At 41.5% G+C, this 62,930-nt stretch overlaps 3 protein-coding genes across 6 annotated transcripts; 2 read left to right on the top strand and 1 right to left on the bottom strand.

Moving 5' to 3' along the window:
* The first annotated feature begins 3,007 nt into the window (after positions 1-3,007).
* On the top strand, positions 3,008-48,784 carry scara5 (scavenger receptor class A, member 5 (putative)). Its single transcript, XM_061243229.1, has 9 exons — positions 3,008-3,269; positions 7,475-7,602; positions 13,477-13,608; positions 28,998-29,672; positions 32,289-32,369; positions 33,105-33,212; positions 36,475-36,540; positions 42,508-42,696; positions 46,596-48,784. Exons 2-9 carry the CDS (start codon positions 7,482-7,484, stop codon positions 46,727-46,729), a joined length of 1,506 nt encoding a protein of 501 aa, XP_061099213.1. The 5' UTR covers positions 3,008-3,269; positions 7,475-7,481; the 3' UTR covers positions 46,730-48,784.
* Positions 48,785-52,276: 3,492 nt separating this feature from the next.
* Positions 52,277-57,181, top strand: pbk (PDZ binding kinase). The gene is made up of 8 exons (XM_061242286.1): positions 52,277-52,424; positions 52,937-53,018; positions 53,319-53,403; positions 53,634-53,773; positions 54,077-54,246; positions 54,907-55,036; positions 56,096-56,272; positions 56,830-57,181. Exons 2-8 carry the CDS (start codon positions 52,961-52,963, stop codon positions 57,063-57,065), a joined length of 996 nt encoding a protein of 331 aa, XP_061098270.1. The 5' UTR covers positions 52,277-52,424; positions 52,937-52,960; the 3' UTR covers positions 57,066-57,181.
* Positions 57,182-57,641: 460 nt separating this feature from the next.
* Positions 57,642-62,682, bottom strand: esco2 (establishment of sister chromatid cohesion N-acetyltransferase 2). 4 transcript variants are annotated; one of them, XM_061242282.1, is made up of 11 exons: positions 62,561-62,682; positions 61,334-61,409; positions 60,231-61,242; positions 60,036-60,114; positions 59,901-59,937; positions 59,660-59,786; positions 59,186-59,317; positions 58,935-59,024; positions 58,711-58,854; positions 58,348-58,532; positions 57,642-58,016 (listed from the first exon to the last, which is right to left on the bottom strand). In XM_061242282.1, exons 2-11 carry the CDS (start codon positions 61,387-61,389, stop codon positions 57,884-57,886), a joined length of 1,995 nt encoding a protein of 664 aa, XP_061098266.1. In that variant the 5' UTR covers positions 61,390-61,409; positions 62,561-62,682; the 3' UTR covers positions 57,642-57,883. The 4 variants fall into 4 exon arrangements, with proteins under 4 accessions (XP_061098266.1, XP_061098267.1, XP_061098268.1 ...); XM_061242283.1 differs by lacking the exon at positions 62,561-62,682 and adding an exon at positions 62,354-62,549; XM_061242284.1 differs by lacking the exon at positions 62,561-62,682 and adding an exon at positions 62,401-62,549.
* Positions 62,683-62,930: the final 248 nt, after the last annotated feature.

Raw genomic sequence — 62,930 nt, 5'->3', positions numbered from 1 at the left:
TCAAAGAACAGAAATTATAAAACCAAGGGTTTAGAATTTATGTTTTGTCAGGAGAAACCACTGCATCTTGAGAATACCTCCTGGGGGTATATATGTCCATGAAGCATCACTGTAAACCAATGAAAACATGCACAACTAATTAAAGGCAGCACAAGCAAATGGATGTTTAAAAGAACAGGCTCAATAGTAATAAACTCTCCTGACAACAAAAACAGCCCTGAACTTATGAACCGGTAATAATAATAAACTAGTGCAATAATAAAACAACACAGCCAAATCAGGCCTAATGATGACAGAGGTAGATACATTCAGTCAAAAAACAACATACAGCACCACATAGTACAGGGATCCAAGATCACTAGTACTGCCCCTGTAAAGGAACGTAACAACACATTTAAAATAGATAATCAATGACTGAAACTACAACATCTGCAAAATCTTAAAGGGAACAACTCAGAAAATAGGGTCAGCCTGTATCCTTGTGGCTAAGGTACATCACTGGGACCTGGAAGTTTGGTGGTTCAAGTCCTGGTGTAGCCACGATAGGATCCACACAGCTGTTCGGCCCTTAACCCCACATGGCCCCAGTGGTGTCCCCTGCTTAGTCTAATCAACTGTAAGTCGCTAGGGATGAAAAGCGTCATTAAAGTTGTTATTATTAAAAATAAACATTACATTTCTGACACACCCACACAGGCAAAGGATGAAGCAAATCAATTGACAGTATTGTTATCAGGATTTACTTATAAATAACTACTTTTTTGTTATTTATAAGTAAAAAAAAATTATGCATTTATTCGGTTTAGTGTTCTATTGGCTTGGCCTCTCACCATATGTCCTTCTATCTTGTTTTTAATTACACTAGTAGTGAGACATAAGACAGAGCTGATCATTTAAGACCTTTGGCTAAATTCCAAAGTTTGCTATTTCATGCTTGAGAAAGACACTATACTTAACCTCAATTACCAGAGTTAATCCAGCTATACAAGCCGATAATGTGCATCATTTAAATTACTCTTGATCAGCTTGTCATGCAAATACATTATTATAATAGGCAAATAAGGTTATTTATAATAATAAACCCATAGCTAGGGGTACCGTATACGTGTGAGCGATGCAGCAACACGATTAACAAGGGTCACAATGCAGAAAATGAAGTTTCATTCTGAAACGCTGAAAGCTACGAAGCTGTGGTGACCCGTGAATGATTAGCGGGATATGATGCCCTTTTAGCTTTCTGTGCATTTCTGCAAAAATGAGTGCTCCCTTGAGTGGGCATGTTGCAGTGTCATTGGTTAGCATTTTCTGCTTCACAGTCCTATAAAAGTTCAGTCAGATTTTTTTTTTACACTTATCACTTAATGAATATGTATTTACAACATATACAGTAACTCACAAGCCAGCTTGTAGCATTGTAGGTACATGACCGACACCCGGGAAGGTTGATGTTTCAAGCCCCGGTGTAGCCACGATAAGATCTGCACAGCTGTTGGGCTCTTGAACAAGGCCCGTAACCTCACATTTTCCCAGGGGGATTGTCCCCTGCTTAGTCTAATCAACTGTAAGTCGCTTTGGTTAAAAGCATCAGCTAAATAACTGTAATGTAAATTCAAGTGCAAAGCTTTATTTAAAGATGTTCAGAAGGTTTCAGCCAGGACACATCTTCTAACCCTGGAGATGGGTTTCAATACATACCAGTGGAGATCAGTGAGGCTGTGGCTCTCATGAAGGTCTCCTCATCTCACTTTAACAAGGCTGACAATCGGCTCTCCTGATCTGATTGTGCTTGTAAGTAATCCATCTCTAACTGAGCAGTGTAGCATTGAGCTACAGCCGCTCGATAGCCAAATAATCCAGATTTAAAGGGAAACCACTCAGGTGCCCTTCAGGGCCATGTTCAGCACCCAGTTACTGTAAGTTCAGGCTCCTCAACTCCTTCTGCTTGCTCTGAATTAATTTCAACACTGTCAGTTACCTATATTTCTAAAGAATTCTGTAATTCACTCCTTGTGAATCTCCACTTGATTATGGGATCTTTATTTGTTCATTTTAGGTTTTTAGACAATGATTTACAACGATGAAACCTCATAGAAATTACACCCCTTAATCCATCATAACGCACTTCCTGTTTTTAACGCTAAAATGATAATACAAGGCAGAGAGTCAAGTCCGAGAAATGTGCTTCCCGTCAAAATGCAAACCGAGTCTTGTGTGCCTTCTAGTACGTTTCCAAATTTTTGCAATCCAGAACATGTCTACACAGGACCAATGTTTAAAAAAAATACAAGATGAACTGAGCTCTCCCAGCCCTCCCTGTCTCTGCCCCCTATTAGTCATCTCCCTCCTGAACTGTGCCTGCGCCTTGCGTATTCACAGCTGTTTGCCTCTCCCCTCAAACATCGTAAAACCGGGGATTCACCGTTTCTCATCTGTAACCCCCAGCTGGAGAAATAAACTGCCTACTGTCATCAACCACTACACTTTCACAGCCTTCTGAAAAATATCCTCTTTGTCAACTAATTCCCCCAATTTATGATCTGTGATGAAATGGTATATTAATCTCTATCTGAATGGCTGGACAAAGAGTGTATGCCTTTGCATGAATAACAGTCATGAACGACAAAAAAACAGCCCTATACAAGTAACTGGTTTTGAATTTATCTCTTCCGCATCAATCTGGAAACGCGCAAAACAAGAATATTGCATTCATACTACATATTAAAAAATATTACTTGTCTGTAAAATATATTCTATTCAGCGCGTGCGTTTACACAATGCGTCCATCTGGGTTGTTTTGGTACAGCACTAACTTGGCACAACAGAGTATGGCTAGGAAAGTAAAACTTTGTCTCCAGTAGAGGGCGCTTTTGTTAAAAGAAATATAAAAGTTTTTAATGCAGTTTTATTGGACATTGCCACGGGCGTTCTAGCGGGGAAACTAGATACTGTACAATGAAGTAAATACGAATCTAATTAGAATAGACCAGGGTACACGCCGCACGGTGCACACCATACATTCTCTCGGCTTGGTTAAAATTATACTGACAAATCTAGGCAGCCCTGGAGCGTATGCACAGCTCTTGTGGCGAAGTTCAACTTTTGTTACAAATGATAATTAGTTATGTTTTGTTTCCAAAACAAAAAAAGCCTTCCAGGTTCCGTGGTGAATTAATATCCATCATATATGCCCAACATATTCGTCTTTACAAAGCCTAGGATTAATCATGAAGTACTAATATTCAATCGTGGAACTTTTCACAACTGACGAGGTAAGTGGCAGTATTTGTATGTTTTATGTATTGTTTATCGTCATGTAACGCTGCTGCTGCAATACATTGCACTTGTTTCAAGCACTTCACTGCTGAGCAATCTTTGCTCAGAGCTTGCCTCCAGTTTTCTGTTTGTATACAGTGTCAGCATGAAATTGCGCTGCATGTAAAATACCGAAAATTGGAATTCAAATGTCTTATTTTCTACATTCTTATTTGGCAATAATTCGATTATTGAAATGCCAGATTTCATTAGATTGGAAACCTCAGTTGGCTGTTTTATGTTTTATATTTTACAGGTCGGTGTAATAATAGCTATTTGGTACTTTGAAGAGACAATATGTCATAATATACTCATATTAAACTGGACTTTACAACAGTCTTCGTGCGGTCAATTTTAAAGTTTATCAGTGTAGTGCATCACCGATATGATTCCGTGTGCCTAATGACTTAATAGGAGTAATATTATTGCATGCACAACTGGTTTCCTCTCAAAACAACGCAGTCACTGATGCCCGATTGCAATCCGGCCATATCTCGACTAGACACGGAGAGAGACCACACGCACTCGACATTGACCTTGCATCCAGCGCATTACACGGAGCAGATCAAACAGCGCGCTCTAGATGTTTTGCTCTGCTCAAAAGCCGCCTCGGTTTCAGTTAGATTTCGCAAGCCTGCAGAGAGGTTGCCTGCGGAGACTTCCAACGTGACAGCTGCCTTTTTAATCGCTGGAGTCGGGCAGTTTCCAGTGAGCTCACTCTGAGTGCAGCTTTTGGAAGCATATTTAACTTGAGTGTAAGAACATACCCTGCTGTAAAATCCAGCTATGCCCACTTGACCATTGAGCTGGTCTAGCTGGTTATAAGCTGACCTAGCTGGGCATGAGCTGGTCAACCAGCATGGCCAAGCTCATCATGAAGGTGGGCTAGCTGGGTATGAGCTGTTCACTGTCAGAGCTGATAACTGTTCAACCAGCTGTTTCAAAACATACCATAAGCTGGTCAACCAGGTCAAGCTGGGAGATGGTCTGCACTACCAGCTAAGCTATATAGGGGTGGGAGCTGTTCGGAACAGCTACCTGCTGTTTACAAACCTAGCTTGGACTTTTTTTCCAGCAGGGTATGCTTGTCCTCCATCTGCATCAATCTAGCCACACTGACTATTTTACCCACTGTATATATTGCACACCAAGAACATTGTAAAAGTTGTAAAATAACTTTTGCAGTGAATTTATGTTCATATGATATCGAAGAAGTAAAAAGAATGGTAATGACAGGTTATACAAAAATACTGTTTAAAATATGAAAAAATGCCGAATGTAAAAGGTTGTATCTGCTTGGAGCCCATTCACTTTGGAATCTGGAAGCTCAGTAGCTCAAAACCACTCAGAACACGGATAGAACCTTCTAATTCTAAGCTCACAAAGAGTTTGAAGTTTGAAAGGAATGTTGAAAAATAGAAATTTAGAAAAATATGCAGGTCCCAGGCACGAAAGAGTGAGAGAGAGAGAGAGAGAGAGAGAGAGAGAGCGCACAAACAGAATGGGTCGTGGTGGAAGATGCCTGCCTTTTCCCAGAGTCCTGTGAGCAGTGACAATGATGAGCAGCCATCTCAGGTCTCCTAGCAGCCTGCTGTGCTAATGGCTCTGTCTGCTAGACCAGAAAAGCCCAGCAGACCCTGTCGGGAGTAATGAAAAAGCCCAGATTGAATGCTGTTTAATGACTTTGCTCAACAATTCTCTGTCCGTCTGACTTGATGTCCTTTTGTAAAATGTCTGATCATTGAAGAGCAATCCCACAATCCCACGCACAATGCTACACAAATGCTATCTCTATTTTACTCTGTGAAAAGACCGTGCTAATTAGTGCTGGAAGATACATCAAATTTCAGTATGTTGTCAAGAGAACCCCCAACCACCAGCATGCACACTCACACTTTTTTGAGCCTATTCAGACAAAGAATAATTGTCCACTTGACACACACACACGCACACACACACAGTGTATGCGTGCTGTATATAATACATTTGTGTTTTCACAAATGCTCTCACCTAATTTTGACCGCTTTAGAACATTGTTATTTGTAGGGATCAAGCCATACATGTTATATCCAAGTTTGAGTAACCTGTCTGGCAATTTATGATCCTGCGAATATGCAGAATGGTTCTTTCTTCCCAATAGCCCCCACATATCCATATAAAACAATGGGGACATGTGCCGGTACAGTAAGCACAGATTGAGCACAGATAGGTCTTATGTTTGACTAAAGACCAGAGCTGAAAGATGTGGAGCTTTTGCAAACTCTTCATTTCAGTTTTGCTCTAGAATGCGAGCGGAGAGGCCTTCTTCTTTGAGGGCAGCCATTGGAGGCCTCACTGTTTACATTAGCTGTGACAGATCCCAAGGAAACCATCTTGAGGGTTTCATGAGTTTATCCTAAATGTCTTTGTCTTTAACCCCCCCCCCCACCCCTGTACTGCCTCTAATCTGGCTAGGTGGGGTATCATCACTAACTGTACTTCAGGGAGTTATAGACAGGCGTGTTCAATTTTCGCAGCACTCATTTGCATTGACGCCGCACTGGTCTGAGTCGTCTCCTGACGCCTCTGGACGGCAGCGGAGCTGGAATGCGAGAGCGTCTCTCGCAGACGACGGCCGTACAGCTGTGAATGTTTTCTGTGGGGCTACTCGCTGCGGATTCCACACCTGATTTATGGCACTAGAGGGCAGCACAAAAGGATTTGGCTGGAATCTGCATTCTTCCCATGGCTTCTCCTCGTAATTCAGCCCATGGAGTGCACGTGTTCGCTTTGTTTTCCTATTTTTGTTTTCGTTTCAGACTTGATGTTAGCGTGTATTATGGCGGTCCTAAGTTCATTGTTAATTTTGCTGCAAGTGCATATAAATATTAACCAAATCAATATAGAATCATATTTTTATTTAGCATTTTGAGACCCTGTGCCCTCAAACAAGGACATACAATTTGGGCTTCCTTGAGTTCTATGCAGTATTTCTCTCAGCATAAGGGACACTCAATTAAAATTGAAAATAAAAATATATTTTGAAAATATTTTCACTGCTACATGTTTTTGTCATCCAGAAACCAAGTTTCTTTTTCTCCTGGGTCTCAGGAGGTTTGTGGGCTTGCCAAAATGTCTAGTATCAAAATATAGCTGGTTTTACATTCAGTGAGCAGGGCCAACACAGGTGTCTTGTCAACCCCACAACACAGGGATTCCTATCCTAGGTAAAAGTAACTAAATTAAATGTAAAGGTTAAGGCTGTAAAAGCTTGTACCAGATTTCGTGAGTCACCACTCTGCTTTCGCTGCAGTAAACACTTTATTTGGTTTTCCATCATTTTCTCTTATTCTTCTCATTCTACTCTCATTAGAGCTCATCTGCGAAAAAACTGGCAAACAGAGATTCGGCCTGTGTTACATACTGCTAAGCCCTGGCCGCGGTCCATAAAAAACAGAGTTTTCAGCTGGGCCTGTCCTGGGCTTTTGGGTTAAAAACAAAATCCCACTGGGAGCATGCAGAAAAACAGAGTCCGATGTGTGTAAAATATCTTCATATTTCTACGTAAACATCTGCTTTTCATGGAGTTGGTCCAGCACGCATTCCAAAGTCAAAGAAATACCTGTCTCGGGGGAGAGCTGGACTCATCACTATAAACACAAGTGAAAAATGAAGATTAATAGGTCAAAATAAGTCTTTCTGCATTAGATGTGTCCTGCCAACAAAAATGGGTTATGTTTTTATTGTGTTTTCTGTTCCCTTAAATAAGTGGTGATACATGTCAGCGGAGTTCTCGGGAGATACAAAGGAGGGAAAAATCCAAAACGACATTGAAAATATAGATGGAAAGTGGCATTTTTATGGATTAATTTTTTTGCTGTATTCAACACAAAAGATTTGCACTGGGCTGCCAAACAGTTTGAGTGTTATGAAAATGACTCTAGTTACATTGGATAGACTGGTGATTGTGGTTAAGAGCAGCTCCATGGAAACGGGTAATTGCTCATACATCACCCTCTCCTTGGGGGATTGGGATTAGATCTGTCATTTCAATACTTTTCATGCACCTGGCTGGTGTTTGTGCTGGTGGTTTTCGGGTCATGCTCTGAGGTGAAATGCATCAGATTTAATGTACCAGGATCCTGAGAAATGGTCTTTTTTGTGTTCCTCTTTGGCTTGGCAGTCTTCCGATGGAGAATAAGGCCATGTACCTGAGCTCATATGAGGAGCATGAGAATGGATCCTTCTACGAGGAGGGCTACGAAGGCATGAACAGCAGGAACCTGTCCAAGCTTAATCTGTGCGAAGAAGGTACGGTTCTGATTTAATACCTTCGTTTTTTTCCCCTTAGGTAACACCTGTACCCACATTCCAGAATGACTCAAGTTTACGTGTATCTTTATTTTTTACACTGGATATTCACAACAATCCAGTTTGAACACTCAAGGTTAACATCACAGTGATCAAACCAACCTTCCAAACTGCTACTGTCCGATTAACTGCACCAAACTTCCCAATTCCACATGTAGTTTATTTGGCATCGTTTGCATACTAATACATTTGGAATATACTGTTGTACCTCACCCCTCATTCACAATGAAATGTTTTATGGCCCTATAGCCGGGTTCCTCCCAAGATTTCCTCCCATCTGAGAGTTTTTTTTCCTCCACTGTTTGAGGGATTTCTCCCCTAAGAGAGGAGTGGTTTACCTCATTTGCTTTTGGGGGCTTAGGGCTGATATGTTTAATTCACTCTGTAAAGCCTCTTTGTGACAGTCTTCTGTGAAAAGCACTATACAAAAGAAATCGAATTGAATTGAATTGAATTGAATTGAATTGAATTGAATTGAATTGAATTGAATTGAATTGACAGGATTTTGACAGTGTGAGCATGCTGTTTCAGAGCTGAGGGTCTAATAGGTATGCCCTGTGAATGCCTGTTATTATATTCTTCACACTCTACACTCAACGATCAGGCCAGCCATCATTTCACTCAGATGGAGAGGGTGTGAAGTTATGAGCTGTGCCTAAAGGGTTCTGCTGAGATAAGAGAGCATGACCCAGCTCTGCCCCCTTAACTGTGCCTATATCCTGGAATTCAGGCATTTCTGTGAACCATCGCTTAACCATAAAACACACATCTGGCGCTATGACAGACATTCCAAAAACTGAGGATGCAGTTCTGTATTTCTGAGCTTAACGAATGCAGCGTTAAACCAAAGTGTCACCCCAAACAAAAAAGGGCTAAATATGTTGCTGGACTGACTTGCAATTTAGTTTTAGTCTAAGCACATGCTTTCTTTGGAGGGTTGGGGGCTAAGGTTGGGGCAGGTACAATGGTGCAGTATGTCATTACATTATTGCCATTATCCAGAGCGACGTACAGTTGATTAGACTAAGCAGGAGACAATCCTCCCCTGGAGCAATGCAGGGTTAAGGGCCTTGCTCAAGGGCTTGCGGATAGTGGATTAGAACCATCGACCTTGCGTGTCCCAGTCATTTACCTTAACCACTACGCTACAGGCCGCCCGCTGTTATAAATGAGGTCCTTTGCTCCAGCTGTAGCCATATCGCCCAAGTGTACGAGCCGGTTCCTGATAGGAATATTGCAGACAGCATGTAAGCATTCTTGCACCCTAGTCATGTACCTGCGTCCTCTGAACCGGACTACTGGTTCAGTTCATCATCTGCACTGAGTGCAGGGGTAGTGATTTATGGCTGAAAGACTTCTGTGTACCCAGCCACACAAAGACAGTGCAGCTCCTGCAGTTTGTCCATAAGTTATAGCACTGCAGTCGTGATGATGCTAATGAGAGCCGGATTTCATATTTTGTGGTCTGGGTATTACATGAAGCCTGAAGGCTGTTTATCATTTCATATTGCTTTTCCTTGAGTACTAGGAATTACACACTCGAAGGATTATGCAGTTATGATATGAGACTGCCTCCTTGTACTTTTTTTTAAATATAGAGATTTATGTGCAACATTTTGGAACATAAACCAAAATAGGTGAAATATGACCCATGGTTGTACGTTGTTGAGGTCATATTATGGGATGTGAAAGGGTCTGAGATTTGTAGAAACTTGCCTTAAACAGCAAGTATATTATAACACAAACATGCAGTATATTCCATACCTCTAACCCTTCACCTATTTTCTGCTAGAAGAATACTTCTGCTTGGAAGGGAAGTAAAAGAAACAGAAGACTATGATTTTGCAAGATGTGCTTCTTCCATAAAGCAGATCTTTCCTAGATACACATCCAGGAATATACTGTAGATTAGGAGGGAACACAGCATTACTTTGTCCAAAACCATAGAAATATCAATAGTATGTGAACACTGGACACTATGCTGTCAAAAAAGTTGAACAATTTAAATATAAGTGTTAGATGCTTAGCAGAAAGTAGCTAAAATGATATAAAACAGTTATATTTGCATTCAAAATCACATTGAAAATTTTCCTTATACAAAGTCACAGCAACTAGCTGCCGTCATTAATGTGCGCATTTATGAAAGGACGTAGTACTGTATGTCCGAAAATCCATCTTATTTCTTACTCATATCGATCTTTTGTATGCTGAATGATAGTATACATACACGTAGTGTGTAGTACGTAGTATGTAGTATGCAATTTCAGATGCAGCCACTGTCTTTAATACAAGAGACAGTGCTCGCTTCTCACACCTCTGCGCTCTTGTTTCTCTTCTCAGTTCTTTGCACTCTACTGAAATGTGCTCTGCAATTTGCACTGCAGTGAAGTTCCTTAAATTAATGCTACGCAAAAAAAATGTGGATATTGAACAATGCCAATGTTACTTTTTTAGGGCACCTGGAGGTTTCCTTCGAAAAAAGCCAGATGTATACCTTGCAGTTGCAATTTTAACTTATACAACTGAGTGGAGCATGAAATTAATTTCTGGCTTTTAGGGTCAGAAATTAGCATTTGAAAATAAACCCCATGCAAAATCTTTGGTAAGTAAAAAAGCACAAACCGAGAGAATGGCCTCCCAGCTAAGTCTTGTTATATTCATGCTTTAATGTTGGTGGCATTTCTAAAAGAAGAAGCTGTTCCACACGATTTAGTCTGTAGCCCTGGAGCTCAAAGTTGGATGATGTCAAGCGGGTGTGTGGTGCTTATTGACTCATGTGAATTTCAGTGATGTGTAGCAAGGTAAATATTGTACCTTACATCCTGTATTACATTGGCTGGCTGAATGTGGGATGCAGATGGCACCATGTTTGTGTAAACAATTCAATGGATCTGCTGAATGACAATGTGCATATTCACCCACCATCCCTTCAGTGAGGTAGAGAGAAGGGGAGGCCTCGTAGCAGGTCATCGTGATCGAGATCTCACCTCGGGCCAGTGCTTCTCACACTCATTGCACATATTGTGCCAGAACCACTTGAGTGTACAACAAGCTTTTTCTCATTGGCACATTCAATAAGAGTTAGGTTGCAGTTTCAGCTATGGAGCTGATCCAGGCCTCATGTGTGTAGACCTCTGTATCCTTTGTAAACCCACGCAAACTATAGATAAACCATAGTTGTAAATACATTTAAAGCAAAGACTTGCAGTATTGACATAATATGTTATGTTAAAATCTCTGTTTCACCTCTATATAGCAGGGAAAATATTCCATGGGAAAGGATTTGTTAAATTGTTCGGCAAACAAGCAATAATATGCCGTATCTGATTAAGAATAGATCTAGTAAGTGTTCTGTTTATTTATTTTGTACATTAACTGCATTTCCAAAAGTAATTGGCCAGGTGGCTGCTACTAGTGGCCTGATGTGCCGCCTGCAAAGCTGTTTGCGAAAACTCCTTTTCCCCTCTGAGTTTAAAGCAGCTGTGTTCTCCTTTGCCTTTGTGAAGAATAAAGGGTGAGTACCCGCCCCTTGGTAGGGTTTCATTTTGTGAGAGCCTTGACTCCTCGCGGCTCTCGAAAGGTTAATACAATATTCAGCCCTGCAGCTTGTGTGCAGTTAAAAAGGAAAAAAGAAATCCTGTCTCCGATTAAATGACATCATCGGTCCTGGGACAATTGGAGCCATGCTGCGGAGAAGGCAGAAGTATGTTTATGGAACGGCGTGTCTTATAGCCTTATAGATCCACTCTCAATGGGGACTGAGCTGAAGGCTTCACCAACCCTACTGTTACTATGGAAAGAGAGGGAGCCATGATTAATCACGTCTTATGACCAATGTTAGCGGACGCCTATGGCTCCACAAAAAATGCTATCTCAAGTCAAGCCTGTTTCTGATGAGGAAGATTGTACAGTAGCTGTTCACTGGTTTGCATCTTGGTCAGGGAATGGCAATACTGCGCAATTTCTCCTGGGAGTGTGGCTTTAGAAGAGCAAATGCTGATTCTCTGCTGACAGAAATGTTTATTGCTTTAAATGTTTATTTTTAACCCTTTAAGATGAAAGATCACAAATATGATTAGAATGTTCTTAACAGAACATTCTAATACTGATGTAACAATCATTACTGGTAAATGAACATGAAAAAACATTTTTAAAAAAGCTGCTCTTCAGATGGTTTATTAAATAAAACAAAAAAATCTAATGAAATTATATACTCTCCTGAGATGTGTCTGCAGGGTTATGATTCATGGGAAAGATTATCTTGCCAAAAAGGCTGCTGTGGGTTTTATAAATTTCATTTCACTTATTGTTCTGCCTTTTTCTTTCTCACAATAGGATAATGGTGCTTCACTACACAAAATTATTATATAGATACCATATAGATACCATTATCTGCCAATCATTAATATGATTGAACCAATCAAAAGGTTGGTATAAGTATATACTGTATATTGGATAAGTTTCATGCAAGTTTTGTTCAGTCCCGATTCCTTTGACTGACCTTCATAGACATAACAAGCATGAGAGAAAGTTTAGACTAGGAAATGTAACTGTGTGAAAACAAATGTTGGTATACAATTTAGACTACCCAACTGAAGAGGTGTATTTAGTGAATCGGCACATTGCTGTAGTCATGACTGTGTTTTGTGGGAACAGTCAATTTTGACCGGTCCTGAAAATATTATGAATCCCAAGAACAACCCCTAGTGATCCTGGCCTCGGACCACCTATTGGAATCACTGCACTAGCAGTGTGGAAGTGATATTGACAGGGAAGGAAACCCGTAACTAAGGCTGAAACCCAAATAACAGTGTGATGTGAGTTTATGGCTGCCCAGACATTTTGTTTAATACATTGAGCGTATATCTAATAAGATACAGAGGAAGGACCTGCAATGGAAAATAATAAATAACTTTCTTAGCTGGCCCCTGTTCCCTTTCCACACACACCAGGGAGCCCTTGAATTTGGCTTGAATTCTGACAAGAACACTTATATATTTTACAAGTTAATTGTGCCCTCCAAACCAAAGAAAAGGTCTCTGGATGAAATATCTGCGTGTCTCTTTTGGCTCGTTCCAATCACTTATTTTATCCTACCATGTCTCCTCAGTCCTCACCTGACCCAGAACTCAATCGAGTTCCGCCATCTTTAAGAACATTCCAACACGTTAAATGTTCCTTGAAGGAGCTAGTGTAGCAGGGTTAGCTCAGCTAGTTCGCTAGTAAGCACGGTGAGGTGCGGTGAAAGCAAAGGCTCGTAGCGTGTTACCACGAGAACGGTCCCTGATGACGTAACCATGACCATCCAATTCAGAAGTACGTCATTGCCCTTGGCTGGGAGTGATTTCGCCTTTAGCTGACTGGTGACGCGTTTGTTCAACAAACATTGTTTTGTGTTTGAGTGAGAGATCCCACCTCGGACTCAGGCACCCTCTCTCTGTTGTTACACTAGGATGCTCCCAAAGAATTCTTGAGCAAGGAAACACGAGTGCATTCTTTGCGGAAGTATTTTTTTTTACAATGCCTGATGTATTAATGATCGTCCTGTGGATCCACCTCTCCCCATCTGCCACGTCTTTGACTGACACGGCTTCAGACTGACGTTTGAAAGAGCAAGAACATTCCGTTTCTCTAATTCCGGTCTTCTCAATACCTCCGTCCTCACATTTATTCCTTGCTTTCTTTCCTTGCGTTCTCCGACGGGTAGAGCTAGGAGCTAGGAAAGGACGCTAAGGAGTTAAAAATAAGCGATTGGAAAAAGCCTGAGGTCTCTTCTTCCTCCTGTTCATGCTGTTTCTGCGGTTTTATTTGCAGCCAGCTCTTCCAAGAGGAGACGAAAGCCTGAAAGCTGCTGCGCCCACCTGGACTCGCTGTCAGCCGTCAAGTACGCCATCGTCTCCCTCTACATCCTGGTGCTGCTCAGTATATTCGGCCTCTGCATAGCAGGTAAGATCCCGCTGTCCTCGTGACAGGAGAGACAGTGTATCATACAGTGTGTAAACACAGGCCTGAAACGAAGCGCAGAATTGAAATGGAAGCAGATGACTGCCAGTGTCTGGCTTCTTTGAAAGTGTGGCGGCCATCTGAGCACTCCAGTCTGTGTCTGTGTAACGCTAATCTTGGCTCAGACGCAAGAAATCCCAGCAAGTGGATTCTTAACTTGCTAATAATTACTTAAGAATTTTGTGCATTATCTCTCTGCTGTGTTTGAGTGAAATGATTCAAAGATTGACTGCTATCATATCAAAAGCAATTAATACTCTTAGGTAACATAGAATGATTGTATTCGCAATTGTACAGGGCTTTCTTCATTTCAATTTACTGCCTGTTTGGGTTTGTGGTGAAAGTCACAAAATGGGTAATCTGAGTACACTCCTGCTGTTGAAAAGCTCAAAAGGACGTTCTGTTCTGACCCATCTGTCCAGAAGACGCCATTGTCGACACATTCTTGGAATATTGCGCAATATGACCTGAAATCTGTTTTGTGAAGGGAAAGCCAATCAGCCAGGTGACCTTGGAAAACTGTGCTTGCCTCATACCTGAATTGGAAGCAGATGCGTTTAATCCCTCGCGTCGATCACCGTGAAAGTTCCCCCCGCTGAGGGCCTAGCAAGGTAGCCGGGTTATAGGGAACACATCAACGCGGTGCACCCAGCCGTTTTGACCTCAGTCATTCTCACGTCATTCTGGGTGCATACATGTCGTTCTTGCATAAATCGTTTTTTTCCTCACGTGAACCGACCAGCATCCTGCTCTGCAGATGGGAGAAAGTGGAGCTCCTCTCAGCAGGTTCTCCTCCTGTGGTAGTCTCTTCTCGCTGATGAACAGTCTGTCCTCGGGTCATACAAGGCATCCCGCCTGTCTGCTGGCCAGGACCAGCCCTGTTATTAATCAGCTCTGACAAGCCCGTGCCCTGAGCGTTTTGCAAACCAGGCTGATTTGAGAGAGGTCTTACTGGTCCCGTGACCCCTCTATGGTACAGTACGTGATGAAATTTGTGGTGGGCCTCTGAGCTGTAGGGTGGGCCAGCTGGAACGGGCCCCAGAGATTGGCCCCAAAGTCGGCCCACAACTCTGCGGTTCTGTGCTGGAGGGGAGGGTTTGGATCAGGAGGGGGTGCAAGCCCTTCCTGGTTAAAACTGATTCATGAGGATTTGCGTGAAAACAGGTCAATTCAATGTGATAGACAGTTCACAGTCTCGCCTCTTGATAATGTAATTTTAAAGTTTATTGATATAGCTTTGCTATGAAATGTCAAGAGTTGTGGATTTGAACTAGATCTGCATTTTGGTTGGCAAGAATGATAAATAACAGCCCAGTGGCCAATAAATCCCAAGTTCGGATTGTTCCGTGTTCGCGGTTGCTTTATAGCTTTTGCACAACCTTGCAGTATTCCCCCTGTAAAAGGCATCAGCACAGGACTTATCAGGTCATGGCATAAGTAACAGCTGGATCCATTTTCTTCTTTATTTAATTTTACAGAGACCTTCTTGTCCTTTATTTATGACTTCGCAGAATCAAGATTACACAACTGTTTACCATAAACACATGTCCAAGTAGCAGTAAATAGTACTCTCAGTCAATATGACACTGAATTGAGGTATCTTGATCATTTTACAGTTTACAGCTAATCTTTCAACCCTTGTGTGGTCTTACGGGTCAGAAATGACCCACTACTTTGTTTAACAGCAAAGAAAACCCCCTAAATTATATTTTTCCAACTTGAAATTTGATGACAAAGTTTGTAATGAGTGATAGGTTGTTTCTTCATGCAAAATCAATTAATTAAATTAAGCTGCTTTATTCTAGTGGTTTAGTGAAGGCAGGTCATTTTCTACCCTTAGGGGAATATACAGAATTTTAAGACTATACAAGGGTTAAGTAAGAAATATACACCTTTAGATATTCTGTACAGAATCAAATGTTAAAGAAAACTGTTCACAGGATACATTTCACAAAAATCTGCCGGTTTTCCAATATGAACAAGAACACTTTCAGTCCGTTTCAAAATCCACATTTGTTTTTGATTTGCATTCATACTTCAGTATTTGTTGGGACCCTCGTGTGACCTTGCTAAGCCTTTGAATCAGGCTCACTGCCGACCCATCAGTCTTCCACAGCTCCGGCCTGCACTGACCTCAGCTCTGCCTTCACCCACCTCATCTCCCACAGACACAACCCCTACTGACCTGCGCTCCTCCTTTAAGCCCATTAAGATAAGAACAAGGGAACCTTTTCATGGATGTGTGAATATTACCAGTTTAAAAGAGGTAATGACCGTAGCTTTGTTTTTTTTAATGTAATTTCCCTGTCAGCTTGCACTTAAGATCGACCTCAAGATATCATCAGATTTCTAAAGATGTGACAAACATACGTAGGTGCCTGTTATTTAAGATGTGAATTTCCCTTGATGCTCCATGAATTTCTTCACACAACCCATAGCAGATGAGTGTACTACATCTCCCTGTTCTTTACAGAGTAGGAATCATTTCCTAGAGTCTGTATATTTGACTCACAAATAAATACCACTGCTAGGCAACTTGTTTTTTATTCTTCGGAAACACAGTCTAGAGTTGCACAACTGAAGCATAAGTCTAACTCTCATTGTAAAAGTTGGCCACAGGAATGCTTCACCCACATATTGAATTACGTTTCAAAGCAATAGCAAATTGCACCGGGATTTAATTTTGAGGAAATCGATTGCCTCAGTACCGCTGGGAACCAGTAGAACTGTATTAACTATGTTACGGTCCAGGGGGGTCCAATCTTATACGAAAATTGCAGGAGTTTATTTAGCCTAGCACTAAGACACCTGCTTATACTTATAAAGGTCGTGCTGGACTAAAACAAAAACCTGCACCCACATTGGCCCTTTTTGGATAAGGTTGGACACCCCTGTTATAGCCCATTGAGGCATACGGAGCCTTTACCGAGTGTCTGTTTGACCCCATCTTGTGCAAGTAAAGCTTCAGTGACACACCATTTCTTGTTTCCCAAAAGTTTATATCCTCCAGATTAATTTGACCTCAGTCCTGGGTGAGCTCGGCGTCACTGGATCATTCTCCCCCGAGAGCCTCTTCATTTTTGCAGCCTGTGCTCTCCTCTCTGTCTCTCTAATATATACAGAGGTCTGAAAAGAAAGATAGGCCACCTTCAACGTTTGCTAGTTAAAAGCCTCTGACATTCATTGAACATTCCAAGATGGGCTGAGTGAATTGTGGAGGGAAGAAAATGACTTTTAGGAGAGTCCGCAACATTAAAACATTGACAAATAAGGGAATAATTTTTGATGAAAACTCTGAGGAAGACGTTGTTTGATGTTGAAACGTCAGTCTCACCTGCCCATTAAACAGAGTGCTCTGAGCTTCTCTGAGCCACGTCTGCTCCACCGTCTCTTATTTCGGGCTAGCCCCTGTGAAGTTGTCCAGGTAAGGAGTCCCATAAAATCTATCTGTCCAGGTTGTAGAGCGCCTAATATAGCTCATTGGCTTGTATAGCTCATTGGGTATTTTTCTTTTGATATAAGGGAATATGTGTGGCTATCCCTTACAAACTTGCACTTCTCAAACATATGCACTGATGTTTTTCTATATATTCATTTTTGATATCTCTGGTCATGGCACTATCTTCCAAAGGCTAAGTGGACCATTGTGCACAATCAGTGAGAAAAGGAATTATTGGCGAAAGTACAGATTAGCATTCCCACATTAATTGGTATAAAAAGATGTCGAGCAGGTGCTTGGACCAAGCATGAAATCAAATTTCAAAGCATTTCTGGTGGATTTATTGGCCATAACCAGGGAAAAAATATTTGTTTTTCCCAATGGCTTCATCTCATCGCCAGTCTGTGTCTTCAGCATACATGTTAACTTGCATTCAGCTGTATACTGTAGACTACTGTATGTTGTGCATTGACAAAGACATTTGGAATGGAGACCCATGACCCATTTTAAAGGACGATATGGAATGGTCCAGCATGATCACTGACCTTTGCTAGGCATACCTGCTGCACAAATGGTTATTAAAACAATCCGCATATAGCTATGAAAGTTTTTGTGTAAGTTGTACCAGCTGTATTCCCTTTCATGGAAGGCAATTGCTTGCGAGGTATCACGTATCCGTTATTAATAACATAGATATTGCCCTCTGAAGTTCTTTTGGTCCCAGTGTTTACTTTGGTGCGAATATCAAAATAGTCATATTGTTTCAAATGTTGCCAGGCAGGAAGAGATGTAACGTGATAGTCGATGAAAGGAAATAAATGTAAAATTTACATCAGATTGTTTGACATTCCTTTTCAATCCCGTTGTGCCTCATTGTTTTTTAAGGAATAAGTTAAACTGAGATGAAACGTGCTCCATGTTGAGCTGAAATTGCTATAAATCCTGGTATTTAGAATCTAGAATCCGATTTATGCACACATCATCCTTATTTCAACTCTGCTTTGGCTTTGTAAATCTCTCCTGATACAGTATTTGAACAGTTTGTGGCCCTGTAAACTCCTGGCTTATTCTAAAGGGGGTTTAATATGGCTAAATCTTCCCCAGAGACACATAATTCCCTATTCATAATGGTATTATATTCATTGTATGAGTATGCCTGTTACTACAATGTCTGATTAATAATAGTGAATAATACTAAATCCTGCATAAAAGTGTGTGTTGTATCTAACAGGGCTAAATGCAGCAGATATTCAGTAAAAATGACAGTCAAGCACATTTTAATGCTGAGAACCTGCTCCAGGGCAGCAAAAGACAAGTCAGCAAAATTCAGGGAGTTATCATTGAAGACAGGATTCATTACTCCAGACCCTAGTGTGACCCTTGTGTGACTGAATTGGGTGGAGTGTTTTCTCCGAGGGGACACTGCTGAATGTGATGAAACTGAAAAGCTCAGCTGATTGGTCGAGCTCATTTCTTCTTCTTTTTTCTATCCTTATGATGATTTCACTGGATGAGACGTAATGTACTGGCTGAGCTGATCACCAAAGACTTCCCACAATTCCACTGGCTCAACACCAGGTCATAATATCTTATGCCCTGAGGCCATATTGCAAATAGTGACTCAATGCCCTACTGGTCTGGAGCAGAGAAGGAAAAGACACATTAATGAAAGGGAGATAAAAGTCAAGTTCAAATTGTCTTTCCTGGCAGGAGGGCAAGGTCAAATCATGTCAGGTTGCTGCAGCTCTGAGTAACATTATGCCTAGGTTTGTAAGGCTTATATCTGCCTGTTGACACCAGGAAAGACTTCTTTGCCTTTACTGTAAATTCCTAATCGTGAATCGCAAGTACGGCTTCACCATTGCGGTCATTATGCCATTTGACTTTGAAGAACATCTACATCTACTACTCAAAGTGCCACAGCCATTTTTACATATTAATTGTATATGTATTCTATAGTATTTTATAAACCGCATGAATTAAGGAACGATTAAGTATTCAAGAGTGTTGACTTGAAGTGCGGATCGAGCCATTTGCTGCTCGATCGAGCCAGTGTTGGTTTGATCTCGTTTTAGCATTCTATTCCTAATTTATACATTTTACCCAGTCACCTGTATTCTCTATTAGGGGAGCTCCAGAGTGGACAACTAGCAGACAAACATTATCGCCTGGTCTGGATTCCATTAACAAGCCATGAACATAATGGGTTTGAAGATTAGTTCCATTCTATGAAAATTTGGTGTGCCCCCATATGGCCTTGTTTTTTAAGCTCATTTTTCATGTGCGCTTTTTGGTATCTTGGCATTTTCTCACCCCACCTCTCCCCAGAGTCAAGTAAAATTTTAAAAATTTTCTTCTGTTGTTTGTCACTTGAGAAAACAGCAACATTGGAGTAACTTTACTTATGCAAGAATGCAAACATCTGCTCCGTAGGTCTGTTTTCGTCTGTGTGTGATACGTAGTTGTAGGCAACCCCAGCCAATGTTGTTTGTGGTCATGTTTTGCATCATACAGTGTGTGTTTCCTTACCAATGAGAGTCCTAATGGGTTCCATGCATGCCGGGTTTTGGGATCGGCACTGCGGTCGCTTGGAGGAATTTGCAGACCGCGGGCGATGAGGTAAAGCAGGGCTCCGGCCCAGACGTGTCTCGTTGCCCGTAACGGAGCCAAGGGCCAGGAAAACCATGCACTGCCACTTTAGATGAACATCCTGGATCCAGAACCAAATTTGTGTTGTTTCATCAACTCCCACTCCAACTGACTGGCAGTGCATGCCTGCACGATATTTCAAATAAGAATAATAATAAAACATGACTCAGGCCGCCTTGGCTGTCCCTACCGTTCTCGAGGAAACACACTGAAAAAAAAGCTTGGCTTCATGTTGTCACATTGTATTTTTCTCATATTTGTCTTAACTTACTTAAGAATGCACTTACCTACTTAGTCTAACATAACGCAGGATAGAAATTCACAAATACAGACCATATGGCTCATGCTTGATTTCAGATATATTGCAATTTGCAATCACTTAACTACATGCATGCGCAATTATTGGTAGCATTTAGCAAATTTGTGAATGAGAGGGAAACACGGCTGAGGTATTGATACACAAACATGTTGAGAAACAGATGTGTTTACTGATACCTAAAAAAGTATTTATCATATTGTTTGTTTAGTGCGACAGTTTACACACGGCCTTCCTAATCCGGTCTTGAGAAAAGGTTTTCTGTAAACGTGTGTCACTCGGCAACCGCGTAGGAACCCCCCTCGCGCAACATTCCAAGCCGGTCCTAGTTGCTTTCCTTTCTTCTCTCTTAAAACCTTGTCTAATTAATTTTGTGTTCCATCGGGCAACTCTTTGTGTCCTACTCATTACAGTGTGAGCAGAATCCCCGTGCTTTCTGTAGAAAAATCCAGCTTCTGTAGGGTCATTGAGAAGTCATGGACAGCAAAAGCGTACACACTCAAATAGTGAGTTAAATAGCACATTAATTAACATTTGAACTCTAATTGGTGTGGAGTACCGGTAGGGGTCCACGTGATTCATCGCTGCTCTAAAGGGACGCCTTTGTACACAAGCTTTTGTTCAATACAGTGCGCCCTGTCGGCTGTTTATAGGAGATGTTTGGAGAATTTAGCTTGTACAAATGTTGGAGCTAAATTGATTTCCTGAGTTGTGTAAGGAGCCTCATTCCCACAATCCCCCCCCCTCTACAACAGGGATTGTGAAGTCAGTCTTCATAGCCATTTCTGCGTATCTCCGATCTCTTGAGGCCTCAGTGGGTCCCCCTTCCAGTGCCAAGACAAAGAGAAGTCAAGTGTTTCAGAGGCCAGGCGCCATTCCACTCACCACCCCAACCCAGCTTCTTCTCACACTGTGAGCATTGTTCCAAGCATAAAAGAGAGATTGGAGGTAGTGCATGCAAACTGCAAGAGGCACAAAAAAGTTATTAAAAAAGTTTTTCAAATGCCCGTTGGTAAAAACACACAGAAAAATGAAAAATGTTTGAATGCAGCAAGCAGCCTGCTGACAGGTTTCCTTCTGTACAATGGTGTTTCAGACGGTGCGGCAGTTGGCTTTCGAAGGGGCATTTTTAAAACCAAAATAAAGTGGTCATTGTGATTCCGGAGCTCTGTTCATGCAAAAAGAGAAGACCCTGAGCCCACAAAGCAGAACAGCAGGGCATATATTGCTCTCTAAATGTTGCTCAGTTAATTAAGCAGCCAGTGCTCAGAGACCACACGTCGGGCTGTGTTTGTGGCTTTGCCTCCACGGGGTTTCTGAGCGTAAAATTATGACTGTGAAAACACACAAGGTACCAGCATTGTCATTAGGGGTTCTGCCATGATTTTCAAACGTCTCCCGGAGAAATGATTGCGCTGGAGAAAGCAAACTATACAAACTGTGGAGAAGAATCACAAAATGGATACCTGCTGAGGGCTGTTTGGATCAATGGCCAGCTTGATTGATGAGAATGTTTGAACTTTTGAGATAAAACAAGACAAGTTGCACAAACCAAGCGGGGGTTTTGTTTTTCTTATTCTGTTAATTGTCCCGACAATTTCCTGCTTTGTACTTGCTGTTTTGTAGTATCCTGTTATATTCGAGTGGAGACATAATTCATCCATTTGTTGGTAATCATAATTGTTTCCTGACTGTCACCGTCTTAAATAAGAGAAAGCTAATGTCTCCCCGGAGGAAACTGAAAAGACAGAAACGCAACGATTAAACTGAAAAGCTGTCACAGCGAACACACCATAAAGATTAGACAGGCAGTCTAAAGAGGGTAGGATTAGAACAGAAATGGCGGTAGAATAAAATGGGATAATATGACCCATTAAGCAAATTAAAAGTCCCTCGGGAGATAGGATGTGTCTCATAACAGTCCTGATTGCTGCGGGGAGAAGAGGGCAGGTGTACACAGCCTCCATCTCGGGTGTTTTAATACCGGCCATTCCCGTCGGCGAGGATGAAACCAGCGGCCACGGTTCAGAGAGGATCTCTCCAGCAAGTCAATTCCCACCTCAGCGTGAGGCGCGCTTTGAACTCGGCTTCAGAGAAGTGAAACTAAATCAGACGGAGCCGGACGGACTTCACTGGCATTTCGGCAGCTGGAGAATTCCTCACGTCCCGAGCTACGGCCTCTCCTTTGTCCTCCCGCCCGCCTACCTCTGGACGCTGATGGACTCAACAGCGAGGCCCTCTGCTGTCGGTCATCCACATGTGAGTGTCCGGTGCAGACAAGCCGTCGAGACGGCAGACCTTTCAATTATTCATGCGCACAGCTCGATAATTCCGCGATGGTATTTGCCTGAATTGTGTATAAAGGTTACCCCTGAAACAGGAAATTAAGGCGAGCCGTCGGTCCTGTCAACAAGTAAGGAGCGTGCATTGTGCTTTCTACAGAATATATCGTTTTTTTATGGGAACGCTAATGAAAGTTGATCCCACCTTCTGTATTTCTCCATTCCTCTCCGATGGGAAAGATCCAAGTTCTTCAGCCCCAATAGTGTGGCAGGCATGAATCATTCCCACCAAAACAGCCGGAGCGCAGATCCTCCAGGAGACCGGACACCGTGCCGGAGATTGCGCCCGTAGATGGCCATCCCGAGGCAGAAGACTTAATCTAACCTAGACCTAATCGAGCCAGAACCAGGAAGAGTCACAAACCTGCAAGTCTCTTTGAAGTATTTTCCATTTTACTGTTGCTGTTCCTACCTCAATGTCTCTTCCATAATTAATCATATCAAAATAACCTGTGGTCAGCATTATCTGTGTACATTCAAATAACACACATACCTAATGTCTAAGCCATTGAAAGGGATTTAAGCTGAATTTGTGCCATGTTTCAGAAATCACAGCCGAACGAAACAGCGTAACACACTTCCCAGAGCACGCGTGGTAATGGTTTGTGTTTTTTAATTTGATGAGATGCTGTGACAGGAATGTATGTTTATTATCAGATGCAAAAGGCTGAACTCCAGAGAGGGTCACAACCCCCATATGGAAGTGGGAGATTATCACTGGAATGCACATGTGCGGCCCAATGCATTTCATGCTCTCAAATGTTCATTTTAACAAAATGTATTGCCTTGCTCTCTCACGCCAGCAAATGTTTGGCCTCTCCCCACTGTTGTTATTATTAATTTGTCCTTAATTAAGTTGCTCATCATTATTGTTTGCTATAGTGGGACTAGTGAGTATCAAAATAGTACAGCAGTCTTCACCATAAACAGGGCTCCCTGTTTCTGTAAGCCCTATTCAATGACAAGATCATTATATATACTTAATGAGAGTCTCTCACTTTAATCTTTGAAATTAATTCCAGATAATTATCTCATTGAAGGTATATGGTATTGCTCTTTGTAATATTTTTCATGGAAGTTCAAGGCCAAATGAGCCCAGAGTAGCATGTAAGGATTCACAGCCAATCAGAATTGCATGTTGATGTCTCCCACTGCTAGAATACATTTATTGGCACCCAAATGGTCTGTTAAATGTGAGCATGAACCAAGAGTATTTCATGGATTTTATTTGACAAAGTATTTTTAACAATTCATTGTTCATCTGATTATTTGGAATGCATCATTTTTACTTAGCAGTTTTCAGACAGACCCTTGTGTTCTTTGGCTGCTGTATAAAATTCTCTATAAAATTCAGTCCAGTTTTTGGTTGAGTCTAGTTTTGGCATGGAGCTGAATCAAAGGGAGGCACACATCTGTAGACTGATGTCTCGGCTCGTCTCTCTGCGACACAGTGCCTTCTTTGTTGGCTGATGCATTGGCAGATGCGTTCCCCAAAACCCTTTTCCAGCATTCCTGTTGTGGGCGAGCGGGATCATGGCGTGGGATGCCAGAGGCTCTGTGTTGTGGAACCAGAAGAAGAGCGGCCCCCTTTGCTCAAGACCACCATAGATCCCACACCACTGCATGGCAGTTGGCTGGCAGGTTGTGACGCCAGCGACTGCTCTTGCAACTGAAAAAACATTCGCTGTGATATAATCGGCCAGTAATGGGGTCAGGATGAATCACTGGCTTTTTACATACAGGCCAAGATTGTCACACAAGAAAAAGAATGGTACATTGGAAAGAAAGGATGCTGGGAGAAAAGACACAAGTCTTTAACGAGATCTTCAGGTGCAGTCGCATCAGGGAATCTGGTTTCCATCAAGCCCACTGACAATTGTTCTTTTTTTCCATATTATTTCTGCCTACAGTTTGTTGACGTGAACGGTGAATTGAAATATTTCTTTCTTGCAGACACAGAATACACAGACCCTCTGACGGATCACCCAGTTAGGCTGGTCCTAGCTGCCAAATTTGAGAGGAGGGACCAATGAATGTCTTGTGTGAAATATCCTTCTAAACAATTCTGAGCCCCGTGCCAAAAAAAGGTTTTCTTGCCACCGTTTGAGGGTTTTTCTTGAAAGTTTTTACCTCATGTGCTTGGTATCTGGGGGATCATCACCATCATCATCATCAGCATCATTATCATACTGTAGGCCTTATTTTCTTAGAAGTCATTTCTGTAGAGACTTTCAGTTTTTACAATTTTGCATCTGACCCAGTCTAAAACCCTTTTTTGTGGTTTTTAAAAGTGCTGTGCCCTCCTGCAACATGGAATAACAATCAGCCATTATTTTGCATTCCTTCAGGAGACACGGGAGATTATCCAGAGTGACTTAAAATGCAAGAGGCATTCATTAGGCATGGGATTGCCATGCTCTAACCATTACAGCACATTATTCAATTATTACCCACATTATTCATGGCCTGTCAGCTGTCCTGGTGTGTTTCCCATTGGAATTAGTCCTGGTTCCAGTGAAATCCTGCTGTTTGTTGTTTTAATTTGATTGCATTCATGGTGTGAGAGCATGCATGTGGCAGTGAACTTATTTACACTGTAGCATTCCAGCAGTGTCTTCAGGGCAAATTCACCACATTGTGAACGACCTTTGCTATAATAATGGGCACCAGACACTCGATAAGCAGCGCTTGCGCCTGTGTGTGTGTGTGTGTGATACATCCCATGTAAATCATGTATTACAAGGGAATACATTATCAGGGCCCTGTTCTTAGGACAAATGCTGATTAAAAAAGTGAAAGATGCAGCTGGGGGAATGCGCGGAGAATGAGATCAGCAGATTAATGTAATCGTGTTGCTCGATTGTAAACACAATAGCGCAGCCTGATATTCACAGACATCGCCTGCCGGTCAACCAGCAAGCAGTCAGCGTTGCTCCATTCTTAAGAAATGGTCACCAAGAACTCAATGGATATATGACTTCATATCCTATTTCATAATGTTAATAATAAAAAGGACATTTGGCATAAGAGACATTAACCAGATCAAGTGGTTTAAACACCCAGTTTGTTTTTGGCTGGAAACCCCAAGTTCTCTCAGGGTATTAAATACGTACAACAGCATGTCTGGATGTTTCTTTTGCTGCAATGCCAGTAACAGTGACATTAGTCCTCTGCTGAGGAACACGTGGGACAGCTGAATGTATAGTATAGAACTGCACAAACCCTTATAATGACCCTCTCTCTAGTCTTTCATTTGCTCTTCAGAGTTAATGACTACATTTCATATGTGCAGCGAAGGGCTCAAGGTCACACAGTGTGTATGGTAAGGCTGAGTGAGAGAGATGTGAAATAACTCCGGCCAGGCTGTCATAATATTGTGGCACCCCCTCCAGCTCTGCTCCAGAGAGAGGGTGTGTGTGTGTGTGTGTGTGTGAGAGACAGAGAAAGAGTGAGTCTGTATGTGGGAGAGAGGTATGATATCTACTGCATGTGATATGGAAATACTGTGTAATATTCATTCAATTGCTATATTACTAATATAGCAATTAGATTGAGATATACCTAGAAAGCGAAAGAAAGAAAAAGTGAGCTTAAGAGAGAGACAGAGAGACATAGTTTCACTGCACCACATGGGGCACACACGGCCTGTTTGGGCTCACCTCCGCTCGGCACGGTACTCTACTGCCCGTACCACATCTTTACTCATGTTTATTGTTCATACATGCCCCTCATTATCAGAGAAACGGTCCGAAGCGGTCCCACTTGCACAGGCAATTAACATTTTCAACCCCCCTCCTTCCCAAAAAGCCTACAGAGGCCTCTCAATTATCTACAGAGCGGTTGGCAGCCTGTGCGATGTTAATGGTTATTTATTTATTGTTAGATCCAGGTCATTCTATGTGTGCCACATTGATTCCTGCATATGTTGAGAATTGAGGGTGCTTGTGTACAAGCAGAGGAGGTCATCTCCACAGAGGTTTATGGAGCCAGGTTAAGTGGTGCATTATTCAGACTCAAAACATTGGCCATAGCTAAGCCATAGATTGAGGTCCTTCTGCAAAAAACAGCTTCAGCTAAGTTTCAAATAACTGGTAGTTGGTTGACCGGTTCAGACTAGCTCCCAGCTTGACATGGTTTGACCAGCTCACGCTATATTTTGAAAGAGACAAGATACCAGCTCATACCCAGCTAGACCAGCTTCATGACCAGCTTGACCAACTAAATTTTTGAAGCTGGTCAAGCTTGCATAGCTTGATATTACAGCCGGGGGTAGCTACATTCCTTGTGTCTAATTTCCTTGCCGACCAAGCGTACAAACATACATGTAACAAAATCGGAGAAGATGGTTTTTTTTGTGAATGGCGAGTTAGCCGGAGAGACACCAGGGGATAATCAGGGCCATGTTCAGGTGGGCTGTGAAACTAAATAACAGGAAAAGGGGAGCAGCACAGCCTATGTTTTTTGCCCCATTCCTCCACTGTGAGAAAGCAGCATCTGGTGGGAACACACAGCTGACTTGCACCTGGAGCCAGAGCTCAGCTTGCACTGTGACATCCTGCAAAGAGCCAGAATGTGAGGACAGCAAGGAATTTTGGAATATTGGGAATACAGCAAAAGAAGGGATTACAGGCATGGGAATATCTTTTTTCAGACAGAGGGCCCATCTGTTTAGGGCTGTGTATGAGAAAACTCAAAATGCAGTGATGTCACCTTTCACACAGTTTCTGTACATAGTCCTGATTTCTCTGTGCTATTAGGAAATTAAACTTTTTACTTATGCATTAGAGATGCAGGACCAATGCAACCCTGATGTAGAATACAGCTTTGCCAGCTTGACCAGCATGAAAACTGAGCTGGTCAAGCTCGTCATAAAGTTGGTCTAGCTGGGTGTGAGCTGGTCAACCAGCATGGCCAAGCTGGTCATAAAGCTGGTCTTGGTGGGTATGAGCTGGTCAACAAGCTAGTGCCGGTAATTATTATGTTTCAAAACATAATTTCAGCTGGTCAAACTATATCAAGCTGGGAGCTGGTCTGAACTGATCAACCAGCTATCAGCTGTTTCAAAACCTAGCTTGAGCTGTTCCCTGTTCAGCAGGGAAGGGCATTGCTGTCGTCTACCATTCCCCTGGTGATCCTTATTCATGCAAAATGAGGATAATCAATGTTTCCCGAAGTTGGCAGCACGTTTTCAAAGAGTTCAGGTTGTCTCCAGGAATGATGGATAGAACATTAAATGAGAGTTGACCTTTACCTATGTGGTATTTGTTCTGAATCCAGCTCTTTCCCTCTGCGTAATTTACCCTGCTGGGAAGAAAATCTGTGTGATGTGGTTTTTGGCACAAATTCCAGTCAATTTTAAACCCACTTTAGAGTGTAGTTCTCTGGTCCCAGAACTCTGATTAAAAACAATTAATAACGACTTGTCTTATCTGCAGTCTTATAGCTTGAGAAACAGTGGAGGTGCATTTTTACATGTCTGTAATGTGCCTGAAAGAGGTATGGTGGCCTGTTTGCAATTTTCTATACAGTTTATAGTACAACCATCCAGCTATGAAAATAATATGAATCTCCTTTTTTTCCTAAATGTCTTATTTATATTTTCTCCTCATATGGAAACAATCTAGTAAGAAATAGTCCATACAACACATATATCAGGAGGTAAAGAAGGTATAGACAGAATCGCTGAAGTGGGAGTTGACCATTTGCTCTTGTTTTTTCCGCACTCCTTTCAGAAACCTTACATATTTTTTTTTACAAAAGGGTCTCGTGAAAGTATATCACTGAATGGGAATATTTTGTTACAATCTGTCTTCTGCCAATTTTTTTTCACTTTACCACACAACTTCTCAACAACTGAGCACGAAAACTGAAAGCCTTGTGTCCTAAGAGAGCAACAAGAATGAAACAGATTGAAATGTTTCCTGTACAACAGCAGAATATTTTGACAACAGAAGTTTCAAGTCTTCTCCAGTGAGACCAGGTTTTACCACAAAGAATTGTTGCCATAACTGTTTGGTCAAGTTAAATTTCTTTCTGTCAAAGCAATTTGACTGGCTAGAATTTACATTACTGATTCTCAGTTTTGGAAAATATAGGCTCAGAAAAGACCTCACCAGTATTTTGTTCAAATCACCTGGATGTACTAATTAGCACAATTCTTTTGCGAGGAGGTAGAACTAATTGCTGAAATCAGGTGGCTGAGTTCATTGGTGAAATACAAACATGCTGATCCTCTCTAACTTAAAAAAGTTGTGGAATGGACATCAACATCATGATTAAAATCTAAAACAAATCACATGTAATTCGCTTTTTACTGTGCAATGGGATTTGATGGTTGGATAGTGTTGTCACAGAAGGTATACATTCAGTAAAATCCTCTGTGGTAATTATGAAACTAAAACTGCTAATAGCTACATGATAGCTCAGTGCCACTTGGCTTTGGTTATTACTGTTTAATCCTGCTAACCTTTTGCCTATTATCTCTGTTGTACCTCCCATCATCAATGTGTATGTGAGAACAATGACAGCTAAAACACAACCTCTTCTTCTTCTTCTTCTTCTTCTTCTTCTTCTAATAACACTTCAGTCTCCAGGTCACAGGCATCATCGGAGAAGCAGGAAGCGATGATGGAGAACGTGACCCGATTGGGCGAGAGGTACAGAGAGCTGCAGCAGTCCGTGGGCCAGCTCTCCACCCAGACGGATATCCTGGAGAACATCTGGAAGCTGGAGAACCTCTTTCAGAACCACTCTCAGATGCTGCTCCAGTTGGGCCTGACGGTGAGCAGACTGGAGCAGGACGTGCGGAGCCTGCAGGCGCAGTCGGAACAGACTGAAGGCTCGGTGTCTCGGCTCACGGAGCAGGTCGGCGGGCCTGGCTCCTCCGGCGATCGTAACGGCAGTAATCTGAGCGAGGACCTGGCACGTGCTATGACCTCCCTGGCGACACAGGGCACCCTGCTGAGGGAGACCTCCAGCCAGGTGGGCAGCCTCAGGGACAAGCTGGAGGACATCGGCTGGACCGTTGGCTCCGTCAACGGGACGTTCTTCAGCGACATCAGCCTCCACCACCTGAAGATCCTGGACCTGCAGGTCCAGATCAGCAACGTGACGCAGGACACCAGAACTATGAGGGTGGCCCAGGGCCACATGGAGGAGCAGCTGAGGAACGAGATCGAGATCCTGAACACCATCACCGAAGACCTGAGGCTGAGGGACTGGGAGCAGTCTGTCACTCTGAGGAACCTCACTCTCGTAGAAGGTACTGCCGAATTGTCCAGTCACAGCAGTTCTGAGTATTGTCACCTGAGAATTTTATTACAACACTAATAATATTAGTATGTTTTAAGTTACTATTTGCTTGACAAATGACATTTTCTAACCACATTGGCAAATCTTCAAATGAGTAAAACTGTAAAATGAGTAAAAACTCATTGGTAATGTTTGTCTATCTTGCATAAAAAAATACTAGAAATAAGTCTTGTTATAAATACTTGTTTTTTGTTTTTTTGCAGTGTATCTTCATTATTTAGCCAACTAAATAAATAATAGACATTATATTTTTAAACTTAAATGTTGAAAGTTAAGCTGCGTTCATTGGGAATATCAGACTCTACTGTGCATCTACTGGCCTGAACTGCTGTAGAGAAATCTGGGATATACTGTTAATGCAATTCACAGTGAGGACAGCAAATATAGTACATAGCTCTATGGTCATATATAGTCCTTGTGCCAAATTAGGCACTTTGTGTCTAAATTCAGTATTTCTGGGGTGCAGGAATGATGATCTTTGCAGGCTGGGACCAGTTGCCAGTTAATTCTAGATATTTCCAAACCACAGAACCGAGCCTTGTCATTATTTCCAGTGCACATCACATTTGTTTTTCATTAAATCCTGCTGCAGCCAGCGAACGTGCACACCTCACTGTGGTAACTCGTGTTTCTGGCGTAGTGCCTCTCCCTATTTGGATGGCGTTTGCTTATGTTTCATACCCTGCCTTCCAATTTGGATAGGGTGGACTGCTAGTTCCAGTGAAAAATACATTCTAAAAGTGCATTTTTAGATCTGAAGACACATTGTGAAATTACAGATGATATTGGAAGGGTTTAAACATGGGAGCAGCACAATCACAGGGCCTCTTATCTTGATTAAATGTAATGAGATCCAGAAATATGTGTTTGCTTTTCTAAGCCAGTCCTTGCCACAAGCTCTCAAATATTCTGTTCACAGCCTTTTCATTTTACGGTAATTTCAGAGAGATCAAAATTTCTTGGCAACCAACCTGTTTTTGAGAAGTTTTTTTCACTTCTTTTAAAAAAAGCCCTCACTATTTATGCCAGATAGTCAACTTCCTATTCCATATTGGAAACAGCCCAGGAAAATACTATATAGTCCTTCAAATCGTAATTGGATTAATAGTTTATTCATAATGGAAAAATATATGTGGTTTCCACCACAACTTAGCCCTGTGTTTTCCAGGTTTATATTAGCTTTATTTCAGTCTTTCAAATCTTACTTGAAAGGACCTCCTACTGGGGCAGCACATTGTTACAGTGGATAGCACTGTCACCACACAGCAAAAAGGTCTGGGGTTCGAATCTGAGCTAGAACATATCTGTGTGCAGTTTGCCTGTTTCCATTCATTTCCTCCGGATACTCAGGGTCCCTCCCAATGTCCAAAGATATGCAGGTTAGGAGGTGCTCATAGGTATGAGTGAGTATATGTGGGGGTGGATTGGGGACCTGTCCAGGTTGTATTCCTGCCTCTCACCCAAATGTATGCTGGGATAGACTCCATGCTAATATGCGTTTAATTGTCGGTGGCTATGCTGATGTACATTAGCTCACTGGCCTACTGCCACATTGACTGTATGCCATTTTAGATTACGCATCGCAGAGCCAAAAAGGTTTAAGAAATATTCAGCGCAACTGAAGGATTGAAATTGTGGTCAGAGGTCCCCAGAGAGGAAATTCATCCAACTGAATTCGCTGGAGGAAATGCAGTGGCCCTGGAGCTCCAACACCTGATGTAGGCCTGCAAGCTAAAATGATGACATATTCTGAACAGTGGCCAGTTCAAACCACAGCGTATGTTCCTTTTCCCCTTTCTTTCACACGTTGGTGGCTGGCATAGCTTCACAAGCCAGTGGCAAAAGCCAGATTTTAAAAGGACACAACCACAGGTTCCCCCGTAAACGCATCTTTCAGAAAAACAAAAACCTGCTTACAATCCAGTGTCAAGCTAAAAGGTAGTGAGAGAGAAGCTGCAATGGTTAATATGTGCATTAGAATCTCTCTTTCAGTCTGAAAGATTAAACCTACATAAATTGCATAATTACATGACATTTCTTTCAGCAGATGTTCTTACAAGTTTCATACTTGCACTCATACATGTCTAAGCAGTTTTGCATTCATTCAGCATTGAGCATAACAACCCTCTGAGTTATGTACAGGTCATATTAATAAGAATGTTTCTCTGACTTTTATGCAGCAAATCCACAAGAGCCCTAGAAAAGCCCTCTATAAGTTTGTCGGTGCCTCCTTGTCTCCACAATATCCAAACGCTCCCCATTATAGTGAGCAGAATCAAAAGAAACACAGTGAAGTCTGATCAGCTGGAGCCAAGTACAACAGGCCACTGGGGGTGCCCCTTGAATATCTGCACCATGTTAGCCAGATCTTTGCCTGGAGCTCAGCTTTGTGGTCACTAGATGCAGTTTGGTTGAGTCACACACAAAGACGATGGCTATGTAGTCTTACGACACGGTTTGAAAAAAACACACCATGAAACTTTTTGTTCTAGCAATGAGGTTGTATTCATCCTTTCACTGTTGTCAATGGTTGATAATATCTCTCTTTCCCCTTCTTGTCATCTAGGGCCTCCAGGACCAAAGGGCGAAAAGGGGGACGTGGGGCCACTTGGGGCCCCAGGGCATCCTGGTCTGCCTGGGTTATGGGGTGAGGTTTGTTTGTACATTTGGTCCACCTTAGTGTCCGGCTTAATAGATGGCATGGGTTAGCTACCCAGACATTTCCACCATTAATATCACTTGACCTCTTCAAAATGATGAGGCCCTCTCAGAAGGGTCAAAAGTCAGAAAAGAACATAAGACTCCTTTCCCCAAAGACGGGCTGTGGTCATACACTCTGCCTTAGGTTTCATTCCTCTAAACTTTTTTTAGTTTTATTGTTTCTGCTTAATTATTTTTGCAAGCCATTGCCAACGCGGTAAAAAAAATGTTACTTTTAAACTTGGGTGGTTTTCCTGGCGCCTATCGCATCCAAAGCCTTTTTGCTCGTAACATCTCATGAAACATAAACAGCAAAGCTCCAATTCAGCTTAGCCTTGCGATAGCATCACTCCCATGGTCAGTATTCTGTAGGAGGGTTGCTAACTTTTGACAATATTCATAGCGTGGAGATGTTTAACTCTTTGTTTCTTCAGTAGTTTTCAGACAGAACATTCTGTTTAACAGCAGATATAGCATGAAAAAGAAACCTGCCCTGGTGTAAAATCCAGCTGTGACCAGCTTGAAATACCAGTATAGCTTGAGTTGGTTAAACCATGTTGAGTATGAAGCTGGCCTAACTGGTCAACCAGCTACCTGGTATTTCAAAGCCTAGCCTGAATGTTTTTTTTCAGCAGGGTGCGTATTAAAGCAGTTGCGCTGTATTGCCTTTGCTTGTTGTCAGGGGGCCCCGGGGAGAAAGGCAGCCAAGGTCCGCCTGGTCTAGATGGCTCCTCCGGATACCCTGGACCTCCTGGGAACAGAGGTGAAATGGGACCCAGAGGGCAAAAAGGTATGCTGGGCCCTAATTTTGTCATGTACGTGACTCTAGAGTCCACAGAGGCCACCCAAGGCTAGTGGATATTATGTTATGAGTGTCCACTTCCCTAGCCTGCTGTGATAGAATGCTGGGTTGTGCTTCATTCCATTTCAATGTCAGCTGAGGAAATTTATCAAAATGGAATTCATTAAATGAATAATTGAATAATCCTCATATGGATATTTTTCCAATTCGGTTATTACATTTCAGTTCAACTGAGTTGAAATGTAAGTGAGCCATGCTTCAATAGAGTAGTGCTGCTGCCCTCCATAGGGTGTACATATTGGTAGATGGATTAGATGATGGGCTCGGATTAGTGGTCTTGTAGTTTATTTTCATGTATTCATATTTTATATACGTATTTGGTATTGTGCACTGTGTTTGTTTCTTTAAGGCATGGACATTGTGACCCAATGAATTCCCCTTGGAAATGGAATAAGAAAGCTGTTTTTAGCTTGACTTGGCATCCCAATCATGCACTGATTTGTGTTGGTTATTTTTTGGAACACCAACATCAATCACTCCTCCCAGGCTGGCTGACCCACTGATTCGATGTTGTGCTTTTTTGGGTGAAGAATGTTGTGGAAAGGCACACGCCAAACTCCTGATAGCACAGAACACAGAAATACCTTGGATATCGATCAAACCGTTTTTGGGGAGACACGCAATGTTTGTCATCTCGCACGAGTGGTTTCCATACAGTGAGCCTAAGCTGGTTTTGAGATGGTTGTGACTCAGTACAATGGATCTTTTGTGTTTTTTCATGGACCCCGGGTGTGTCAAACATGCAGCTGGTGTGGATCAGTTTAGTTTGGCTGAGCTGTCACTGGGTGAAGTCACAGCCCCCCTTGAGTGAATTGCGCTGAGCTCGTATAAGGTTCTGCAGCCCAGTGCATCTGCAGCCCATCCTGGCTGATCTAAATTGAATCCCGGAGATTAAAACTCTGGGAAAAGAGCAATTAAAACAACAAAGTCATTCTGCCATTCCATGTCACTCATTAGCCTCTGTAAAACTCCTCGGTGGGAAATGGAAAGGTTTTGAGCAGATTTTAAAATACCTCTCCAAACAGTCATTTTGTTTTCTTTCCTGTGATGTATTTTAAGAATGGGTGTTTGTAAAATATATCCAAACCACTGTTCACATTGTTGCAAAGGATGTGGCCTACCAGCTACAATACCGAGTAATTGGTGGTTGTTCTTGGGTGCCATGTCTTGTGGGTTCATTCTGGTTTTAGTAAGGAGATATACAAATTATATCCACAGTTAAATAACAGCCCATTGAAAATGTCTATAATAGCACTTTATGACAATTCCAGCTGTTAAAGTGTTGGCGACAAAGGCAGTCTGCTGCTCCACATTCAGAGGTTCTGAAAGGGTGGCGGTGTGATGCAGTGGTTAGAGAGATGAACTTGTAACCAGAAGAGCACCCTTGGGCAAGGTGCTTAGCTGGAAATGCCAGCTGTATAAATGGATATGTAGAATGTAAGTTACATAAGCTTTCCCAGACAAGGGGACAAGTCTGCCAGTCAAATAGATAATGCACTGAAATGACTGGCCAGGGAAGAGGAATTCAGAACATTCAGTGGGAAGTGTCTACTTCAAAGCCTGAATAAAAAACCACTACTTGGTGGAACAAGAGAGCATTCATGTCTGTACATAGATGCACAGACTGGGGAATAGAGCCTGGCGTGACTTAGCCTGCACTATAAAGCCAAGTGGCTTCTGAGTGGGGAGTGCGTTCCCCTGTAGTACATTGCCGCATTGTACCTGAAAATCTAACTATAGCAAGGTCATTAACGGTGTCAGCATTCTGATTGCCTCATTTTTAACATTAAGTCTAGAAATAAATCCCTAGAAAACTTTACTTCTCTACCACGGCAGGACTTAGTAAAATGTTCAGTGTTAAATCAACTCTTACTGAGTACATATGGGTCCCAGTTGGACTCATAGTAGAATTAACACCGGACATTTCACTCTGCTTGTGACATTTATAGTAAACTGTAAGACTTTAGCAAGCAACCTATAGTAAACCGTTAAAAATAATGCACAGTCATACCTCAACCTCAATCAACATAAAACTGCCTGTTAAACTGTAAATAAATGTTGGTGAGTGACAGCTGTAACTGCTTTGAAAGATCACAGAGATTCAGTCTCAATGGGTTCTGCGTTAAATTGTCCATTGCCCAGCTCAATGGGTGAGGCCCCCCCCGTTGTTTACAAAAGATATGATAACATGACCCCAATGGAGTGTGTGACATGATCGCTTGGAGAAGAAGATCAGCTGCTCATATTTTATTGTCCTTAACACTAGAGTTTTTGTAAAATGATTAACAGTTTACCCATCAATCATAATTTGACAGAAGTGTAATGTTTTGTTCTCAGAGCATTTGAAAATCAGGAACTGCCTAGTTCGTGGCCAAGTCATTAATTTAAGACTGATTTATAGATCATTGCTTTGCCAAACCAAACACTGAACTAGGAGTGTGTGTGTGTCTGTGTGTGTGTGTGTGTGTGTGTTTGTGTGTTCAAAGCAATTTCTCTTCAGTCCCCCCTTTAATCTCACTGAGTTGGAATATCGTTGACTTGTAGAAGATTGTGCCAACAGAAATTTGTTTAAGACAGATTTTAAAAAGGCAAATTCAATATATTATTCCATAATAATATTATGTATTATTATATATTATTCAACAGCCAGTAAGCTGAGTGCATGTTTGAAGTGGAATGGACTATACCATATACAGATTATACAGTAATGGATAAATATGACACATAATGACAAGGAAATTGCATTTCATTTGTGGTTCCCTCAGTAAAAGTGATAAAATGCTGTATGTAGGAAATTGAATTTTGAGATGTACAAGTGCGTTGCCTAATAAAACATGGTTCAAGGTTAGTAGGATTAGCTTTTTCCTCTGTGTTAGGGTGACTGTATTAGTTTAGATTATGTTATGGTAACCTTGAACCCCTCTCTCATGTCAGAGCAGTGAAAACCACAAACCATAGTTTAAGTTTAACCTTAATCCTAGCCCACCCGCAAAAATTCACAACAGAGCATATGGCTACAGTTTCAAAATGTTGAGATTAATGGGCAACATGGGAGACCGTGTATCTGTAAGGGAGGTCTCAGAGGAGGTCTTTCCACGCTTAAATGCTACATTTAAGAATCTAATCTACCCAAACTCTTTGTGATGTCCACTATGCATGTTCTGATTCTGACATTCGTCTGTTTTTCAAGGTGAAAGAGGAGAAAGGGGTCAAAAGGGAGACAAAGGAGATAGAGGTGTACTGGGTGAAAAGACAGGTAAGCCTGTTGTCTTCAATTGGTATCGTTGCGTGCTGATTCATGCCAAAATTTGCTTGCAAGAAAAACAATACACATTGTATTCCCCAAGGACACACAAGTCTCGCTTTGATGACATCACAGTTTAAGTATTTTGTGGGCCAGTAGGGCAGTTTCCACATGTATGAATCCAGTTAACAAGTCCCTGGCAAATCCATTGCACATACAAACCCTGCTGGGCTGAGAAACCATTGGTCACATCCATATTTTATTAGGACTATGCTTGAGGGCTCTTTGGTGAACCATTGGTGCACTAAACCTAACTTCCCGAACATGACTAATAAATACACATTCCTCATGTTTTTGAGCGAGGGGATACAAGAGCATTGAGACCTGTTAATTTCCTTCATGGATTGGATTTAAAACCCTAACCAGATCTAATTCACCTGTGCTTTACTGTCCAGGGAGTTAATCACCTACGTACATGAACATCTAGAGGATTTTACTAGCCAGCCAATCTGTGCAGATGTGTTTCCAGGCAGCAGAAATGCATCATGAGGAAAAGTAAAACTTTTTACACAGATGTGTGAATTGTGATGTAATTTGTTAGTGTGTACCTGTTTTGCCACACCGGTTCCCTTTCAGCGCACATCTAACCTGACAGGCAGATTATTTAAATAAAACTGGAATATGTTTCATACGGAGAAAGAAAGCGAAACCTCTGTTTTTCCTCAGGCTGGCGAAACTATGTTTTCTCTATGACATCATTAGAAGCAATTTGGTGTGATGAAAGCTGGAGCTCTATTCTATATGTACGACAGTTCCAAACATCTGAAACATATTCTACTCTATTAGGAAAGATCACTGACTCTGAATTCGACGTCCTGTGATTTAAGGGGATAGAGGGCTCTTTTTCTCCATGTGAAATTGATTCCATAACAGTCGTGCTAATGGTGGATTTGGTGCCGGACTGTCACCGAAGGCTCCCATCCCCCCAGTGCCTGTCCGTTCTCAAAGATCACAGGCATCTCACAGATCTCACCCTCTTCTTCACTTATCCTTCCCCATTAGACTGACATCTACAAAGTCACAGTTGACATCTATACCATTGAGCGTGGAGACATCTACACCTACATAAACAGCATGACATATTGTAAAATGGGCTTGCATGAAAGCTTAACCTCTGTGATATCCATAGCACATAGCTTTACCATGACCCCCCCTCATCCCCACTCCCACTCCCACTGCCCGCCCCAGCCCCCCTTTTCAAAACTGAGTTACCTGACTTTGATATAAAACATCAAGCCCCTAAATCAAGCCAGGACTATACTGTTGCTTGTTGGTATTCTTCCAATTTCCTTAACATTTCCAAATGTTAAAAGCTTTGAGGTTAAATGTCTGCTTTGGAACAGACATGCAGAATGTAAGTGCATTATCTAAACACCACTTGCAAACAAAGGAAATCAATTTCAATGTTCGGAACACAGTGGTTTACTCTGAGTTGTTTTAAAGAGTCTTTTCCAGATGTGTTCTTGCTGGTTAGGGATTGAAGGGGGCGACTACACATAATAAACACAAAATGCAAGGCAGCACGTGAATCAATTCAACTCTGAATCAATATGTGAGTGTGTAGAGCTGATTTAAGAATTCATAATCTTGGCAGCTGTACATCACAAACAATACAGTGCACTAAAAGAGCCTTCCTAAAACAGATTCAAATTAGAATCATCTAACAGTAAGATCTCTGTAGAGAGAGGGATTCAAAGTGAATATTAAAAATAATACTGAGCATGTGTACAACAGGTTGACAGAACCTGGTTGTCTTTTGATACTCCCAAAATACATGCAAATATTCTGACATTATTTTTACATATTGCCATCATAGCTTTCAGAACTTGATCCTCTGGGACAAAGTATACAGTGGAATAATGACAGCAGCGAGGCTGACAAAAGTTAAATTACTCCGTACATTGTCCAGAAACTTAGCTGGGCTTTACAATTCAAACAGGATCATGTTACAATGCAGTAGAGTTATATGTCCTCTGCCTTGGTATCTAAATTTTAGTAGATATAACAACTATACAGCCCATTATTTTTACATGTTTTAAAATTATTTTTCTTTGCCACAAAATTTTTTTTTATTTATACCTAGTGGAACCTAAATTTACTTGCCACAATAAGTGCACCTATTTTTAAAGGACCAAAACATCTTAAAACTATTAGGTAATGGCCTTCATTTCAGACCATGTACATTCCTTTTAAATGTCTACGCTATCATTGCCTTTACAGATCGAAAAGTTCAGCCCCTGATTTTCAGTCTTCCATGGGAAAATGTCACTTGTTTTCTCTCGGAGGTGCTTGTAAACACACAGACTACGAGGCGACGCACTCTTAGGACCGGATTTCGTCAAGCTGGCCAGCTGCTTTGATGAATACAGTCCAGTGCAAATATGAGTCAGCTGGCAGTGAGAGCAGTGGCCTCCACTCAGCTATGACGTGTGAACCAACTGCTCCAGCAGTTATCTCCTTAACACAAAACCTAACACAAAGCACTCCTCTGGGAGCGAAGCATTCCAGTGCATTTGTGCTTGAAATGCTTTTGCAGTACTTAACCATTGCACTTAATAGTACACATATTGACACATCGTACTAGAGGCTCATAGACTCTAACTGTAGTTATAAGTACTAGGTATTGAGGTAAACCAAGTATTTATAAGCTGTAGTGTAGTGTATAGTCGGGTGGTCATTTACATTATATGCTACAGGTTAAATGTCCTCTCTGCCATATCAGTCCTTTCTAAAGACAGTTAAGGCATTGTGCGACTCATATTTTTCATGCTAAAGAGGTGTGCCGGCAGCTGTTTCTCAAGACCAGGCAGAAAATCACTGATGTTTTGAGTTATTGTTGTCACTATAGATCTCACTGAACTTGTAAAAAGAAGAGTGTTGACGTGTGTCTTGGCCAAAGGCTCATTCTGGCTCTCTCAATGTGGACATCTGGTCACCCCCAAATGTACAGTAAATGGAATAATAAAATCCTCCCTCTCACTCTATGTGGCGAGTGTTCTGGTGCAAATTGTCTGCCCTGTGTCATCTAGGTTGGTGCGATGCATAGTTGAAGTGAGTCTCCCATTCTCCCCATAAATGTTCTCTGATACCAATGTGCTACATAAATGCAAGTTATGTGTGCTAGCATTCAGGTCATTTTTACATTACATTACATTATTGGCATTTGGCAGACGCTCTTATCCAGAGCGACGTACAACAAAGTGCATACCCATAACCAGGGATAAGTTCGCTGAAAGACCCTAGAGGTAAGTACAATTTCAACTGCTACCTGTACAACAAGGAGAAGGACAAGGGCCTTTTTTTTTTTTTTTTTTTTTTTTTTTTTTTGAACAAACAAACAAACAAACAAACAGAGCAAAAGTCACCAAAGTTAACTATCCAAACACTGCTTACCTAGCCAACTAAAAATACTGATACACAAAGCAAGTCACAGAGACAACAATTAAGGTTCACAGGGAGGTAGGGAGGGATGGGGAGAGGTGCTGCTTGAAGAGGTGTGTCTTCAGCTTGCGCTTGAAGGTGGGGAGAGATTCTATAGTTCTGACCTCAACGGGGAGTTCGTTCCACCACCGTGGAGCCAGAACAGACAGTAGTCGTGAGCGTGAGGTGGAGGTTCTGAGAGGGGGAGGTGCCAAGCGGCCTGTGGAGGCTGAACGAAGAGGTCTGGCAGGGGTGTAGGGTCTGATGATTTTTTGCAGATAAGCTGGGGAAGTCCCTTTAACTGCCTGGAAGGCTAGCACCAATGTTTTGAATTTGATGCGAGCCATGACAGGCAGCCAGTGGAGGGAAGTAAGCAGGGGGGTGACATGTGAGTATTTGGGAAGGTTGAAGACCAGACGAGCTGCTGCATTCTGGATGAGTTGGAGGGGTCTGATGGCGGACGCTGGGAGGCCAGCCAAGAGAGAATTGCAGTAGTCCAGGCGGGACAGAACCATCGCTTGGACCAGGAGCTGGGTCGAGTAGGGGGTGAGAAAGGGGCGGATTCTCCGTATGTTGTATAGGAAGAACCTGCAAGACCGGGTCACCGCCGCAATGTTCTCGGAAAGGGACAGTCTGCTGTCCATCACCACGCCGAGGTTCCTTGCACTGGGTGACGGCGTGAGTGTGGTATCCCCGAGGGAAATGGAGAGATCCAGATGGGGAGAGGTATTAGCATTAGCATTTAAGTAAGAAAGTAAGTAAAACATATTTTTTCAGAAGTTCTTCTTGTAAAAATACAGACCAGAGAAAAGCAAATAAAGACAAACATCAATCTCAAACAAACACCTGACATGAGAAAGAAGCCCATACAGTATTTTTTATATGAAATGAGAATTTAAATATGCTGCGTATTGAGTCATCCATGTGTAAACACGCCATGTAAATCAACCCCTCCTCCTCTCATTTGCACGGAATATAGACATTAATCTTGTCTTTCACTCACTGGCTCAGAGTGTTTGGCTCAGATAAATCATTCCTTGAAAGTCTCATTCATGAACATGTCAATGTAGAAATCCACGCCTTAAATGGAGATGAAGGAACCTGCTGTCTTTCTCAATTACCGTGGCCCATTTTTAACATCGCCCCTGTCATCCTGGCCTGTCACTTTCCTAATTGTTCGTAATTGGTGCTATTTTTGGTCATTTTCTTGTGTTATTCTTTCCCATAGCCTTTTTGCAGCTCAGCATGAGCCTTTCAAGATGCTTACCTAACAGTAGAGTTAACCTGAGTTGGCTCTAACGGTGCAGATGAAAGGTTTCTGAGCGGTTGAAGAAGTGATCTCTTCTGAGGAAATGTGGGTCTTCACTTCATACCTATAGGGGACATGTGTTTCTACTCACAGCTGGGCTTCATGTTTTGGGCTAAGAGCTAGCCAGCATCTGCAACATATTTACGAGATGTTCTTGCACTCGCTCCGGTCTTATCCTGTACATTTATATGTACAAACCCCTGGATCATTACTCTTATTTTAAGGTAATCATTTTGATTAGTGCGTTTGCCAACAAGGACTACTAAATGTCACAATCTCTCCTGCCCTAATAATCTTTAACATCATGTACTTGACTCTTTTAAATAATATTTTAAGAAGGTCAATGAAAAGACAGGCATATGGCACCCTAAGGAGAAACGTGTCTTATTTCAGTAGGCGTTATGCAATGTTTTCCCCAAATGACAAGTGTGTTTTTACCCCCCTTTTTGAAGGAAAAGAAAATAAACAGTAACTTAAACCACTTCCACCAACTGTAACTATACATTTTTCTCATTACCACAAGGAATGTGTTGCCATCCACATTACATTCCTTCATTAAGCAAATAAACTCCACACAAAAACAAACATGCACAAGCTCACTCACGTGTACCTTTTCGCATACACACATACACACATGCACACACCATTTAACAGAGAGTGACCTCTCCTGGCCTTGTGTGTTTGTGTGTGTGCTTGTTGTGTGTGCCACAGTGGAAGAGACACTGCTGGCCTTACCGTGTGTGTGTGTTTGTGTGTGTTTGTGTGTGTGTGCTTGTCGTGTGTGCCGCAGTTAAAGAGACACTGTTGAGCTTACTGTGTGTGTGTGTGTGTGTGTGTGTGTGTGTGTATGGGTGTGTTATTCTTGCGTGTTCCACAGTTGAAGAGACACTGTTGGCCTTACTGTGTGTGTGTGTGTGTGTGTGTGATTGTTGTATGTTCCACAGTTGAAGAGACACTGTTGGTCTTACCCTGTGTGTGTGTGCATGTGGTGTGTTCCACAGTTGAGACACTGTTGGTCTTACCGTGTGTGTGTGATTGTCGTGTGTTCCACAGTTGAAGAGACACTGTTGGTCTTACCGTGTGTGTGTGTGTTTGTTGTGTGTGTGATTGTCGTGTGTTCCACAGTTGAAGAGACACTGTTGGTCTTACCGTGTGTGTGTGTGTGTGCGTGTTTGTTGTGTGCGCCGCAGTGGAAGACACGCTCCTGAGGCTGGTGAACGGATCGGGCCCACACGAGGGGCGGGTGGAGGTGTTCCACGAGAAGCGCTGGGGCACTGTGTGTGATGATGTTTGGGACAGGAAGGACGGAGACGTGGTCTGCAGGATGCTGGGCTACAAAGGGGCCAAGGAAGTTCACAAAACCGCTCGCTTTGGCCAAGGTGAGGCGCTATACTTTTATTACACCATTTCCCAAGTGCTTGCACACTGTGATGTCTGTTGTCATTATTTTGTGATGAGATGAACACTGCACCAGGTGATAGATTGTACACTGAACACAAAATGACTTTAACCTCCTGCCAGGTGACACTTTGGCAGTAGTTATGGAGCTGTTTCGAATCACAGGAGCAAGAACATATTAATTGAAAAATATAAGATCAAATGTAAAAATAATAAGAAATAGTAAATTGCTATATCCCTACATTCTCACATGGGTGGTCCTAGTGGCTTGCCAGTATCCCATTAATTTGCCTTCACACTGCACTGGGTCCAGGAATGTGGAATCAACACAATGTTCCTGCAGCTGCCACCCTCCAGTCATCTGTAGTTCTCCGTGCCAACAGTCTGGGTCTTCTCAGGTTTCAACTCTCATCATGAGCTCATGTACATGAAAAATCACCGCAGGACCTGCTCTCAGTGTGATGTTCGACTGAGTGCGAGATCCCTAGGGGACATTCTGCTGCGGATATTTGGATATTTGATTTGACAATCGCTGCCAGGATGAGTGTTAGCTTCACCTTGTTTAGATTTTACAGTCTTTAAGAGTAACTGGATAACACATTAATGGTCCCCTGCCAAAGTATACCGTTCTCTGCGTCCATCACCGATGATTGGCAGTGTTTCGGGACGGAGTCCTGCATGACTGATCAGGAATGCACGTCTTGACAGTGCACCATCTATATTCTGGACCAGCCGTCCGTTTTAATTTAAGTTAGCCTCAGTCGTAGTGCGGCTTTCCTGATGCGTTTGATAAATGAGGCAGTCTGAAAATACGTGATGAGTTTCTGAGGTAAATCAAGCAAATCTTTAAAAAAATATTCATGTCACAATAAATCTTTCAGCTGAAAAGGTCAACTCGCTCCAACAAACAGCTGTGGTTTTAATACTTGAATATGGCCCGTTTTTATTTTTAAATCTAGTGGGCCTGTTCATATTTTTGGTGCAGACTAGATGGATTATCACTTTTGTTCTGTGATGCGCTGTTGCTGGCCTTTGTTCAAACAAAAACAATGGTCATTGACTGTTAAATATTGGTAACTGCCATGAGCATAGATACTGACACTGGATGTAGCAACAAAAATTCCAGGTATTTGAAATAAAAATGTTGCTGCCTTTAGCATTTCTTTGAAGAGAAGCAGTGGTCATACTATATGTCCTGTCGATATTTGGACAAAGCATCAAGAGATCATTCCTAAGTAGTAGTGAGATTTACCACTTGCGATGCACGGGACCCCTTTCCATTCACTCACTGTAATGTATGGAAGGAGGCCAAAGAAGCATTTATAAATCACATTTAGACAGATTAACAACTTCCCTGAATGCATGTTATATATCTGCGCCAACATGTACCATATATCATGTTCCATGATTCTGTACATTCCATACATTTTGGGTTGTGCCATTCTGGAGACACACTTTAACAGAGGAAAAAAACTGGTAATGGCCAGAGGAAACTGTCAAATGTAAATACTGTTGAACGGCATTCATTTGCTTTGAATTTATTGCGTTTCCATATATGCTATCACAGAGCTTTCGTAATGTGTGTATGTTAGAATGTAACGAAGGTTTAGTGGATTAAATCTAACTGGTCATGCTCACTGGCTCTGCCCAAGAGAAGAGATATTTGACACTGAGTCGTTCATCAAGTCAGTCCATCAATTCCCTAACCAGCCTGGAATACTTAATAAGATTACGAGGCAAGACATGATTCCCACATCTGTTAACCTTCATCTGTTAGCGGATGAATGCATCATTTTGGCTTGCAGTCCCAATGCCCGGAATATTCTAGCGTATTGCTTCCCACAGAGAAAAGGCAAACCTAATTGCCGGTAATAATATATAGCTGTATCTTGTCTTTCTTCATTAAAACATTATGCAGATGCAGTTCGCTGCAGTTGCACACCGGGGACCGGGGTTCGATTCTCGGTCCTGCCAAAAGCCAAGTTTGGCCGGCCCACATGGAGCAGCATAATTGGCTCGCCGCACGCCGCACAAAAAGCACCTCGGGCACCTCGGAATCACAGTTACCAGCATGTGGCGAGACGGCTTGAAGAAGGCGTGTCGCTCTCGTAGGGCCGCCGAGGGACGGGGTGTGGGCGATGTATCTAATACTAGCTCTAATTGAATTATACGGGGTACAATTAGCTACCAAAAATCCGAAAAATAAAATAAAATAAAATAAAATAAACATTATGCAGAAATTAGCCAAATATATCCACATGAATCAGTTGTAGAATATCAATGCTATGCCTTAACTGCAAAGGCTTTAATTTATTCTTATTAATTAATTACACTTCCTGTATTACCTTGTATTGCTTTGAGAAGTACTGTAATGGAGTCCTGCATCTTAACTGGTATGATTCTTTGGCTTTACCACTCTGTAATTATTACTGATTCACATTGAGTATTTCACTCTACCATACTGGTTATTTTACTGCCCACGATAATCCAGGCAGTCACACTGGTTTTTCAAAATTAGAGAAGATAAATAACTTTATACTTGTTTAGACATGAATTATCCAGATGTCAGAAGGTCTTCAATCTCTTACTATATGTAAAGGTCAGTGAACTTCTCTGACTCCCATATCAAGTTACAGTAAAATTTATTGAACTAAACAAGAATAATATGGCGAAGAAAGTCTTGGCAAAATGAAAATAGACACTGGATTCTCAAGAGAATTATCGCTGACTCATACAGGAAAACAGTACTAATGAAAACCAAACTCTGAGGAGGAAGATAAATCTTTGTGAGTTAACCCCTGAAGGTCCGTGAGGGAATTTGCGATGGAGATTATTGTGTTATTCTTCCTCCTTTACTGTCTTATTCTCAATATCGTTCTCATGCATGCTGCATACCTTTATATTGCTTTGCGTAAGTTGCTGTATGCTATCCACAGTTACAGCCATGTTTGTGCCAATACTTTGTTGTGGCCAAGCTGAATCATATTTTCTGAGAATAACAATGATAACTTCTGTGAAGACTTTGTTTTAAATAAGATTCCTTGTAGTAGTAACTTTGTCAGATGAAATAGTATTCACCAGTCAGAATCAGCTTAAGACCTAGATTCAAATAACAAGTTAACAAATTAACAAAGTACTATAATCCCCGATTAAAATGATCCAAATTCAAGAAAGAGTGCATTGCTGCTTCAATTAATACGTAAAGTTAGACTGTCTGAAGACCTGGACTAGCACAGTAAAATTCAAGGATGTCATAATTTCAATCTTTAAATCATTTACAGTCACAATGAAAAACAAGCCAAAAAACAGAGAAAGGCCCCATGTGTTCACAGGGATTTTGGGTCTGTTTTGCATTTCGGTCATACCACAGAAGACCCAGTTTCAGCAGGGCTGTGTTTGTCGGATGTCCTCTCTGGTGGCTCTTGGCAGGCTTGCCTGGTGCTCGTGGGCCCAGCCGTAGAACAAAAGCACAGAGATTATCCAGACGTTTCTAGTCTCGGCACCCGGAGCGTTTCATCCCATTCCCAGATATCTGCCTCGGATTAGTACTTCCGAAAACACACTGCCGACACAAGTGTCAAAAATATCCCTCATCCTGGGAGGGGCCTGAGTTTGACGACATATTACAGCCCCATTTTTTCCCTCATTGTGCGTAAGCCCTTTAGAGCTTTTAAGACAAACACTTTTCTCACCCAACCTCTCCATCAGTGTTTTTTCTCCATGTACACTGTGTGCCGCGTGGTTTATGAACCTGATCTACACTGAAAGGGTTCAATCTATGGAAAGCAGTACTGTGTATTTTATATGCCGTTGTTGCTGTAGTTTGTGCGGTTTCTCAGCTGTTTCCTCACTGCTCCTCTGGCCTCCCCACGTCTCCCAGGTGTTGGGCTGATATGGATGGATGACGTAGCCTGTGCAGGGAATGAGGACACCATTCATCAGTGCAAGTTCTCCGGCTGGGGGAAGACCAACTGCGGGCACGTGGAGGACGCGGGGGTCACGTGCGCCATTTAGCGTCACCGCCTGGACCTCTGTGATCTCGCTTTAGCGCCTGTGGAGCTACGGCTAACAGACAGTGAGGTAGCGCATAGCGGCTGCACTACCCACGTCCCATGTGCAAGCGATTTAAGGGTGTCTCACAAACAGATTTTGACTTTGGGCTTCAAACATCCCACTGGGTCAGCAATCGCTCGTGTTTAGTAAGCCTTAGCGTTAGCTACAGCAGGTATTATTGGCGCCTACTGCCATAAGGAACCAACCAAAAGACGTAAATAAATACACGCCCAAGTTATGACAATTTCAAAGAACAGAGCCATCAAATGGCTTACATTACGATACATATGAGCTCCAGGTTCATTGAGATCTAACAAAGCTTGACGAGCTGTGTTTCATATTCAGAGCCAATGACCAAGCACTGTTTCTATTATCATTACCAAGACTTGTATACTCTCTTTGAACAGCTCATTTTGATTTTAATAAAAGTATTGCCAAACATTGTGACTGCAGCACCAGAAAAAGGAAAATTAAGACTTCAGTGAAGTTTAGCATTTTAAAGGAAATGCTGAAGGTTAAGTAACAATAACATTTAAAAGATATGAAGTAAAACAGACTTGAGCCAAATAACACGATTTTAAATTTTAAATAAAAATGTTAAGAAAAAAAATCTTGATTTTGTTAAATCTTTTTTCAGTTGTTTAGATAATGGCAGGAGAGGCTGATGACATTATGGTTTTTTTGTACCAAAAAGAAAAAAACAATACTGCAGAAAATATGGACCAAACTGATTTTATTTTGGTGCTTGTAGAGGTGTATTTTTGAGTGTGTAATGTCTGTAAACACATAATTCAGAGCTAGATTGAAAAAATATGAAGCACTGAATGGAAATTACTAGAGCAAATGTTGTGGCTCAGCTATAGTCCACCCTGCCTTTTGAATTGCACCATCTCCATTATCTACTGACAGTGTTTGACCCTCTAACCCCCCTCTCCATATGACTTGACAGGAGCCTTGTCCAATACACAGGGCCTGAATAACAATGATATTGCATCCTGAATCACACTCGCATTCAGTGGAGTCCATCGCCAGCAAAATTATATGACGGCACACCAGTGTGTTCTCATTAGCAATGCCAACAGCCAAAGATAACAAGTGTTCTTCTCTGCTTATTTTCACTCAAATTGTGTCTTGTGGGGGAATAAATCCTCTTTCTACAAGCTGGGAGGCATCTTTTCTTACTTCATTTTTTGTACTACAGGATACTTTTCCTAGAAAACATGTACTCTAGTGTTTTTATATGATTGCATTGCTGTAATTATCCTGGCCTATTTTCTCACATATCCAGATAATTCAATATGGTGGGAGAGATCATTCTGTGCAGATCTGCTATTGCTTTATAAATTTGGCATCTTGAATCCAGTGGTTCAGTTGAGCCAGATGCTGTTTTGCTGTACATGATTTGATTGGGAAAATATGATTCCTATTCAAGTGCCTTAGCTTCAACATTCTGAATTTACCATCACAATTTCCTTCTAAGAAATGGTTTAAACACCATTGTACTGTCTATGCAGACGAATTATAGTATTACGTAATATCCTTGATTAATCTAACCTACATTAGGATATCTCTGACCTCATTTAATGTTAAGAACTCATCTTCATCTGTGGTGGCACGAGCCAGCTGTTCCAGGATATTTTATGTGAGAATGTCAAGCTATTCATATTAAATGTTAACATCATTAACAATGGCACTGTTACAATGTCATTGTGACAATATCCAGAGAGACTCCACATTCAGTGAATGGCAGCTCTGTTGTCAACACACTTCCTTGGATAAAACAACATTGTTTGGGTGTTTGTTTTGTTGTACTGCAACTTTGCTGAAAATTTTGGAATCTGTCCAATATTCCTTCTTCAGTATTGACTGGCTTTATATACAACTGGTTGTTAAATCTGGCTTGGACAGTACATAAATAAATATATCTTATTTAAAATTGTATTTTTATTATACTGTATGCATTGCAAAAATGGCATGATCTGAAAGACATCTACTTGTGAATTAATCATTGTGAATATCAACCGTTCATAAACCATGGACAGAAAATAAAATACACATTTGTTAATACATGTGTCCTTGATTATTTATGATTATTGTAATGAGGATAGGCAGCTTATATACATAGCAGGCAGAAAAGAAATTCTAGCCCTGACATCAAGGGAGCAGGTTTAAAAAAATCATGTTGAAAACTGTACCATTCCCTGAAAGTGTTTCCATATGAATAGTGGAAAAAGGATAAATGATCCCCACCAAATCACCTGATGATGGCGCTGATGCATGCAAGTAGTTTAAAATATGTCAGCATGTGTTAGCCCATAATGTTAGCCCTTCATGATGCACATTAGAAAATTATGTTTACCCAGAAAGGTGAAAGAGATAACATAGCCTAACAGCAGGTGGGATAAACCGAATAGATTTTCCAACAGTCAATCAGAATAGGTACTTTTTATGTCTTATTCCTGCTTGTTATAATGAAAAAGCATGTAGCCATAATAATTTCCTGTGTGTACTATATACATCTCTGTTTATAATACTTCCTGTACATAACTTAGTAGTTTTCAGAGTATTAAAATTGTATTCAGTACTTTTACAAATTGACATACTTTGGCAGACAGTATTTGCCTGGGCATATTGCATTCTAACATGCGATTTGGACAGCTGGTGGCTATTTTACTTTTAACTGATTTTCAACTTCCTCTCAATGGATACAGATGAGTAACACATACTCCTTTATCTGAGGTAAGATGAAAACAGTTGGGGGATAGACATTTAAGGCACAACATTACCGATAGAACAATTATGGGTTCAGCTTATCTGGCACTCAGAGTTTAAAGGAGCCTTTCTCTGGCACTGACTTCAAAGACCCTGTTCCTTAATCAGCCCTGTGTGTGCAACTGAAATCACTGATCAGAGAGCTGGAGATTTATTGAGGGTTTTGTTCCCCCAAGGCAGTGGGCATGTTGGCTCTCTTTTCCAGCTGACTGGAGGGGTTGGAGGGGCTAAAACTGTTTGGCCCAGTCTCTGTAGTCACATGTTTGGATCACAGAGAAGGGGGCGATTGGGGCACAGAAGGTAGGCTCACAGCCGAGGACTTTGATGTGTAGATATAAATTCCTCTGTGATCATAGCACACTCCTGGAAAGGGTCAATTCTAAGCAAGACCTCTCCTTCTTGAAGGCTTCCAGGCTACGGCGGGAGTTGTGATCTCAGGATTATTGACCCCCGGCCTGCATTTGATGTAAACAAATGCAAACATGCAAATTAATTTTACAAGTAAAGATACTTGATGAAAAAGCCCTCCCCCTCCCACTCAAATCACGGATGAATAAAACAGTACTAAATACAGGCAAGAAGAGTAAAAAATGACATTACTGTAATTGATTGCAATTACATGTTACTTTGCTTGGGATGCACCAATGGGAGAGCATATTTAATGCTGTTATGGTATGCAATGTGGCAGCATATAATGGATTACTAATGTCTTTAGCTTTTCCTGGACATTTTACAATATGAGTGCCAATTCATAAAGCCCAATTGTGAGGCATGACCAGAGAATCCTGGCCCGTGCGGTGTTTGTTAAATGAGCCAGAACAGCTAACTTCTTAGAACCCAAAAATAGACTCTTTTTTTTTCAAAAGATGTGCCAGCTCTGATGGTTGAATAACAACTTAATGCCTGAACATTTAACATTGGTAGGATAGGATTTAGTCAGAACTATGTCAGGCTGTTGTTTTTTTTTACAGTCCTGAACCAAAAGAGCGCTGCAGGTAAACGGGTTGAGATCAGTTGGCCTGCAGCTCTGTGTAAACAGATGGAGCTCTGGGGTGAGAACCATTAATCAAAGTGACGTGGCTTTGCTGTGGCTCATTTGAAATACAAATGCCACATGAGACATCTTAAGAAATGCATTTAAATGTCAGATGAGATTTGATGCCGTTTCCTCAAAAATACAAAAATACATAAGACCATCATTGACAAAAAAACAAGGGCATATATTGCAAGAGGAAGTGTTCGAGAGAAAACAAAGGGACATGAACAATTGCTAAAACGCATGTGCTGCCTAAGGTTTGCAGGTCAGAGCCAAAACTGCGATGATTAGTCATGCAGCAATAATCCCAGATTATTATAACCACAAGCACCTGTGGGAAATAAAATGTAGGGGTTTTTGGATGTTAAACACAAAACTTCTTTGTTGTGTGTTACGTCATTGGTTTTAATGAATTACAATTGAATGTAAAGGTATGCACATAGCATCCAAGAAAGCTCAGCCTTTAAGCATTTTCAGGAAAATGGCATGACTTTGAAAACAATAAAACGTGAACAAACTGTGTAACTAATGAAACTGCACAGGAGTATTGTTCAGACTGCATGCATATAATCCTCAAAAGCTTATATTTCTACCATACTGAATAATCATTTTGTGTTTAGATGAATACCTTAAATTGAAACCTTTGGTTTAAATTTGAGTTCACTTCTGCCATCTGTTGGCAGAAATCTTGCAACTGCTACTTATGAGCCTCAGACATCACACATAACTTTAAATGGTCTTACATATACAGTACATATACTATGTAATGCATATACATGGATTGTGTAGAAATCATATTTAAATGGTCTCATTTTTACAGCAGTGTTTAAAGTACAAAAAGCAAGGTAGGTACATAGCCATGAATCTTACACCACGTCAGAAAGAGTTTACTGGCTTACTATTTAGTGTACAGGTTGTATACAACAACATACTTAATAGTAAAGAAATAAGATGTCAGTCTCTCAGTGGACCTGTGACTTTGCCTGACCCCTGACTTTGGACTAAAGCCTACAGGCCAATTATTATTGTTCTTTGTTGTTGTTCTTTTGGCTTCTTCTTTTGCGTAAAACAGCAGCAGAAGACTTTATAAGTCTAATAAATACCTAATAAAGTGCTCACTGAGTGTATATGTTTTACTCTTTATCTCCACTGCTCAGAAACACAAACTAACTAAGGTACCACTTTAAAGTACTGTAGAGTAATCAATTGTTCTTTGTTGCCTTGTCGAAACCTTTCTATATGCACTTTTTGGTAACACCTTACTTGAACCCCTCGCCATAAGGCTGGCATAACATTGTCATACACATGACATAACTGTCACACAAGACGGCATAACAGATGATGTCAGTTGATGTCACATGATATAAAACGGTTAACATCTGTAAATGTTATGAAAGATGTTACAGTCATAAAATTTACAAATAAAAGTAAGAATTTTATGTTATTTGACACAACCAATGGCGAGGGGTTAAAGAAATGTTGCCAACTTTTTTGTAAATTGCAGAATACCAGATTTACGTTTCAGACTCAGCTAGTTCAGCTGCGCACAGTTTGTCCTTCTGCTGTCACTATACTCTCCCAACGTAATCCTAAATTCACGAATATCCGTGTACAGCCGACGCTGCGCATTTACTCTGATTCGTATACCATATGGATTCACTGTTGGGGTGTACAGATTGCAATATGTATCACCACTTTATATAAATACTTGTTACGTTGCGAGCGCAGACTTGCGCAAAATTGATGTCGTGATTACATACGTTTAGTTTTGAAACTTGGCGCTATTTGCCGTGCACAGAAAAAGATCTGCGCTTATCCTGCTAAGCAGATATACAGCTGTATTACCAGGTGAACTTCACATTTCTGAGATTGAATGCTGTTTTTACTTAATTTACGTTAACGTATGAATTCGTTGCTCACAATGCAGAGCTTAATGCGTTTAATGTCATGTTAGAGGGAATCCATTTCTGTAACAGACTAGACTAGGCTACTGTGTGTAGGCTAACAAGTTAGCTAGTTAGTCATCTAACTTGATCAAAGTTAACATTATTGCTAGCTAGCTAGTTATCGGCATTTGATTCAGGCAACGAAAATATGTATTTGATTACTCCGAGTTTGTCATCTAACGTTAGCAATCTAGGTCTTCGCATACTTACCTAATATAATTATACGTTAAGTTACTTAATCTATATATTTGCTGAAAATATTACGTTAAAGGAGACATACTGGAAGTTGTCACTCACCAACAATAGCTAACGTTAGTTTGTTCAAACCGTTAAAATGTATCCTTGCTAGATGGCAAGGAACAACAATAGTCAAGTTGCGTTGTGCTCATGCAGTGATTCATTGTTTCTCATCAGATAATACAGATCTGAAGACAGAACATGGAAGGAGCAAGTGCTTTCAAGACCCCTTGTAAACAAAGCGGAGTGAGGACTCCCAGTGCGTATTCTTTAACTTTTAATTCTGTCCTTAATTATATTAGGTAATATGATTATGCAGTAATAAAACGGTAACGGTAACAGTTATATGCTATACGGTTACATTTTTTGTCGGTAACGTTACATAATATGTTAACTTCACTAGCTGATGGTAATGTAAAACGGTGACATGAGTAGGCTTACTATTACTGTCCAAAGCGTTTCAGTTTGACATTGACTAGTAGTCCTATTTCCCAAGAAGCTAGCTAGTAACCAGTCTGTTTTACTTTGGCTGTTTAAACCATTTTATCATATTCTCCAGTTAGGACACCGATAGCCATCCCCGCGTCTCCTTTTATGCAAAAACTTGGATGTGGAACTGGAGTGAACGTGTATCTAATGAAAAGGTATGTTTACTGGAGCAGAACCTTGCATCTCTCAACCGTATTGCAGACGTGGAAGTAAATATAACAAACACAAATGTATTTAATGGTGGAAACATGCCTTATTATAATATATTTATTGGATATGCCCATTAATCGATAAACTACTAACAGATACCTTCTTGTATTCACGTGTTGTACGTACGATTTGTCACATTTCAACAAACTAAACATCCTACCATTTGACCTTGCAGAGTTGGCAAACAGACTCACTCCCCTTGGGCCATCAAGAAGATCAATAGCAGGTGTGCTAAAACAAATCTGGATATTTATCAGAAACGGCTTTCAGAGGAAGCAAAGATTTTAAAGGGCCTGCACCACCCAAACATTGTTGGTAAGCTGAAAATAAAATGAATAAATGCGATGGCTCTGCTTGCTCCTGATCTCTGTGATTGTATAAGTATTCAGTGTTATATACCCCAGTATGTGCCGCAAATAAAACCAGTTGCTACTGATGATTGATGATGAAAATTTGTGAAACCCGTCTCAGGGGACAACTGTAACACAAAAAAGGTTTCTGTACTGTTCTTCAAAAGCCTTTCGACTAGCCAGACAGTAATACAAAAAAATGTATATGCCATAAACACGAGAGCACTCCTTGTTTGTAAGAATCGTTTTGCATATTGTCTCAATTCAGGATTCAGAGCTTTTACCACTGCTAAGGATGGCTCCAAGTGTCTGGCCATGGAGTATGGAGGAGAGCAATCTCTGAACGATCTGATCGAGAAGAGAAATGAGGAAGCGGGAGGTGCATTCCCGGCCAAGACCATTGAGAAGGTGGCCCTTCATGTGGCGCTTGGGCTCCAGGTACCTGGCTCTTCAGTGTAGACAAAATGGCCGGTTTAAATTTCCCTCTGCAAAGCAGTCTTGTTAAATTTAGAATTCTTTCCCCACATATGATTTTGAAACGGCAAGTTTCACCAAGTTTATACCCATGCCTTTTTTCTGCTGTCTTTAAATGTAGCACGTTGAGCATTTGTTTGGTCAAAAATCCATTTGCAGAGGACAAAATTTGCAACTGGAAATTTGGGGATTAAACATTTGGAGACTGTTGTTGACATTTGCCAGTTTAGTTTGAAACTTTGTAACTTCGTGGGGCAATGTTTCATATTTTAGTCAAGAAAAAAAAGGGGGCCTCTCGGCTTGTGTTTCTAGTTCTTACAGCAACTTTTCTCTGCCGCGATGTGCCCCACTGCCAGGAATCAAAGCCTGGTCCTGTCTGTAATTGATTGTAACCTGGGAGGGATGGTGTCTCTTGTGGTCAGTCGGTCATCTGCATAAGAAACCAAAATGAACCCAGCTGTTCTGTAACATAAATAATGGTTTCTACTGAAGGATTTTCTTTGCTTAAAAATGTTATTGTTTGCAGATGTACTTGCTTTTGGATTCAGGACCACTATGTTTTATGCAACATGTTGTTTAAATGGTACTGTAGAGCATGTTTCAGACAAGCATCATCTCTTGCAGTATCTTCACAATGAGAAAAAGCTTCTACATGGGGATATGAAATCATGCAATGTTGTCATCAAAGGAGACTTTGAAGCCATCAAAATCTGCGACGTGGGTGTCTCCCTGCATCTGGACGAGAACATGAAAGGTAATGAATGCTGTTTCTTGGTAGCGATAATTGTGTTGAAAGTGTAAATTCTGAAGGCCCACAAGTGAGAAGATCAGGTCATATTTGCAGGATATTAGGGAAAACTAAAGTCCACACATGATTCAGAATAACACACTGTGCATTAGCCTACTTGCGGTCAGTGTTCTGGCCTTTTTCTTATTACTGGTATACATCTTGTAGTCGAGATGTGCATATAAAAATGACACGTTTATAGACTCCCCGATTCAGAGATGTATTTGTCCGTATAACTTGAGTCTAAAATACATACAGTTTATATGTTTGTAAAAAATTCTGTTTAGCAGACTGATTTGCAACCAAATTGAGTTTAAATTTATTCCATTTCAATTCTCTTGATCTCTTGAGGCCTTTTTGTTAAAAATCCACCATGTAGCTTTTCAGTCCAGTAAACATTTAACAAACCATTATTGGAGAATGTTGAAGTTCGTGGGCCAGATGGCTCAAATGCCAAGAGGGACCTCCCAAGCCATGTATTCTGGACACTTATTAGAACCAAAGCCAGGTTTTCCCTCTTAGAATGAGTGGATAACAAAGCTCAAGGAGTTTTCATATTCAGACCACCACAGCGATGTGGAAATGGGCTCAGGAAAGATGTCAAGTAATGTAAGCACAAATAAAATGTGCTTATGAAGAATAATGCATCACTTGGGTGCATTTGGAAACGGCTCAATGAATTTAAGGTTTGTCTTTGTAAAATGTATAGTTAACTGCCTATGATGTATGCATTTATGAATTTACAGAATACAGCAATGAGAAATATATTTTTCTGCTCCCAGAGAATTTATTGAAGAGTTATTGTGCCCTTCAGTGAATTCTGTCTCTGATCATTCAGGCTATGCTGAACTCAAAAATTGCTGTAGAACACGATAATGTTACATTTGTAAATGCTACATTTAGCAGTTTGTCAGCCTGCCACAAGTGTAAGTGTATTGCTTTGGTGCATATAATGCTTTCCAAGACTGAATATTCTGAAACTGAGGTTCCGTTCTACATGCAAATCTTTTTCTTTCCACTCTGTAGTCAGTGACCCCGGTGTGACCTATGTTGGAACTGAGCCCTGGAAACCCAAAGAGGCCCTGGAAGAGGATGGGATCATCACAGACAAAGCGGACATCTTCGCTTATGGGCTGACCCTGTGGGAGATGATGACCCTTTCCGTTCCTCACTTGGAGATGCTGGAGAGTGAGGATGATGATGGTAAACCTACTGATCAAGTAGTGGCAGTGTTTTGCTTAGGTTGCCCAGCTACATCTGCTCAGAAAGTTCTAGATCTTCCCAGGTTACTTCTGGCCCCACAGTGGTGGAATTACCGTTTGTGGATGTCAGAGCAGCAGTCTTTGACCACTTTCAAGCGCGGACTGAAAACTCTTCAGGCTGCACCTTTCCCTCCCTACTGCACTACTATGATTACCCATGTGTATGCCATAGCTTATAATGGCACTTATGTATAGTTGTTGTAGCATTCGGGGTATTCTAGCTGCCAACCGTGGTATGCTAGTTAGTAAGTTGATATACTCTTCAAGGGTTCAAGTTGTATCTGTGACCACTCTAGGACTCAGAACTGTACTTTCCTTTCACGTCCTCAACGCACTTGTCCCCATGTTTGATTTGCATTTTATTGTACGTCGCTCTGGATAAATGACTAATGTAACAAGAAGTTACAACGTTCCTGTTTTCCCGTTTAGGTTTGAAACATCTTTGTGTAAAAACGGTGGGAAGCTTAACGTGACCAGGGTCTTTGTTGAAACTTTCAGACGACTCTTTTGACGAGGCGGACTTTGACGAGGATTTGTATTATGAAAGCTTGGGAACGCGGCCGGCCCTGGACACAGAAAGCCTGGGGCCTTCCTATCAGAGGATGGTGGAGCTCTTCTGCCTGTGCACCAACGAAGACCCCCGCAAGCGGCCCTCCGCCGCACAGATCGTCCAAGTGCTCCAGTCTTACCAGAAGGTGGACGACAAGAACAATGACGTCATCATTATTGATTAAAAGATGATTACAGAACTGTATACTCAGAAAGCAACTTTACATCTTTGTAGCCTTTAGTGTTATTTTTGTCATTTCTTTGTCCGTCTCTTTGAAATAAAATAACCTTATTTACATTATTCCCTTTGGGGTGCATTTCTTTATGCGGTGATATTGTATCCAAAGGAAGTACATTTATGGTCCTAAATCAAACTTTATGAAAGAAATGTAAATTTACTGAAGGGCTCCACAGTGCTCCCATTTTAGGAGAATTTGTACCTGGAAATTGATGTGCCAACTAGAAAAGTAATTTACAAATCCACATCAACAAATTTGGATGCAAAGCGTACAAGTGAGATTTTGGGCCAAAATTGGTATTCAATCTCAAGAGCTTTCTTTTGATACAGGTAGCGACCAAAGAATGGCACATCATTTCTCCTTTCATCCTTGGTTCGCTCAAATATTTGTTTTTGCTCTGCCGTAAAATTTTGAAAATGGCACTTGTGCACCAAACCCTTGATAGAGCCCCATTACTTTACCCATCTGTTGAGACTTTCGGTGAAAGTGCTTAATCGTTCCTGAAATACTTGTGCAAGCCAGTTGTGTGATAAAACTTTTATTTCAACTATTTACATTTGTAAAATTGTGCATGTACAACAATGCGCATACAAGCTGTTTTAAGAATGCAAAGAAAGGAATCAGTCTTCATATTAACAATGCCACTTACACTTGTACCTTCAATTATGAGCTAACATCATTGTAGGCTACAACTCCTATCTGAACTAATTTACAGATGCAGATGTGTCTGATTGCTTTCAAACATTTTTTTTTTAATACAGCAATTAGCCAATAAAGTTATAAACCAAAAACGTGGGTGTTTCACAATATTTTGTGGCAAAGAGCTTGCCGTCTGGTGTGGGATCAGAAAAGGCGATTTCCTTCTTGGTGAGATGGCTTCCATACATGAAGGTGTTTCTGGAACAAACATTGCAAAGTCTAGTTAGCCAAGACAATAGTCTCATATTTGTTATAAATACATGATAGAATATAAGGGAAGAGGTCTGAAGCCAGTGCTATGTTAACCAATGTGCAGTTCCTGAACCGGAACACATGCCCAAAAATTTTAATTAAGATTCTTCTTTAGACATCTGCACTTCATTGTTAAGCTACAGTGCAGATGTTTCTGCACTTTGTTTGAAAATCTCAAGCTAAATATTGCTATATGGAAGGTCCCAAATTTCATTTTCTGAAGAAGTGGATTATGGGCCATCTCTCTTGGGGCCCAGCACCTGAGTATAACTCCTACCTTGCAGTGTCCACCAAGCGCGTGGCGACGCCCCGTCTCCTCATCAGGCTGAACACCCAGATCCGGCTAATGCCACAAATGGCCGTCTCTGGAGAGGTGGAGCAGCACCAGGCCCTGTGGTGATCCATGAAGTCTGCTTTCGTCATGTCCTTGGTTCGTTCTGGTTGCTCCAGTACCCTGAAGGCCTGTGAAACCACCACAAGATAACATCAAATTAAATCAAGCATCAGAATCCGTATTCCTCAATATATTACACAGCCCATGGGCACATTCTCCATGTACAAAGAGCAGGAACCACATAAAAAGTCCCCAGTTCTGTTCCAGTAAACTGGGTCAAACCTCAGTAAACCTCTACAGCCTTACCTGTCTGATGTGTTCAGTGATCAGGCAGCCGACAACCATCTTGTTAGAGTTGACAAACAGGTACGTTTTAGCCTTGTTGGGACAACTGAGAGAGACCTGTTGAAATCCTAGTTCGTTGTCTGCAAGTTTCCGGACCTCTTCTGCCTGAAAAGTAAATGCTGGTAAATATTCCAAAATATTTAATGTAAAAATATGGCGCATAAAAATGAGGCTTCTCAATTGACCTTTTTAACGGCATATTTTGGATCTTCAGGGAGAACCAGTATGATTTTTCCATCCCAAAATTCAGCTACCACTCGCTCCTTCTTCCAACCCTGGAGCAAAAATATGATAAACATCAAATGCACAAGAAATCGATCGGGACTGAAGCCATTTTTCAACAAATGTCTGCAGCTTTGGTTCAGTTATGGAGGGAATACAGTAGGAACACAGCAACAGGACTTGTGCAGGGAACTTCTTCGCAATTCGCAATTACCACAAACTTGATACTGTCTAGAATGCGCTGGTGGAACTGCGTGTGCTGAAAGTTGTCCTCAAGACAGTCCGCGCTATAGATCATGCCACAGGACGCACACGTGGTGGCACCAAACTGCTTCTGGCCAGCGTCCTGCAGGGAACACAAGACAAGACTTCAGCGGAGTGCAAACCACAGCCTGGCAGTATACAGCAGTGGTGCCCAATCATGTGCTATGGAGGGCCGAGTGTATTCAGGTTTTTGTTCCATCCAATCACCAAACCTGCTGATTTCACCAATTTGTTCCCCACTCTCTGGTTGAATGTGTGTTAATTAGTGATAAGTAATTGGTTGGAATGGCACATGATTGGGCACTACTGGTATACAACCAAGAAAATAAATCTTCCAACAGCAGTTCAAGATGGCAAGGCCTTTAAGGTCCAATAAACTTTTAACACACACCACATTTGCGGCATTCAGAGCAAAACTACGCACAATGATTAGCTGGTCGGGCGACTGTTTCTCCTGATCCTTCTTCCGGAGGGTCCTCGTTGTGGCGACAGTCAGTGCGGAAGGGGTACTGCACTTTATTGGGGAAGTCAGACTCCGTTTTTTCTGGTGCCTTAATGAGGAAAATAAACATTGCAGTTTTGTTTAGATTTGTAAAATCTGTTTAATGTATTTTGATAAATTCTTCCAGTAATATAAAAAACTAATAGTTTATGGTTACTCTTACTTTCTGGAACCGAAGATGGGGTAGACTGATGGAGATTCTGAAAGAATTAAGATGGGGGGGGGGGGGGGAAATGTAACTCAACTTGACATTGGTTCACCTCATAATACACCTCATAATCCATTAAGAACACCCTACCTTCAGGACTGCACTTTACTACTGGCGAATGGATGTCACTGATGTCAAACACCGTGTCTGACCCCTGTGTGCTGTAGTCCTGGAAACAGAGGGTAAAACTGCACTGAGAGATGCCTGAGGTTCAACGGGGGAGGCAGTATGATGCATGCAGTGTGCACTGCTGAAAAATGAGCATCAGTGTTTATACACAATTACCTGGAAGCTTGTGTCTGTTACAGAGGACTCAAGACTAGAGGGGATACTGGACCTCCTCAGAACAATCTTCACTTCCTTGATTAGCCCGTACTTCTTTGACAAGGCAGGAGGTGACAGGATTTCTGGGGTTCTTTGCTCACTTTGAGCTTGCTTCTCCTGGACACAGTTAGCAGGTCTGGGCTCCTCAAGGTTTGCACGTTCGGCTGGTGGCTGAGGAACCTCAACCGGTTTCTTCACAAAAACGGCATTTCGCAAAGGAGACGGTGCCGACTTCTTGGGCTCACAGATTTGCTCCTTCACAGGAACCTGGACTAGGTTCTTCTCCACCTTAGGGACTGGCTTGTGCTTCGTGGATTTCAGAAGTGATTTTTTGTACATCGAGTTAGCCTTTTTCCCCGTGCTGAAGAAAGCAGCTCCCACAAACAGCTTTGGCTTAGGCTTGGCTTTCATACTGCAGAACATCACAGTGGGAAATGCACTCTGCTCTTTTTGCTTGCTGCCATTTTTGCTTTCGATCCCAGCATGGCTCGTCGTCAAAGATGGCTGCTTTGGGCTAGTTGTCAGAGATAGAACTTGTTGCTTTGGGCTTGTTATCACAGATGGGGGGGAAGCAACCTGTTTGTATTTTTTTCCGTTTCTAGCTTTCGGCCTTTCCGCAGGCTTTGGGGGACTGGGGGTGCTGGATTTGCTGCTGAGGGGTCTGCTATCATTTACTTGCTTTCTCTCCAGCGGCGTCAGATAGAGCACTTTCTTCTTGCTGTAGAAGCACCCTGTGCCTACAGAGGCCTTGAATGGGGATGCTCTCTTGGGAGAGCCTTTCTGTGGGGACAGCTTGTATGGGTCCCTCGGTGCTAGGGGAGAACATGCAGTTGAGCCCCCTTTTCGTCTGGGCGAGGCAGACTTCTGGGGAGATGGGAAATTCTCCTTAATTCCCTGGGGAGACTGTGGCAGCCGGGGAGACTTGCGCCTGAGGGGAGAACCTTCGTTTACAGCGTGCTTCTTTGCTGGGTTGCTAGAAAGATGAAAAAAATATATATGAGAATACACCTAAAGTTAAAACAGCAGTGATTAGACACTAGACCGGCGTCATCGCAGGAGCTTACCTGTCAGAGCTGACAGAACAACGCTTCCTTTTACCGGTTGTACAGTAGGGCAGCATTTTCGGTTTGGACTTTCCCTCTGTAGGAGATAGAATATAGGCAATACATTTAAACACCATTTTTAGGCAAAATAAAATGGTTGTGTTCTGGCTTATGCCAAACGAAGGCAGAACCAGGAAAAGCTTTAACGTAAACATTTATGCCAGCAACAACTGAGTTTAGCGAAGTTCTGAGTTGACATCTCACGCAAATTGTTAGTCTGAACATCCTATTTCATCAATTGACCACATTTTCTCTGTTAAATATCACTTGTTGGCGGAAGACTGACATCACTTCAAGTTAAATGATATATTGGATGACAAAATTAGAACCACAACATTTAACTTAATGTTAGCTCACTGGGTTAAGTTCGCGAGCTAAGTTACCTAGCTAGACATGTGAATTCTACTTTGCGTATACAGACATCCAGTAAGAAAATAAGCACGTGTTTGGCGGGACGTTAGATATACGTTAACGGTAATTAAATAAATATAGCCTATAAACTTAACGTGACGAGCGTCTGTCAATAACAAATGTTAGTTACCTAACTTGGAACTCCGCGCCAACTGAGACAGGCGAGATCTCAAAACTTGGCGGGAGATTACCGATCAATTTTTAAAACGAATAGCGGACTGGCTGGAGAAAAAAACCCCACAATAAACCAAGCGTATGTTAGCTCCTATACCAAGTAATACAAGTAATGTTCCACCGAGTGTTTGTATTATTTAGGCTTGTTTGCAGCTAGCTAGCGAACTAGACGTAGCCAGTGCGCTCTTACAGCTAAACGTCTTAGCTAGCAATGTTAGATAGCCACTTTGTAGCTAGCTCTACCCTGACAGAGTTCGGTTGACAGCTTAGTCAACCAGCTAATAAATAACGTTTCAAAGTCAGCATGCAGATGAAGCGAATAAGCGGGACAACCAGTTCACCAAAGTTATAGGAATGCCAAAATCGACAATACCATAAGATAGCTAGCCAACTTGCCTGTGACCAAACACCTCGGATTTCGTTCGCCTAGCCAGCCAACTTGCCTGTGACCAAACACCTCGGATTTCGTTCACCTAGCCAGCCAACTATTTAGTCAATAAACACTGCAGCTAGCAAACTAGTCAATGTGAGTGTAAGTAAACTGACATAAGCATATATCTGATTTAGTTTTGGGAAGGTAAACACACGAATAGCCATGCCTACCAGTCAAACGGTGACTCCGTATCCTTGTTTAAAATCGAGCTGTTTCGAATAGCGCGCCACCAAAACTCTCAATCTAACTATGGCCGTGACGCGTTTTAGAATGGGAGGAGTTTCTGTATAGCTAGCAACCCTGTGTAATTTTTTTCTTTTAAAGGAGAAAAGAAGTAAAGGTAAAAGGGTAATCTTGTCCAGTATTATCTGCCTCGCTCAGCAAATTCATATTCGGGGAAAATATCTACCCATTCATTTATAATACAAAATGAGATTAGTTTATTAATTTGATCATTTGGAAATTACGGACAGTGATCTGGGAGTTATACAAAAAGGATAATGTTACATAAATTCAAACACACAAAATAAGTATTTTTAT

This window comes from Conger conger, chromosome 5 (assembly GCF_963514075.1).
Source record: "Conger conger chromosome 5, fConCon1.1, whole genome shotgun sequence".
NCBI classification, from domain to species: Eukaryota; Metazoa; Chordata; class Actinopteri; order Anguilliformes; family Congridae; genus Conger; species Conger conger.
The sequence above is the reverse complement of the archived record's forward strand: the minus strand, read 5'-3'. Positions and strand labels throughout refer to the sequence as shown.

Bases quoted from the DNA above. Each gene is read 5' to 3' on its own strand.
- scara5 (XM_061243229.1), top strand. From the start codon at position 7,482: ATGGAGAATAAGGCCATGTACCTGAGCTCATATGAGGAGCATGAGAAT. The intron at 7,603-13,476 runs GTACGGTTCTGA...TTTTATTTGCAG, and splicing joins GCTTAATCTGTGCGAAGAAG to CCAGCTCTTCCAAGAGGAGA. The intron at 29,673-32,288 runs GTACTGCCGAAT...CTTGTCATCTAG, and splicing joins GAACCTCACTCTCGTAGAAG to GGCCTCCAGGACCAAAGGGC.
- pbk (XM_061242286.1), top strand. From the start codon at position 52,961: ATGGAAGGAGCAAGTGCTTTCAAGACCCCTTGTAAACAAAGCGGAGTG. The intron at 54,247-54,906 runs GTACCTGGCTCT...CATCTCTTGCAG, and splicing joins ATGTGGCGCTTGGGCTCCAG to TATCTTCACAATGAGAAAAA. The intron at 55,037-56,095 runs GTAATGAATGCT...TCCACTCTGTAG, and splicing joins TCTGGACGAGAACATGAAAG to TCAGTGACCCCGGTGTGACC.
- esco2 (XM_061242282.1), bottom strand. From the start codon at position 61,389: ATGCTGCCCTACTGTACAACCGGTAAAAGGAAGCGTTGTTCTGTCAGC. The intron at 59,318-59,659 runs GTGCGTAGTTTT...TGTTCCCTGCAG, and splicing joins CGCCCGACCAGCTAATCATT to GACGCTGGCCAGAAGCAGTT. The intron at 58,855-58,934 runs GTCAATTGAGAA...TTTACTTTTCAG, and splicing joins CAAAATATGCCGTTAAAAAG to GCAGAAGAGGTCCGGAAACT.